This window comes from Lissotriton helveticus, chromosome 5_1 (assembly GCF_964261635.1).
Source record: "Lissotriton helveticus chromosome 5_1, aLisHel1.1, whole genome shotgun sequence".
NCBI classification, from domain to species: Eukaryota; Metazoa; Chordata; class Amphibia; order Caudata; family Salamandridae; genus Lissotriton; species Lissotriton helveticus.
Window position 1 is genome coordinate 476090529 of NC_136065.1, and position 72089 is coordinate 476162617.

A 72089-nucleotide genomic window follows, 5' to 3' on the forward strand; every position below is an offset into this window, starting at 1 on the left:
CTCAGGTTTCCAAACTCTATTGGAAGCATTACGAGTGCAGGACTCTTCTTTAACGCACAGCGCACTGAAACGCATAGGCAGCCTACTCAAGGTATTAATCTTATGCGAGATGAACTCTAGACCCTCGACTTTACTCAAAAGTCTATGAACTTACATGCACCACGAGAATGATTCCAAGTCCCATAATGCTGGGTTGACGGTGGATGAAAACACACGCCTACCTGGAGGGCTTGTAACTACAAAACGTCACGAAATCACGTGGTACAGCATCGAGGATCCGAAGGAAGCAGCCCCTGAAGAGGGGGGGAGGTTCCCCCAGAAACGCGTCGGGCAACTCAGAACTTTGCCATTATGTGAGGACGTGTGCTGGAAGTCACAAGCCCGGAGGGCAGAGCCCCGCAGAGTGCCCCTCAAATGCTCAGGCATTTTGCTCTCCACATACTACACGGCTGCCTTGCCGTGGAGGGAGCACCATCGCCTGCTGATTGGAAGATTCGAGCAGCAGGATGAAGCTCAAGTTTCCAAACTCTATTGGAAGCATTACGAGTGCAGGACTCTTCTTTAACGCACAGCGCACTGAAACGCATAGGCAGCCTACTCAAGGTATTAATCCTATGCGAGATGAACCCTAGACCCTCGACTTTACTCAAAAGTCTATGAACTTACATGCACCACGAGAATGACTCCAAGTCCCATAATGCTGGGTTGACGGTGGATGAAAACACACGCCTACCTGGAGGGCTTGTAACTACAAAACGTCACGAAATCACGTGGTACAGCATCGAGGATCCGAAGGAAGCAGCCCCTGAAGAGGGGGGGAGGTTCCCCCAGAAACGCGTCGGGCAACTCAGAACTTTGCCATTATGTGAGGACGTGTGCTGGAAGTCACAAGCCCGGAGGGCAGAGCCCCGCAGAGTGCCCCTCAAATGCTCAGGCATTTTGCTCTCCACATACTACACGGCTGCCTGGCCGTGGAGGGAGCACCATCGCCTGCTGATTGGAAGATTCGAGCAGCAGGATGAAGCTCAGGTTTCCAAACTCTATTGGAAGCATTACGAGTGCAGGACTCTTCTTTAACGCACAGCGCACTGAAACGCATAGGCAGCCTACTCAAGGTATTAATCCTATGCGAGATGAACCCTAGACCCTCGACTTTACTCAAAAGTCTATGAACTTACATGCACCACGAGAATGACTCCAAGTCCCATAATGCTGGGTTGACGGTGGATGAAAACACACGCCTACCTGGAGGGCTTGTAACTACAAAACGTCACGAAATCACGTGGTACAGCATCGAGGATCCGAAGGAAGCAGCCCCTGAAGAGGGGGGGAGGTTCCCCCAGAAACGCGTCGGGCAACTCAGAACTTTGCCATTATGTGAGGACGTGTGCTGGAAGTCACAAGCCCGGAGGGCAGAGCCCCGCAGAGTGCCCCTCAAATGCTCAGGCATTTTGCTCTCCATATATATATATATATATATATATATATATATATATATATATATATATATATATATATATATATATATATATATATATATACACACGAAGTTACCTCCAAACAGAAGGGCCCCACACAGGAAAGTAAGTATTGCATCCATATTTAATGGCAGCTGGTATGCAGTTCAAAAAGACTTCTCCAACAGTTATTATCAAAAGTCCAGCCGACGCGTTTCGTGCTCTGCGCACTTCATCCTGGGCTCATGGACTGCAAACGAAGCACTCACAGCGTGCAGGTGCTACAACTTAATCCTCGCCCGATGGGCGTGGCCACTCTGTGGCCTCCTGGGATCTGTAGTGTGAAATAAAACTCCAGTGAGTTGCTGTGAGTCGAATCGTACAAATAAAAGTCATCAACACCCCAGTGGGTCGTGGTACAGTCTCCTCATGCTGCACAACATTATTCATGCCACCATTATGCCTCTCCTGTCCCAAGCCTTGTCACACACAGTGGCGTAACTCCAGGGCTGTCCACAAACAGCGGGGCTCCTTGAAGCGGCTGAGGCCAACCGCTATTTACATAAACACACGAAGTTACCTCCAAACAGAAGGGCCCCACACAGGAAAGTAAGTATTGCATCCATATTTAATGGCAGCTGGTATGCAGTTCAAAAAGACTTCTCCAACAGTTATTATCAAAAGTCCAGCCGACGCGTTTCGTGCTCTGCGAATTTCATCCTGGGCTCATGGACTGCAAACGAAGCACTCACAGCGTGCAGGTGCTACAACTTAATCCTCGCCCGATGGGCGTGGCCACTCTGTGGCCTCCTGGGTTCTGTAGTGTGAAATAAAACTCCAGTGAGTTGCTGTGAGTCGAATCGTGCAAATAAAAGTCATCAACACCCCAGTGGGTCGTGGTACAGTCTCCTCATGCTGCACAACATTATTCATGCCACCATTATGCCTCTCCTGTCCCAAGCCTTGTCACACACAGTGGCGTAACTCCAGGGCTGTCCACAAACAGCGGGGCTTCTTGGAACTTGAGTGCTAAAATGAAGGTCACATGACATGTTAATTGAGCACTGGCTAATCAACTTTAATGATTCCTTCCTGTGAACAAGGCTTCATTAAGCCGAAATGCATTGGGACTTGAGTGGCTGAGTGGAAATAAAAGGACGTGTTTAATCTTGTAACCGGGCTCGGCTACCTTCCTTTTGATGTTTAATGACAGGACTCTCCATTCCTGTTGCCGCCAGAGCCGCCCTGCAGGGTCGGGGGCCCCCAGCATGGAGTTCGAATGGTGGTGCTTACACCTTTGGGGGCATGACCCGCTCGCCCTGCGCCAGACCAGTTGGACTGCCGTGGTATTTCTGTCAGCAGAGGTGAGAAAGGGAGAAGAGAGAGGGCACACCTCTTTTGGAAAGTTCTGAAATAAACTCGCCCTTACGAAGCTATTCTTTTTGCCACTTTAGGATTCATCATTTTAAATATGCACTCGACACTTTATTCCTGGATGCAATTTGAAAAGAGTGCAATGTAGGCATAAGAACGCTATGCAGCAGAATATCAAACTGCCCACGTTTTGCGCTATCAACACCGGTGCATCTTGGAACTTGAGTGCTAAAATGAAGGTCACATGACATGTTAATTGAGCACTGGCTAATCAACTTTAATGATTCCTTCCTGTGAACAAGGCTTCATTAAGCCGAAATGCATTGGGACTTGAGTGGCTGAGTGGAAATAAAAGGACGTGTTTAATCTTGTAACCGGGCTCGGCTACCTTCCTTTTGATATATATATATATATATATATATATATATATATATATATATATATATATATATATATATAACACAAAAAAAGGCGTGTTCCTGCCTCTTTTTTTCTCGGCGGGCTCTCGACAGGGTCGCCGACACATAAACATTAAATCACCTCCTGGTTATACTCGCTTCGCAGAAACCAGAGTTGAGGCCCCAATAGTGTTTAGAAAAGGTTTATTTGGCACAAAGGAAAGTTACCCTACGTGTTTCGAAGTCAACTGACCTCTTGCTCAGGGGTGGAGATCTCATCCAATGCCATTCCTTATAAAGTGATAGTAACATGTTTTACCGAAGTGCATGTGATCAAACAACATAAACAACATACTATGAGTATTACATTGTTGCTCCTTCAAAACCCAGTGGTTTGAAATCAAATTGCAGTATTTTAACACAGGGATGTATACATTGCTGGACCATGCATTGTGATTAGTGAATAAATCATAATGTTCATTCTGTCTATTGTTTGTCCATAGATGCCCCAGTGGGCATATGTTTTTCATTCATCAAAATAGAGTTGATTTATAATAGTTCTCGAGTATTGCCCAAGTGGGCAAAGACAGTCATACATCCAAAAGATCGCTTCCAGTCCTGCAAGCCAAAAAAAACAATGATACTCTTACTCCATACAGCTATGTATTAAGTTTGATCACACCATAAAAATTAAAATTCATTAAAAACCATAGGAATGGAGATATACTTTCTAGGCAGCTGTCCTTATTTCACAAACATAAAAACTATAATAGTACAAATATTAACTCGGCAGATGAATTGCCAACTCCTCCCACACATTATGCCCTTTTGGCTGTAAAGTGTCATATTGAATGATATATCTTGACTCAAGTTTGCGTAATTCCAGCCACCTGTTCCCACCTCTCTCCTTTTTCCGGGACTGGAAGCGATCTTTTGGATGTATGACTGTCTTCGCCTACTTGGGCAATACTCGAGAACTATTATAAATCAACTCTATTTTGATTAATGAAAAACATATGCCCACTGGGGCATCTATGGACAAACAATAGACAGAATAAACATTATGATTTATTCACTAATCACAATGCACGGTCCAGCAATGTATATATCGCTGTGTTAAAATACTGCAATTTGATTTCAAACCACTGGGTTTTGAAGGAGCAACAATGTAATACTCATAGTATGTTGTTTATGTTGTTTGATCACATGCACTTTGGTAAAACATGTTACTATCACTTTAAAAGGAATGGCATTGGATAAGATCTCCACCCGTGAGCAAGAGGTCGGCTGACTTCGAAACGCGTAGGTTAACTTTCCTTTGTGCCAAATAAACCTTTTCTGCAGACTATTGGGGCCTCGACTCTGGTTTCTGCGAAGTGAGTATAACCAGGAGGTGATTTAAAATATATATATATATATATATATTACCTACTGGCGGTCGCCAGTAGGTAGTTATAGTTAGGATTGATTTCCATAGGGAAATCGCAACATTCTATTTGGAATAACTTTGGCGCCGGTTGAGGAATCAGCCTGAATTTTTCAGCAACTTTGCCTCGCGGCGCTCCGCTCCTTCCCTGAAAGTTTGTGGGGCATTCGTCAAGCGGGGGTCGAGATAAAAGGGGGGTCCCAAAACGTGTTTTCCCCATGTTAATTTCCATAGGGCGGTCTGTCGCACTTTTAGCCCGAACCGCTGAATGGATTTCCATCAAACTTGGCAAAATTGTAGGGACTGGTAGTCCGATGTGCCTTTGCTATGTCTCAAGATATGTGCTCCAGAGGATTTTGAGTAATTTAGGTTAAAAAAAATTTATATATCTAGAGCCGCGCCCCGGTACGTGTTCCGGGGAGCGCTCCGGGCGCGCCACGCGACTTGCGAACAGCAAGCTGATTGGTTCTCGGGTGTCTGTAAACATTCGAAACAGTCCGCAGCGGCCGCCATCTTGTGTCTCGGTAGGATTGAGACACAAGAGGTGGCAAAAATCAAAGGGGGAAATTAGCAAAAGGGGGCAGGGAACACCCCCCCTGACCCCCTAGGTTTGATGTGGGGGCCATAAAAGGGACCCGCGGGTAAAAAAAAAAAAAAAATTGATTCTCGCGGGGGGAGGGGGATGGATTGGGGAGCGCCCGGTACGCGCACTGGGGAGCGTACCATGGAGATAAAAAATGACAGAATTTTTTTTTAAAAAATTGCTTTTTTTTATAAATTGGAGGTAGTTCTGAAAAGAACTTTTTTTTTGTTTTTGTTGTTTTATATTTTTTTAGACTTTTTAAAACGATTTTATATTTTTTTGGGATTTTTTTCAGGGGAAAAACAAAAACAGGGATTCCAAAACTGCTCAACAGGAGCAAAAAAATGTGAAAATTTAGGGACTGGCAGGGCAGCGGTGTTCCTGTTTCTTTATGGCAATGAGTTCAACAGTCTGCTCCCCATAGCAGAGCAGTTCCTCACACTGCGTGCACAGAAATTTGATGCCTGCAAACACCGGCAGTATGTTAGGGACCATTCTTCCCGAAGGTGTTGCTCCACCAGTGGAGGTGCTGCCGCCATCTGTGGGTAAATTCCGTGCCAGCTCCCTGACACTCTCCCTGGCAAAGTTGTTTGGGTGTCTTCTTTTGACATGCCTGATTAAATTGGCATTTCCGAAGCTATATTTTTTTAGAGGATTGCCTCTGGATAAAGTACTGCCACATATTTTGCAGGTTACTTTTGCAGCATTGACTTTTTTTTGTCCTTCGGGGATGTCATAGAATTTCCAGATGAAATGGTTCTTTTTCTTCTGGTGAGGAGGGTCCTCATGCAAAAATCCGTCGGAATCACTGCTGGTTGTCTCCCTTGTAGCCATTGCTGTAGATTAGGAAAGTAGGAGATGAAGACAGTACACAGAACAGCTCTTGCTCTCTCCAAGTACAAAGCAATAGTGAGAGAAATGGGTGGGTTTTTCACAATTTGGGAAAAAAAAGTTCTGAACCAATGAAAAATGTTATTTTAAAGTCACATGGCTTGATGCGCTTACGCTACGCGCCCTGGGGCGCGTCCCGGGGCGTGTATCGTAAGCGCATCGGGGCGCTTACATTGCGCGATCGTATGCGTTTCTGGGTGCGCTTACGCGGTGCGTCATAAGACGCATCTCGCGGCTACGCAATACGTGTCTTATGACGCAAGGCGTGGCGGCTACGCGATACGTCACGATGTTGTTTTCGTTCGCGGCAATAGCGCTATCGGGACGCTCACCTGTACGCGCCCGGGGCGCGCCGTAACATTGCGCTTACCCGTGCGTTCACCGGTACGCGCCCCGGGAGCGCCCCGGGTGAAAAAAAAAAAAATAATTAAAAATGACATAATTATACAATATAAAATTCGCTTTAAAATTTATTATTTTTTATAACTATAATTCACTGAAAAAACCATAGGTTTCACACCAGTTATAGTTAGGAATTAGCATTTAAAAAACCTATGAAATTCACTGAAAAAACCATAGGTTTCACACCAGTTATAGTTAGGAATTAGCATTAAAAAAAACTATGAAATTCACTGAAAAAACCAGAGGTTTCACACCAGTTATAGTTAGGAATTAGCATTTAAAAAACCTATTAAATTCACTGAAAAAACCATAGGTTTTACAACAGTTATAGTTAGCTGGAAGTTTTACTCGCATAAAACCATTGAAATTCCCACGTTATAGTTAGTTGGACTCACTATAACTTGCGCGTGCAATGCACTGCTGATGACGTCACATATTACATCACTCATGACATGGTCAGTGACATCACTCATGACATCACTGATGACACCATCCAGTGAATGTGTGTCTTTCTGAAAATTAAATATGTTTTATATATGTATATGTAAAAGTTGATGGAAGAATAAATGTTTAAATAAGTGTTTACATGGATTATTTTTATTGATTGGTTAACTGGCTTATTAGGTGTATCTTAGTGAATACATATATTAGTGAGTAATGTTTAAATATTTAAATATATGTATTAGTGTTTCACTTTGTGTATAAGTGGCTGCATGGGTTGGTGAGTAGCTAGATGTGTATGTATATGGGTTATTAGATGTTTTTCTTAGTATCAGTATGATTTGTATGGTTTGGTGGGGGTATTACTTAGCACATAGATGCATGAATGACACTCTCTGTTTGTATGTGTTTTGAAGACAGCATATGTGCAGGACTGTATGGGTGGATGAGTGTGTATATGTGTGTGTTACTGAGTGAATGACTGTCTCACTAGCGTCTTTATCAGTAACTACATATGTTTTAATCTAATATATGTGAATATTGATGAATATAACTGAGTATATGTGAGAGTGAGGGATTCTAAGAGTTCTTGTTTAAATTAGTATGTGTTTCTATAAGTGATTGTTTAAGAGAGTAAGTATGTGTAAGTTTCCTTAGAAGTAAAGTGGTAGTGTGTGTATAGCTGTATATGCAAATCAATGGATGTTGAATAGTTAATTTGCATGTGTGAGTATGTGTGTGAGTAACTTTTGGATGACTGTTAGTGTGTAACAGGATGTATAGGTGTATCACTACATATGATGAGTCAGGATATGTATGAGTGATTATATTGAACTGTTGGTGAATGAGTGCATGTGTATATAGATGGTGGAATAATTGAATTGGTTGTTGTAAGTGGTATGGATATCTCCATTTTTTTGTAAATTTTAGTTTCTATTTTTGAATATTTGTTTCAAGGGTTACATTACAGTGAAAGGAGGTCTGTCACTCTGTCACAAGGATGGTGTCATCAGTGATGTCATGAGTGATGTCACTGACCATGTCATGAGTGATGTAATATGTGACGTCATCAGCAGTGCATTGCATGCGCAAGTTATAGTGAGTCCAACTAACTATAACGTGGGAATTTCAATGGTTTTATGTGAGTAAAACTTCCAGCTAACTATAACTGGTGTAAAACCTATGGTTTTTTCAGTGAATTTAATAGGTTTTTTAAATGCTAATTCCTAAATATAACTGGTGTGAAACCTATGTTTTTTTCAGTGAATTTAATAGGTTTTTTAAATGCTAATTGCTAACTATAACTGGTGCAAAGGATTTAAAAGCACAAACTGGGCTCACATTCGGAGGCCCACTGGAGGGCCAAAACATTTATAATAGCCAGCAGGCAGTCGATGGGAGAGGCGCTGCAGCACGAACTACAAAACCCAGGAGGCACGCAAATGAAAACATCATTCATGAGGCTCCCAAGTGGGCCAATTAAGGAATATGCAAATGAATATAAGTGCAAGATGCAGAGACCCGAGACTGTTAGGCTTCCCTCTGATGAAAGAGCAGGAGCTCTGAAACGCGTAAGGGATTGAAAGGGATTGAAATAATTTGGATGTGCAAGCCGGTTTGATAAATAAAGAGTTCTGATGAACTTTCCTTTGTGGAGTGGCGTCTTCAAGCTTCAGGGCAAACTTTGTTGGATTTTTACACGGCAGCCTGGCCGTGGAAGATGCACCACCAAAGAATGCAAAGGTCTGCAGACTTCTAACTATTAGAATTCCTATCAGCAGCACAAAGGATTTAAAAGCACGAACTGGGCTCACATTCGGAGGCCCACTGGAGGGCCAAAAACATTTATAATAGCCAGCAGGCAGTCGATGGGAGAGGCGCTGCAGCACGAACTACAAAACCCAGGAGGCACGCAAATGAAAACATCACTCATGAGGCTCCCAGGTGGGCCAATTAAGGAATATGCAAATGAGTATAAGTGCAAGATGCAGAGACCCGAGACTGTTAGGCTTCCCTCTGATGAAAGAGCAGGAGCTCTGAAACGCGTAAGGGATTGAAAGGGATTGAAATAATTTGGATGTGCAAGCCGGTCTGATAAATAAAGAGTTCTGATGAACTTTCCTTTGTGGAGTGGCGTCTTCAAGCTTCAGGGCAAACTTTGTTGGATATATATATATATATATATATATATATATATATATATATATATATATATATATACTGGTGGTAGTCATAGTTAGGACCACGTTTACATAGGAAAAGCATTTTTTTCATGTGCTTATAACTTTGGCGTAGTTTGATGAAGCTTTACGAAATTTTTCAAAAAGTTGCTCTTTTTAGATCAGTTCTATCTTAAAAGTTTGAGGGTGATTAGTCAAGGGGGGGGCTGAGAAAAAAGGGGGTCCCAAAACGTGTTTCCTCCATGCAATTTCCATAGGAAACTTTAGACAAGGCTACAGGACAAACTGATGAACAGGATTACACCAAATTTGGCAAGGAGAAAGGTCTTGGTCCAAATCCGTTTAGTCGTTTTTGAGAAATATCACATTTTACAGATATCAATATTTGATCATTCTGACATCTGATTAGCAAAGGGGTTACGACTCCGAGCACGAGCTTGCGTCTCATTGGCTGTGAACGGTTGAAACTAGGAAGTGTTGGCAGCTATTTTGTGACTCAGTTGAAAGGAGTAAGGGGAAAAAAGAGGAAATTGTATAAGAGGGTATAGTAGGAACACTGTGGAGTTACTTTAAGCAGTCCGTACGGTGCAGAGGCAGGGAGTTTGAATGTTAGGTTGGCCGTGGAAATCATGTCTGTAGAACAACGGTGCACGGTATTGTGGGAAGGTTGCGTAGGCTCTGGAAAGTCCATCAAAAAAACAAAGTTCTGTATTGTGACAAGCAGTGTGTAGGGTGCGCACACAGATAGTGTGAATGTTGCGTACGCCGTAGAAATCACGTCCGCAAATCAGCGATGCACAGTATTGCGGCAATGTTCAGTAGGCTGTGGAAGTCATATGGGGAAAACATCAATGCACCGTATTCCAGCCTTCCTTTAATATAATGTGGAGTAATGTTTACTTGTAATGCGGTCTTCACTTTTATCATGGATAGTGCCACTTTGTTAGAGGAAATGTAATATTATGTGGGAATGTGGGTTCTCTCCCTGTGCACAGAACATAATTAACGTTTAATTGGCTGAGGTATTCCAACAACTAGCTTAATATTCATTGGCTGCGAACCACTGAAAGTAGAAGTGTTGCCAGCCATTCCCTTCCCCTCCGCGGAGTAGCAAGGACATCTGATTGGCTCACGTGTTCCAAGGAGGACCTTCCAGAGCTTAATGTTCATTGGCTGCGAACCATTGAAAGTAGAAGTGTTACCAGCCATTACCTTCCCCTCCGCGGAGTAGGAGGGACATCTGATTGGCTGACGTGTTCCAAGGAGGACCTTCCCAATCTTAATGTTGATTGGCTGTAAACCATTGAAAGTAGAAGTATTGTCAGTGATTCCTTCCCTCTCTGCGGAGTATAAGGGACATCTCATTGGGAAACGTGTTCCAAGCAGGACCTTCCCAAGCTTAATGTTCATTGACTGTGAAGCATTAAATGTAGAAGTGATGGCAGCCATTCCTTCCCCTTCTGCGGAACACCATGGACATTTTATTGACTAAAATGTTCCGAGTGCAAGTTTGCTCCTTATTGGGTGGGAACGGTTCACTGTCGACAGCTATTTTGTGATGCACTACAAAAGAGCACGGGAATACAAAGTAGTGGAGAGGAGGGTAGGAGCACTAATAACTCTGTACAGTGGTCACACGGTGGTGGATAGGCACTGTGAAGGTAAAAATAGTTTTAAATGTATTTTAAGGTCCATTTATATAATTTGCGTGGAGCCTACAAATCACGTCGAGAAAATAACAGTGTGTTGCGATCTCTTCATTAAGTCAGCTGGTGGGATACTTCACAGGAGCAGTATTTACTTATAATTTTCTGACAGGGAGTGCCACATCTTTGGAGCAAATATTATAATATGGAGAAGGCAGTTAAAAAAGAAAGCACACTGTTGCGGTCTTCATTTAAATAAGGTTCTGAGTAAGCTACTTCTCGGGAGCAATGTTTACTTATAATGTATAATTATAGTGAGGTGCTTACTTCTGTCGCGGGTAGTAATATTTCCTTGTAACAAAATAGTAGGTGTGATTGCGCTGCCAAAAATTAAGTCTAGGTTTGAAACAGTTTTAATTAAGCAATCACAAATATACTTTCTTAGGAAAGTGTAGCGGAATATATCAGAGCGGTGACAAATAAAAACGCAATTCATAAATATCCCTTAAGCGTGCCCACACCCTCCTTTTTTTGTTGCCTATAGTTTGTAAAAGTATTGCCTCATATTCTTGTTAATATAAGAGGGCATCAGTTACTTTTAGATAAAGTAGAAAAGAAGTGCTACAAGAAACACTCCCGCACTACATCCTCTGAGGTCACAACAACAATAACAAGTAAAAAACAGTTAAACACGAATGACGTCATATTACCTAGAAATTTACGATTCATCAAAACATTAAATCAAGCACTATGTATACTGCTTTTTTTTAGGGACTACTATTTTATAAAATATTAGCAGTGTTACAAACTGTTAGGTAGTAAGTTATCAACGGAAATAACTGTAGTAAATGTTGTTAATATCTCGCAGAGATAGATCTCTAACACCTCTGAAGTACTATAAGTTCACAGCATTAAAATATACACAGTGACTTTATAGTATTCCACAGAAGAAGAATAAGGAGTACAACAAAAAAAAACATTTTTACAATCTCTATTCTGTAGAAGTCGGGAAAGTTTTGTCGTAGTGCTTAGAGGTCACTCACTGCTCTGCTAACAGATCACATACTCCTTTAAGAATATATAGGAAAGTAGTAATATACAATACTATTCCTATATATTCTATAGGGAGAACGAGAATAGGAACCACAACAAAGAAAAAGAGAAATATGAAAATATCAATTAATAAATGTATAGTTTATCAAAGGCATTCAGTAAAAAAAGTATCTATGTAAACAATATTTTTTTAAACTGCAATTTCGAAAAAACATTCTCACTATAAAAATATCTGATCAAGTAAGTTATAAAGGTCAGTAAGCTGTATTTCAGATGGTTTACTCCTGGTGGCGACAAATCTCCAATTCCTCTTGTGTGAAAATATGACACTCTTCTACACTATAGAGAGTTTCACTGATGCCACACAAAAAAATGAAAAGGAAAAAAACGTCATAAACACAAAACAAGATCAATAACGAAATATTTTTCACGGGTGAATTTGTTCAAAACATTTTTTTTCTGGAACTTCGAAATCGTTCGTCTTTACGCCAATGGTTCATAAACTCCTCTCAGATCATAATGACTGTGAATCTTATAATATTCATATTCACAGTATATAATCAAAGGGGGGAACCAGAGTAAAAAGGAGAAGCTGTTCACGTTACATATAAATCTTTAGTCTTTGCGTCAACAGGTACCCAACACCTATGAAGTTTGCTATAGTCTGATCTTTACGATGTACATAGTCACAGTATGTAACCTTAAAAGAGCCAGAAAAGGAACAGTGTTTCCTTTATTCTGGGTGTTTCTCAATACAAGCTGCTGACGTTAGATATAAATGGCAAAAACAAACAATAACACTTGTTTCGTGATACAAATCTTTAAATTTTCACAAATAGCTACGTATTATAAATATCTACTATGCCATAATCAAACAATTTACAACTCCGTAATATGTTTTGTTGTCACAAAAGAAGAATCTGACGCTAGAAAAGTGAACCTGCATCACAGAACAAAACTAATCAAACAACAGGCGAGTTTATATACTTTTTAGCTATTGAGTAGTCTATAGAAGGAAGATGCGGCTCCGCCCATTTAGATGTCACGTTTTACAGTTGACACATGCTCCCGTTTTCACTGTTTCACTTGTGCACGTGTTGGGGAAAGTTACAAAATGTGAAACGGTAAAGGTTTCGCTTTCAATCCTCATAAGTATAAGTTCCTTAATATGTACATACATTGGAGAGCTTAATAACTGTTACCCGGCAAACCATGTCATTTCCTTTCTCGTGACTAAAAACATCTAATAATTGCTGTAATTCTAAATAGAAGATATGAAAAATATATTGTTCAGAATAGAAGGAAAAAATAGTTCATGCTAATATTTCTCATCACTATGGTTTTAAATAAAATAAATACCAGCATTTGTAAAGCATACAGGTACCCCCGGAAAGGTGTGCCGGCGCTCGGTCGTCGGGAAAATTAAGCAAGATGTTGCCCGCAGTGACATAGTGGTGGGCTAACGTGCCACTGGAGCCGGGAACCGAACTGTGAACGCTGTTGTTCGAAGTCAGGTATCATAGCTGCTGCGTCACACTTTTTCCACACTTATATGTTAATTACTGCTAATTAAGTTTTAACCATTGTTAAATTATAACTTATAACAGACTACTGTTACAGTTAATTTTTCATTACAAAATGTATGCACGTCTTTTTCAAATTTACACAAAAACAATATAGATTTCAGGGACATTGTAGTTAGAAATTAGCATTTATAAAACCTTTGAAATTCACTAAAAAAACATAGGTTTTACAGACGTTATAGTTAGAAATTAGCATTTAAAAAACCTTGGAAAATCACTGAAAAAAACATAGGTTTCAGGGACGTTGTATAGTTAGTTCAGCTAAATATATCTCACGCCCCTGCCATGCACTGCTCATGACGTCACATATTACATAATTCATGGCACGGTCAGTGACATCACTGATGACATCACTGATGACATCTCAAATAACATCACTGATGACATCATCCAGTGACTTTGTGTTTCAGTAAAGTTTAAATATGTTTTATCTGGAGACACCATCAACATTATGCACTAAGGGCCCGCTTAGGACTTTGCCAGACCATGGTACTCCATGCCGGTTATGGCGTAGTGATGGCGGTGTGGCCGGTGGTCCCAACCACCGTATTACAAGTTCCCATGAACGGCTTAATGCAGACCACCGTCACTCCGCTGACACTGCCAGTTATCTCAGAACTCCTAGCTTGCGGAGAGGGCCAATGAGGCTCCGACCACCACTCCAAACTCCTGCCCCATTACGAGTTGCATCACAGCTTGTGGAAGTGTGGGGGTCCAACCTCCAGACAAGAAGTGGCAAACAGGGAGATATATAAGTATGAAACTCACCTCTACGCACCCCCACACATCCTCTGCCACAATAGAGGCCTTCCTACCCATTATGCCACTGTTCTAACTCAAAGATCTTCTCAAAAGAAGACCCAGTTGAAGACAATGTTGCCGGTGAGTGTCACCACTTCATGTACCCACTATTTCCTATTTACAAACAAATGAATTGCCAGCGAACAATCAATGGATTGTCCTTCAAGGGAATTAAACACGTTACAGTGCCAACTATTGACATTGCACATTAACGAAATTCCATATTTTAATCCTTAACATCCACTTGTTGCCACAAACCTTACAACAACACACACACACACATCGGATAAAAATGGTCATGTGTCTGTACTTTTTTAAAGGGAGACTGATGTTCAGCAGGTTTCCATGCTACACAATACCTCCCCATCAAAAACATCACACCAATCTAAGTCACACAAACACATGTAAAACTAACTATCTTCCCAGCCACAATTCAACTCTTCCACACTTGTCGTGCAGTGCAACATTGTCCCAATAAGCAGAAATTTACAGTGGAATGACTACAAATTCTATGAGGCCATGCCAATCTAATGTAGAACAAGATGCCTCAGTCAATATGACACCATCACAATGCACACATCCATGCTACCCAGTTAACTTAATCACACATCAGTAGTAAATAGCCCTAGGCTCAAAGTCTAAAAAACCTCCTCTCTGACAAAGTTGTAGTCGAGTCACACACATAGCTCACATCAAAGGCCAATTTCAGCAATGCTGTAGCGGTAAACAGCGGGAAAAATATCCTAATGGCACTATCGAAACATAACCTGCAGGATACAACTGACACTATCAGGGTAACAAATACGGTTTGAGCTAGTGGGCTAAAAAAACAACTATTACAATAATTGACAATCACAGAAGCGCTGACCCCGGTAAATAACAGGTGTCTGGGATAAAAAACATTTCCCAGAGAAAAAAACACATGTACAGATATTGGATAAGTGAAACTCAGCAAATCAAACTGCAAGCACAGCATCTGTCATACATCAATTGTAAGTAGCCAAAAACACACACTACTCAAAGCACACATGTAAATGCATAACTACACAAACATAAGCAATGCTGACATCCTCCATGTCTTGAGGCACACATTGGACAGTTAAACTAATATAACATATTTAACATTTCTCATTGGGAGCAGGACAAATATATTGTTGCTGATATTCACAAATCAGAAATTCTTACCTCATGCTAAACTATAGACTGCTAGGTCACAATCATGTGGTAGACATGCTACATACATAATACATTAGTCAATAGCCTCCTCCCTCAGGGCAGCTCAGGTACCTGGACCAAAGGAGAGGTTCCACTGTGGAGCCGGACCAATTTGTAGGGACCAGTAGGGATAAGGGAGTGGAGGTGGAGGACAAGGATGGTGTGGTCTCATGTCCTGTGGAGTCCTGCACCTTCACAGAGTGGCCATTGGAGGGAGAATCCGAAGATGATGTTGAAAGTTGCTCCTCCTGGGCACTCTCCTCACCCTCTATGACATTGACTCTGTCACTGTCAGTATTCTGACCAGAGCCACTGTGGCAAACTGTATCCCCAATGTCTCCGGCAACGTCTCCTCTGCTTGCTTCTGTTGATGCTGAAAACACAGTGCAAATAGGTGTAAGGCAACTAAACAAACTATTTTCATTTACATAACTCAACATCAACATCATTAAAAGGATTCAGTGAAATCCACTTGCAACCTGTATTGAAACAAGGTGGCCCAATCATTACAGACCAGTAGCTGCACATATTGACAAGGTCCAAACTCCCTCCTATAGCTAGTGACATACCCAATTTACAATGGTATTGGTGCCAACATCAACCTTACATTGCATGTCTAAAACCCAAGTTCACAGTTGAAGGCCTAAGTTGGTCAGTTTAGTTCCTATGAGACACAGGGTCAAAACTGATTTGCATATAGCTGTGCCTGAACTGGGGCGCCTAAAGAATGATGATGGATTCAACCCAGATCTGTGACTGGGATGAGTGTCTAAAAAGTTTCAACACTCCGTCCATCATCTCCTTATGTTTGCTTTGTTCGCAGGGTATGCCCAGATGTGGGTCCCTTGCTCACAGATAGAGCTGGACTGTTCCCATGAGGCACTGGGTCAAGACTGATTTACATATGGCTGTGTCTGAACTGGGGTGGCGAAAAAAGCTAAAGAACGATGATGGATTCAACCCAGATCTGTGACTGACGGTGAGTGTCTGAAAATTTTTAGCACTCCATCTATCATCTCCTTGTGTTTGCTTTGTTCGTACTGAGTTGGCAGGGTATGCCCAGACAAGGGTCCCTTGCTCACTTTGGGCTGATTCACAGAACTAACTTAGGACAAAATCCTAAACTTACTACCATTTTGGTATTCACAGAAGGTACTTACTCATTTTGGTATTCACAGAAGGCACTTTCTCATTTTGGTATTCACAGGAGGCATTTACTCATTTCGGTATTCACAGAAGTTAGGAGTCCTAACTTTAGGAGTCCTAAATGCCTTCTGTGAATACCTAAAGTCGTAAAGTTAGGATTTTTCTCAGTTTAGGAGTAATAAAGTTAGGAGTCCTAACCTTACTACTCCTAAACTGAGAAAAATCCTAATTTTAAGACTTTTGGTATTCACAGAAGGCATTTAGGAGTCCTAAAGTTAGGAGTCCTAACTTTACTACTACTAAAAAACTACTACTACTAATAAAAAAAACGCTGGGATATTCATTGAGGAGAAATCAGAAAATTGCTCAGGAGCGGGTGAGGAGAGACCAGTCTATATTGTAAGAGGCACTCGAGTTGATTCTGGTGTGTTTTTGAGTTCTTTGGCTGCCATTTCCCAAAACTTAATGGCTTTGCAAGACAGTTGGATAGACAGACCTCCAAGGCATTCAATGACAGCTGATCTGCATGTCCTTAATTGGTTTTTCCTGAAGGTCTCACAAAGGATATTTTTTCTAGAAGCAAGGGGCAGATGCATAGGAGATGTAATAATGTCTCTTCTCCCTGTCCGCACAATTGGCATTCTTTTGTCGACCATATGCACTTCCATTTCGGAGTAAAATCCTTTGTGGGGAAGTGTCCCAACCTTAGCATCGTCAGATAGTGTTTTTTGTGATGTGCGAAGTGTTCTGACAGGTATTGTTGTGGTTTCTACGTCTGATAAGATTGAATGACTGCCCATGAATGCCTTTTTTTTGCAAAGGCGATTTTGTCCATTAACAAAGAAGTTTGTTTAGTTGCAATGCTCACAACGTTTTTGAACACAGAGTAGGAGGTAATTGTGTGCCAGGCCTCTTCAAGGTGTAGATCTGCGAGTGATTCTTTTAGTGCAGTAACGATGGAGTCATTTTGCCTTGCTTGCTGTTCAAGTTCTGCCCAGCAAGAGTGGGCTAAGGTGCTTTCCTCTGCTTGCCTCATCCGTCAGTAATATTTGGCCATTGCTCCTTACCTGGCTGGTTTCTGTTTTTTTAGCCCATATTCCAGTCGGATCTGAGACTGGGAGATATGCCTGGGGATAGAGAACAAACTCTTAAAGAGACTTGACTGGGCTTGCCAACACAGCCCCCCTTGCACCATGGTGCAAGGGTGCCTGGATTGTGGGGCTCATTGATTTTGTTCAGGAGGGACCCCTTCCTTCACAAAATCAATCACAAGAGGCGATTTCCTTTTTCTATGTGTGCTGCTGTGTGCTGCAGAATGCAGCACACATAGAAAAAGGAGAATATTTATCCATGTTGTACCTCAATAACTGCACCCATGGGATGGCTTTAGGTTCTGATGTATTTCCAGGTTTACACTTTCTCGTTATTCTGGGATAGTGTCAGGTTCCATGTGTGTTGTGTGGGAACACACCCAGCAACACCCCTGGAATGCCCCTGTCACGCAGTTGTCTGTGTGAATGGGGCACATATTTATAAGGCCATGAAAAGCCACGTAAAGTGGCTTTACGTGGCTGTATTAATATGAAGTGGCACATTACGCCACCGGAGCGCCAACAAAGTGATGTTCCAGTGGTGCAAAAGTGCGGGTAGGGCTTCATAAATGAAGCCCACAATCTGTGAATTCAAGTCGCACGGCACTTAACCCTCGATGTGTAACACCCTGACAAACACAGCCTACTAAATCCAAGTAAGGCAGGTCCTTTAGTATTGTACTCTTCTGAGACTTACATGGGCAAACCCCACAACAATGAGACTTCATGCAGGGGAGAAGACTAGTGCATGTTAGCATATAGCCTGTACCCACCTGCCACTCCAACAACATACACATGCTACATACAGCCTAACACTGGGGTGCAGACTGACTACTACCATAAGAAGGCACAATGCGAATGTTGAATGTATCAAACTGACAGATACCACTCATACATGACAATCACATGTTGACCATTTAAAGAAAAACATACTATCAGAAGCTGTCTATTTTACAGGTTGGTAATCTCATCTAGACATATACCCACTGCCCTATCTGGATCTCACAAAGGAATGGCATGCAGTGAATTCTCAAATACATTTGTACAGGGTTAACTTTAACCAGTTTTAGATCCAATGAAGTAATACTACATAAACTTATGACATTTGCAGTACACAGTCAAATTATTAGAATACAATGGTCTTAAGTCTATAACCAACATACATTTTAATGAGTGCATCTGAAGTGTGTTCCAAAACGCATGGAATCATAGACAATTCCTGCATGGAAAACCACATTTATCTAAATTCAAATCTTTATGGAAAGAGTTTTGTTGGAAGTGTTTATCTTGCTTAACTTTCTATCATCATGTCAACTACAGGGAGCATACCCATAGAAACATATTGAGAGTCCAAAGTGACTGTGCCTCTCAGAGATCTCTATGCTGCATCCATACTAATTCAAGGCATCCAAAACACACTCACATTATATTTATCCACACATTTACAGGACTACAAATGCCTATGTACATTTCTGTTCTAAGACATATTTGAAACAGCTATGCGTTGGACTATGAGGGAGACTTTGAAGAATCTTTAACTCCATAGGTACCTGTTTCGGACAAAATATCTGGTCGGTGTTAGAAATGGAGGTCTCTAGTTGGCAATGGTTTGCACCTTTGTCCAAATAGGGACCCTTCTTCCTAGTCAGAGTAAGGGGGATACACGTCTAAAATAACCCCTGCTCATCCCCTTGGTAGCTTGGCACGAGCAGACAGGCTTACCTCAGAGGCAGTGTGTAAAGCATTTTTGCGTGCTTACAGTAATACAGTGAAAACACTACAAATGGACACCACAACAGTTTAGAAAAATAAGCAATAAGTTACCTTGCAAGATAACATTTTAAATTGCAAAAATAGCTGAAAACACATTTCTTCTGAGTTAGTAGCTCCGTCCGGGGCTTCCGCGAGACCCAGGGTGCGGTGCGAAGTGCGGCGGGCCATCTGCGGTGCCTTCACGACATGGAACCCTGCGACGGACTCGGCGACAGAGTTGGCTGCTCTTTTCTTCTGCAGCAGCTGAAACCATCGATTCCAGAGATGGTGCCCAGAAGGATGGGGAAGTCTTGCTGTTCCTAATACCTCTTGAATGGGGCAAGCTCCACTTCCAAGCCGTTGGACATACTTTCTCAAGCAGATGCACAAACAGTTCCTCTCCTTGGCAGAAATAGCTACTGCAGGCCAACCCCAGACAGCACACAGCAAAGGGGCATTACTTCTTCTCCAGTTTCTTCCAGCCCTTCTCCTTGACAGAGGTTCCTTCTTGAAGTCCAACAGTGGTCTAAAAGTCTGGGGATAAACAAGCTGGAAAAGCCAGGTCTAACAGTCAGCATCTGTATAATGTCTGTTTACAAGCCTCATTTGATCATGAACTGACAATCACAGTACTCATACACACCATAGACTCTGGAATTAGACCCATCTAACAAGCTTCCTCAGGAGTATATTACACAAGTATGTCTGTAAATAATTTCACATCTATCTGTAGGATCTGTGCGCTAGGTAGTCACCTACACTTGGAAGATGGTACAACATGGATAAAATGCCCACATGCAGGATATGTTAGACAGTTCACTAGCCAAATCCAAGTACCACTGTAAGTCCACCAAACTGAACAATATGTGGGGTTTGGACATTTGTCAAAACTACATTTCACACAACTATTCTGACAGGGAACATGAGAATAGATACAGTAGTTTTTCAAACTGCCACTCGTGTTCATTCATGTCAATAAAACGTTACAAAGGCTACACAGAGGAGCAACTTATAATACTTTATCAACATCAATAACATACTCAATACTCCTTGTGCACATATGATCTGTAGGCTCTAACAAGTGTAAGTGTATACATGCTCACAAATAGTCCTCTAAACAAAACTGGGCGACTAAACTCAAGATTATTCACTGATATCCATGGGTATGTATAAAATGTGGAAGATCAGGTGATAATAATTTGAAAACATTCCCTGAAATGACTTGTCTTGGCCAAATTCATATATAATGCAAAGGAAATCCACAAAAATGTGTTAACTGTATATTGCCTGCCATACCAAAACATGTTAACAGTGCTTGCACACCCCTCATGTTAAAGCCTTGAACTTAAAAGGCCCACTATCAATATGAACAAACATAACTAGGCCAGCCGAATTACCTCTTCGACATGAGTACCGGAAATGTGGGCAAAATTAAAAATATTGAAGCATCCTTGCAGGATGCAGACAATGCACCATTTGTCATTAGCTAGCACCAATACATATCAGCCAATGTATGTTTACTGGACTCACATTATCCAACTGTTTGTGAGGCCTAATAGAAAGTGCAGAACAATTCGTTCATGCAAAATAGGGTTGATCAATTTGTTTTTGCTGAAAAAAGCTAATCAACATTTGTATGTATCTTTCAAGGACCTAAAAGGTCTAAACATCCTGTGAATAAGAGGCCATGTAAGTTTCACAACTATGTTTGGAAATATTGGGCATGACAGATATACACGAGCGCCACATCTTAGTTAAAGGGACGGCATCAATGAGCAACTTCAAGCTACCATAGTTGAAACCAAATCCTAACAATTTGTCTTGAAATGCTAGTGTATGGGTCCAGCCATTTAAAGTAACTAACATGCAGAACGAGAGGGAAATCATACTAAAACTAAGCATCAGAAACATATGCAGATGACATTCCTGCTGTCTGGAAGTCTCAGCACACTGAAATGCATGCTAACAGAAAAGCATATAAGTCTAATATTTCTACTTTGCTTGTGTAGGACAAAAGTCATTTGAGATACACAAACTGGTTCTACAATTCACACCACACAGAGCCAATCTACATCTCAGTGTGACAAATGGTAGATGCAGCATTAATGGTGCCAGCAAATGCAGTAGGAGGTTCAAAAGGAGCAGGTCCAAACAAACCAATAGAGCAAGTATGTTCCCAGCCTGTTGTGACTGCAGCTGCAGAGGAAAGGATTCCTTGCTGATGCAGTACCAATGCTATAGCACTAGGATTAGATAAATCCCTGAATACTTCGAAAAAACATTAAGCAATATTGGTATACGCTGGGAACAACTAGTCAAATGGGCACCAAAAGGAGCCAATTGTACATTCCTGTGCAAAGAAACTCTCATTGGGGAACCGAGACACAAATCCAATCGAAATTTGTATGTACACGACAGACTGAAGAACACAGGTTGAACGCAATGATGCCACACTGGCCGAAAGAATAAAAACCAATGTTAGTTTAGCTCCAGAAGCTGCATTGTACCAAAGCACTGAACCATCCAACTCTCCAAAAACTCCAGCAAGGCCCTGTTTGAGACCACCAAACAGTTGGCTGGCTGTTTGCCCAGTTTACAACCTCCTCCCTCCCAATCACTTTGTGACGCATTGGCAAGCTATTTTTACAACAAAGTTAACGACATCTACGCAGTCTTTGCCAATGGCGTAAAAATGCCTCCTAACACTCCCCCTGAGCTGGCGAGTCCCCCCATGACTGGCCCTTCGCTCTCACAGTTTACGGAGGTTTCTATCACTCAGGTCAGGGATATTATGTCATCTATCAAATCAGGCTCTGCCCTTGATCCCTGCCCACTTAAAGCATTACTTCCAGTCTTGGAAGTGCTGCTCCCAGCCATTACCACCATCTGCAACACCCTGATCAATACAGGCGTTTACCCCTCAGATCTAAAAAAAACATTACTAAAGGCATTGTTGAAAAAACCAAACCTAGATAGGGACGAACTCAAACATTATCGACCTATTGCCAATCTCCCTGTCTTGGCAAAAATTGTCGAAAAGGTTCTGAATGTCCAACTGTCAGCCTTTATAGAAATTCACCATCTACTGGATGACTCCCAGTTTGGTTTTCGCCAACATCATGGGACGGAGACGGCCCTGATCAAGGCAACAGAGGATATTAGAGCCATTCGTGATGCGGGAGGTACAGCAGTCTTGATACTGCTGGATCTGTCGGCGGCGTTCGACACGGTCGATCATGCTATCCTGATCGACCGTGTCGAAGGCCTGGGGATTCAGCATAAGGCCAGGACTCTCCTGGCTTCCTTTCTAGCAGAAAGAACTCAGGTGGTCACCATAGGGCCTTTTCAGTCCACCACTCTGTCCCTGCTGTGCGGAGTACCTCAAGGCTCATCCCTGAGTCCGACACTCTTCAATATATACGTGTCGGACCTTGCCAACACCATTCGCGCTCATGGGATGAGCCTTACATCTTACGCTGACGATACCCAGCTGGTCCTGGCCATCAGAAATGACGGCCAAAAAATCGCCGATAATTTCAATTTGGGCATGCAGGCCATAGGGAATTGGATGGCCTCCAATTGCCTTAAATTGAACTCGGATAAGTCCGAGGTGGTTATCTTTGGAAACCTAACCCCGGAATGGTCTTCCCGCTGGTGGCCACAGTCCATGGGTCCTCCCCCCACTCCCGTTGGCAAAGTGAGGAACCTGGGAGTCATGTTTGACGACCGTCTCACTTTTTTCCCTCACGCAAATCAGATCGCCTCCTCTGCTTTCTATAAGTTGCGAATTATTAAGAAAATTCTCCCCTTCCTCCCTGCATCAGCTGGCAAAACTTTGATTACGTCCCTGGTTTTGTCCACCTTGGACTATTGCAATGCCCTCTTCCTGAACTCTCAAGAAAGAGTCCTTAACAAACTGCAAGCCATTCAAAACGCTGCTGCCAGACTGCTGGGTGATGTCCCCAAATTTCAATCAGTCTCAGGAACCATCAGAGAACTTCACTGGCTCTCCATCAGGAATAGAACTAAGTTTAAGGCTCTTTGCATTGTCTATAAGGCGCTGCATAACCAGGGACCAGCCTTTCTCACTCAACAACTTGTTCCCTACCGGCCCACCCGGTCCCTGCGGTCCTCCGATCGATTCCAACTGGAGGTACCCCGCACCAAACTGGTTTCATGGGGCGATAGAAGATTTCTCGTATCAGCACCCAAGCTCTGGAACACTTTGCCACTTTCCATAAAAAGTAGCCCCTCCCTTTGGTCTTTTCGAAAGCACCTTAAAACGTGGCTATTTGACCAATAATCCCATCCTCCTGAAAGGTTGAATCTAGCAGATACTTAGCGCCGAGATGCCCATGGGCCTTCGTTCGCGCTCTATAAGTGTTTAAATAAATAAATAAAATAAATCCATTCATGGCACAGAAGCACTAGCGTCAGTGTTTGTTCCATTTCGTCTTGAACTGGGACATCCATCCATAGCTGTAATGAAATACTACAAACACTGTCCCCACTGCCAGAAGAAGCAGAAGCGGAATGCCTTTAAGAAAGATTGAAATTTTCAAATGTGCAACAGTAGGAATTACACAGACCTGGGTCTCAGAGTACCCAACAACACCAGAGATAAATAAAAAAAAAGAGTTTAGGGCCAGATGTAGGTATCCAAATACCGGTCGGTAACGGCCGAAAATACCGATTTACAGCCGTTACCACCGCTATTTGGATACTGAGATGTAGGCCATTAAAAAACAAAGATTCTGTAAATTTACTGAATCGGTAATTTTACCGAATCTGTAAACTTACCGATTCGGTAAATTTACAGATTAAGTAAAATTACCGAATCTGTGTTTTGAGATGTAGGTAGCACTGCAAACAGTGCTTCAGGGCTTTAAGGATTTGTTATTTACCACCAACTATTAGTTGGTGGTAAATAACGAATTCCTATGTAAATGTAAATATGTGCATTTACACCTGTGCCATGTGGCACACATACATGCCCTTAGGGCATGTATGTGTGCCACACGCACACAAGCACTAATCAGGGGTGCAACAGGGTGTCAAAGTGACACCCTGCCACCCTTGAATTTTTCGGTATTTACCGAATCGGTAATTACCGATTAGGTAATTGACATTCATTCCTATGGGCCTCCAGGCCCATAGGGATCAATGGCAAATACCGAATCGGTAAATACCGATTCGGTAATTACCGAATCTTACTGATTCGGTCAAAAATACCGAATTATTACCTACATCTAATTTACCGATTAAAAAAATCCCGAATCGGTAAAATTCAGTATTTTAGAATCGGTAAAAAAGATTTACCTACATCTAGCCCTTAGTGTTTTAACAGTACATACATTGTCCAGACAGCAGGATGAAGAAACCTTGCGTAAAAAAGAATTGGTATGTGTTTGCACATGTTATTTAATGCTAGTGTATGTTCGTGCACATAAACCTTTCAGCCAATATTTGACATGTCAATACCTGTTGTGTGTGATTACTTCAATGAGCACAAATAACATATCCATTACCTAAGCTCCATAACCTGTACACATTTATTGGAATGTGCAACCTATGCCACAATGTGTGTTGATTTCTCAGAAGATTTAAATGAATCATGAAAGCTCATAGTAGCCATACCCTTTCCACATATGACATTAAGGTACAATTGAAAGCCTCTATAAGGACACCCTTTCATATCCCACATAATACACAGTGGATACATAAGTACCCTTCCATCATGTTAATCAGAAAGCTGTTAAGACCAACAGAGTGAAGAAGGTATGTGAGGAACTTACCTGCTCGTCTGGTGAGCCGCAGAGTTGACTGTAGTGGAGGAGGACCACTTCAACCAGGATTTACAGCTCCTCTCGATAGAAGCCTGGGGCCCTCACACCTTCTACATGGGTCATGATGGCTCACATAGACATCAAACAGCAGCTGTAGCAGAGGAGGTGTAGATTGCAGCAGTGTCAGGAGGCAAGTGGAGTGTATCATGAAACCGGAATGTATTTGTACACAACACAGGTAGTCTTAGCCATGCATGGACACCACCATTGGACTGCGACTTTCAAAATTCACCAATGTGAAACAAAGGATCAGCTACCACGTGCGAGACCACCTTCCTTGTGTCCAAGTTCCAGTGGTGATGTTTCATTTTCCAATGTCCGGGAACCGAGGCCAGGCAGTCGCCATTTTGGCTGTTGGGATCTTTCAAAAAATCAAATGACAATTTAAGGCCTCATGTTCATATCAAGCAGGATTACAGGTGGGAATTTCAAACTGGGGTTTTCTGAAAGGGGCGTGGCCGACAGGGCTAACAACCCAGCTTATCATATCCCAACATTAGGGAATTAATGAGTGAATACCATAGTGTCATGGCCCACTTGTTCATTGCTCAGTTATATTTCAACATGAATATTCATATGAATGATATGTGACCATGAAAATGTAATCAGTATTGTCATTGTACATGCATACTGTATTGAAATGAAAGACGAACAAAACAAAAGCATTCTTTGCTCTCATCTTTGTAAAAAACCCATACTTAAGGCACATGAAGAGACAGTGACAGGAATCAAAGGAGTCTCGAAGATTACACTTCAGAGACTGTGAAGGCTGGTACTGTCGCACATGTGCACCTTTATAAAAGACCCCAAGTATAAGTCCATAAACAGATGCTGATATGAACCACTCTCACCACCAGCATGTCAGTACTTGCTGGGCTGAGTACTAGGAGCACCCTGGCCAAATTAACTCCAGAGTAGAAGCATGTCACAAAATGCCTACAGAGGGGGTACACCTTGTTAATGGCGGGAGCAATGCAGAAACTGCTACTATCAAACTTCTGAAGTATTTATCATACAAAGCAGCTGTGTGTTTGACCACAGTAAATATAGCAGTTATTGTTTTAAAAGTTACAATGTGAAACGTCGAGGTGGTTGTTCTATTTGAAGTTTGTGTCCTGATCAGCACACAAATGCAGAGATGTAGGCCATACAGATGTCGGTGGCTGTAGAACTTGCCCGCTGGGCCGGTCACTAGCTCCTGGGCTCCACACGCTGTAGTCTCGCCGCTGCAGCATTGCCATCCCGCGGCTGGAGACTTTAGCTCCCAGAGAGCCTTGCGGGCACTTCCTGCTTCCTGCCTCAGCGCGGCCGGAGGCGCTACTTAACAGAGACGCTCCCTCGGTGGAGCGGGGGGCCATACAGACGTCGGTGGATGGAGAACTTACCCTCTGGGCCGGTCACTAGCTCCTGGGCTCCACACGCTGTAGTCTCGCCGCTGCAGCATCGCCATCCCGCGGCTGGAGACTACAGCTCCCAGAGAGCCTTGCGGGCACTTCCTGCTTCCTGCCTCAGCGCGGCCGGAGGTGCTACTTAACAGAGACGCTCCCTCGGTGGAGCGGGGGGCCATACAGACGTCGGTGGATGGAGAACTTACCCTCTGGGCCGGTCACTAGCTCCTGGGCTCCACACGCTGTAGTCTCGCCGCTGCAGCATCGCCATCCCGCGGCTGGAGACTACAGCTCCCAGAGAGCCTTGCGGGCACTTCCTGCTTCCTGCCTCAGCACGCCCGGAGGCGCTACTTAACAGAGACGCTCCCTACGCGTCGCGGGATGCGTGCGGTCGACCGCAGGGCTAAGCCCGGGCAAAGGGCGGGCCCTCTGTGGGCTGAGGAGACTGGGCTGGGCCATAGACCCTGGTATGGACTTGATTATTATCTCTTTGATTATTGTGAGACTTTGGTGTTAGGTGTTTAATTATTTTTTTTTTAAACGTGTAAGGTGCCTTAACTTGTCGGTTATATTATTACTATTTATATTTTTAATTGTGCAAGGACAAGGGTGTGTAATGTCTAAATCCAAGCCAGGTAAGCCAGCCTCTGGTGTGGGCACTATGGATAATTTCCTGGTTAAAAAAGTGAACCAAATCAATAATGAAAGAAGGGCCTCACTGGGCCTAGAAAGCCCACCTCGGTTACTAGACGTGGTTTTGTCCCCGTCCGGGGTCTCTTTATTAGGAAACAGCGATGTTGCAAGTGACCGGGCTACTATATCTACAGTAGCACAGATACACAGGGAGACTCCGGACGTTCTGTCTGATACCTCCTTGGAAGAAACAGAGCAGACATTACCAGCTACTAGACCTGTGAGACTATGCAGAAAACTGCAATCTAAACGTGGGGGGAAGAATAGTAAAAAGAGAGCTGATCCTCCACGTTCTGCTTGTAATGGCCCTATTCCTGGTTCCTGCCCTGAGAATGGTTATAAAGAGGGGGGTACGCTTATAGATTTGGAACAATTCACCCTACTTATGAGCTCAACATTAGCAAAAATAGAGGCTAAAATAGAAGAGATGCTGAGACCACTTACCACCAAGCTGGACGCTGTGTCGCTAGAAGTGGATAGACTGGGTGGATTAGTTTCAACATTTCTAACTACTGCCACAGCTGTTCCACCCAAGGCAGCGGATAAGGGCCAGAGTGTTGTGAGAGAGAAAGTGCAGCAGATTAGTTATCAAACACCTGCTAATGAAACTGCTTCCTCTGCCCAACCTTTAGCATCTGAACAGCCTAGACAACCCCTAGTAGAGTCTGATGGTAGGCCGACTCTATTCAAACAAGGAAAAGTCGTTTCATTAACTTGCCACCTGATTGTGCTCACTATGTGGTGGTTCTAACGAATGTCCCGCATATTGATGACTTTTCTGCCCAGCCATATGGGGAGTCTCATGATTCTTTAAAAAATAAAACAGTTGCGTGGTTGAGTCAAAATTGTGGCTTTCCACCTAAATTCTCTGATCAAATCCTTTCAACGCGTAGGGTGAACTGGATTGGGCCATCTAGTAAGACCACTAGTGGAGACTGTATTGTGGTTAACTTCAGGCACCCGCAACATGTGGCAACAGTACTATTAAGGGCGGCCTCTCTAGTATATAATACGAACAGTGTTTGCGTCCGGCCTCTTGGTCATTTCTATGCCCATCTGAATGTAGCTCACTCAGCTCCTAGGAAAATTAGATCACAGCCTCAGTCCCTGATACCGGCAGCTAAGACTTCCTATCTGTATAATGTTAATGCACATCAAAGGAATGTCCCTAATGTGGAATCATTCACTAGTTATAATGCTGGTACTCTATGCGGGAATGGTTTCAATGTGGACACTCGAAACAGATTTGATCTGCTCTCTGGCCTGGAGGCGTGTGACTGACGTAAGGGGTGTGTGGGTCAGGACAATGATCAAATGGCAGATGAACGACATGTAGGGACTCTTGTGAACATAAGGAATGCTAGTAATGTAATTTGCTGGAATATCGCGGGCTTAGCCTCAAAGATGGGAGACTGTAACTGGATCAGTTTCATCAAACAATATCAGATCATTTGTCTTCAAGAGACCTGGTCAATTGAATGTGACTTCTTCCTTGAAGGCTATAAATCATTCTATGTTCCTGCGTCTCCATCAAGCAGGGGTAGACCAAAGGGGGGTTTAGTGACATTTATTTCTGTTGACTTACCTTGTAACATACGTAGAGTTCAAACGGATAATCCACGCATTATTGGTCTGATGCTAACTAAAGATAACTGTTTGGCGGGTCTGGTCAATTTTTATAATGGTACAAACTTATGCTCAGCTCTGAGCCAAGTAGTGGCACTAAATGCTTTTATCTCAGCTTCTATGAATGAATGTATTCACAACCTTTTGATTATGGGTGACTTTAATGTTCACCCTTGTGGTGATCTTCTGCTAAAATGTATTGCGGATGTGCAATGTATACGTTCACAGGGTTTACATATGGAACACACTACTGAAGGGGAATTATTTAATGACTTTTTGAATGACCCAAATCTGACAGTAGCTATGGAACTGAGGGACCCTAATAAGTGTTTTGATATCCCCACTTTTAAAGGGCATGGACGAGGACCTTTCATTGACTATATGCTATTTACATTGTCAATGCAGTCCTTTGTGGATTCTTTTTCCATTAGCAACAATGAATTTAGTGATCATAATCCCCTTACCATCCGGTTGAATGGACCCTGGGTAGCTAAGGAAGCACGGAAGGGTGTCCCTGGAAGGCTTAGCACAACCGACGGAAGACGTCGCCTTAGATGGTCGACGATCGACGCCGAGCGGCTGTACAAAAATGTAACAGACACTTGCACAGATGAAATTCAGAATTGTACTGAAGCTGGGAGTGAATCAACTAGAGTCCTGGGTGCATTTCATAATTTGTCGCATAAAGTTTCTCAGCTGCTGACGGCCCCTGCCAAAAAGGTAGATGACAGGGGTCCTAGATGGTTTAACCAGGACTGCTCTAAAGCAGCGCAAAATTTAAAGTTGGCTCTGGGAGCTAATCCCAGAGTTAAATTGACTGTGCAAGAATGTAGGAAAAATTATAAATCTGCTATTGCCACGCGCAAGTATACCCTAAGACAAGAAGCTTGTTCCGAGATCCTTGACCCTGATACCTTAAAGTGTAGTTCCAGATTTTGGGCATTGGTAAAGAAACCTTTTCTGGTACAGGTCCCTGGGGATGATAACTGAGGATGAGTGGGTAAACGACTTTAAAAGCCTATATAGTTGCACGTCGTCAGAAATCCCCAATTATCCACCCTGCGAAAGGGACAGTATTATTAAGTTTGAAAGAGGTGAGATTCTGGACTGAATATGAGGACTGTCAGCTGGGAAAGTGCCGGGTCCGGATGGGATTCCCCCTGATTTGTATAGATCGGATCCTAGTTTTTGGGCACCAATCTTGGAGGCGGTCTTTAATGCGGCTGCGTCAGTTGGCTGCCCATACTCATGGGGGGTTTCCACAATTGTCCCGGTCTTTAAGAAAGGGGATAGGGGCAGCCCACTCTGCTATAGGCCAATTTCATTAATAGATTCTATGGTCAAAATAGCAGGAAGAATAATACTGCAGAGATTGTCCGACTGGGCAACTACAAATAACATCATGTCTATTGCTCAGTATGGCTTCTGCGATGGGCGCTCAACTATAACACAGTCCCTTAATCTTTTCTTAATTTTAAGCAAGTATACTGTAGCAAGGAGGGGTACAATTCACCTTGCCTTCATGGATTTGTCATCCGCCTTCGATTGTGTCAACAGGGGAAGGCTCTGGCAGTCCATGAGGGAAAGGGGGGTTGATACTGGGATTGTTAACTTCCTTGAAGACCTACATGGTAATGCTAGTGCCAATGTAAGGTACTCTCAGGATCTGGGCGTAACCAGTAACTTTGCTATTAGAAAGGGTGTGCGTCAAGGCTGTATCCTTGCCCGCTTTCTTTTTAATTTTTACATTAATGATTTAGACAGTGATCTGCAGAACATACATGCGGACTGTCCTAGAGTCGGCAGGCGGGGTATTCCTGTTCTTTTATACGCAGATGATGCGGTTCTAATTTCTAGAACTGAGAGGAGACTGCAAACTTTACTTAATGCTTTTAAAATGTTTATGTCTTACAGAGATTTACTAATCAACAATTCTAAATCATTTATAATGCAAGTTGGTCAAAAGCCAAGCAGAAATTTCCTGTTTAAGTTAGATGATGTAGTGATCCCTGTAACGAAATCATTCACGTATCTTGGGGCTACTTTTGACAACAAACTTAGCTGGGGACCTCATCTTGCCAAGAAGAAAGGTGAATTGGCTAGGGTGAATGCCTTGATTTTTAACTTTGCGGCCAAACTAGGAAAAAAAACTACTAGTGCCATGATGAAATTGTATAACGCAAAATCAGTGGCCACTGCTGTCTACGTTAGTGGATTGTGGGGATATGTCAGTGGGGTGCAGTTGCAGACTGCTGAAAATACTTTTATGAAGCGCTTATTGTGTGTCCCAGCTGGTACCTCAAACTATGCTGTTCATGAAGAGTTGGGGGCACAACACTTAAGTGAAATTTTTTCCCTACGACCTGTGACATGTTGGCTAAACTTGTGGCTAAATGAGGAAATACCTCTGACTCATCTGATTATGAAAGATTTCTTATCTCAGGACAAGGCACTGGATACTCCATGGTTAAAGTATTTGAAATCTAGTTTCTTCCGGCTTGGTCGCCTGGAACTGTTTGATTCCCCAAGCAGGATTGTTAAAGGGGATGTGAAGGCGATCAAACGGGCTTTCTTTATGGACAGGAGTTCACAAAGGGAATGTGTGGAGCTCCAAAAACCAACTGTAAGAAAATCTGTCATGCTTAAAACATGTGTATCAATGGAGCCATATTTGTCTGGCTCACTGTCCTCTCATGAGAAATTTCTGTAACCAGATTTAGGTTGAACTTGTTTCATCATCTGCTTATTAGACCAAAAGTGTCATTTTTAACAAATCTGCAGCGCCCTGTGGCTGCGACGGGAAGTCTCCACAGGATTTGCTGCATTTTATATTTTTATGTAGTTTTTATGAATACCCTCGCAAACGCTATCTGGTTGCTCTTTTAAAAAGACTCAATTTTAATCAGATCAGACCAGCCCTTATGTACTTACAACTTTTGCATAAGGACAGTATCCTTCAAGTTATCGAATTTTTAAAACTTTGTATAAAGCTGCGAAATTGTTTAGATCAGTGATGCTCTCATGATGATTTAAACTTCTAATGATTTATCTTTTTTACTGTATGTATATATTTGATCCTTGCACTACTGGCACTTTACTATTGTTTTTACAATGTATTTTTTAAATGCTATATTGTCTATGTACTTTTATGGTTTGAATCAAAACCGAAATAAAGTCTCTATTGATTGATTGACTCCAGACGATTGAGATATGTGAAATCAGTTTGAAAGGTGTTCCAAAACTTAAATGGATGTGTAAAATTGGGACTCTTACTGTTAATGGGGTGTCTTACACGTGTAGTACTTGCCTAGTTTCTGTCACACCAGTCACCGGGATCTCTGTCAAGACCATTGGAATTGACACTTGTGAGAAAATTGTACAATATGAAGAAGGTACCTACTAATGTACAGAATATTCACAGTACAGGGGAATAAGTGACAGAAGAAAAGGTTTACAACATTATAAAAGGTAGCCATTGATTAATTTAAAAATCATGTTGTCAATCAGACCACCATGTGGGTACCATTCTAACAGATCATCTGTGTACAATAGCATTGTGCTCATCATTAACATGGTGACAGCTCATAGCTTTTCTATCTGACATGCAAGTCATGGAAATGTGTACATTAGACATGTCTCATCAAACCATACCGATATTGTGTGTGTGACACAGGCAGATCACCCACGTGAAATTCGTTTACACCTGTGTGCACATGTGCACTATTGCACTCTATCAACATGTGGCATAACTATGTATTTTGAACATTTAACTGTGATGTTCGACAATGACAAACATCTATCAGATATGAGATATACCCATAACCAGAGTAGCAAGTACAAACGGTTATTATTGTTCTACAAATTTTTACACATACCCACCATAATTCAGACCAACATGCCAACATGTCAATCCGTGGGACACTCTGCTATCTCCAACTATTTGCCTTTATCTGTGCCATTTACTCAGTCAGTTACATAACTATGGGGCATATTATCAAGGAGGGCGATAAGAGATTATCGCCGCTTTAGCGGCCGTTTTCGGCCGCTAAGAGGCGATAATTCTATCGCCCTATTAGCAAGCTGTCGCTAACAGCAGTTAGTGACAGCTTGTAGGCGATAACGAGCGGTCTGGGGCCCGCTTTGCATGTCAGCGATATTTATCGCTAATGACATGCAAAGTGGGCGTACCCAACCTTTTAGCGACTGAAAGCAGTCGCTAACATCGCTATTGCCTATTATCAATGCAGGCATAGAGATGGAAATAGTCACGCTAAGCGCGAATATCTCCAAAACCTACCACCTGCTCAGACCAGTTCTTAGCCATTATATCCAATGGGAGGTGGATATTATGACTAAGACCCTATTGGCGTTAATGCGTGAATATTGCTGTATTCTCAGCGATATTCATGCATTTCGCAGCTATCGCCTGATATTTTATCGCTTTAGAGATAAACGTTGCTAATAGCACGTTATCTCTGCGATAATATCCGGCGATGCTTGGCCATAAAAAAACCTCGCTAAGCCCATTTAGCGATAAATATCGCTAGTTGTTGGTAATATGCCCCTATATTTTTTGTACCAGAAACACAAATGTAGAAAGCTAAACATGCCGTAACACATAACAGAAATCCTGAGTGTTCTACATGTTGTGTTCAAACCGCTACATCATGCTTGTGTTTCTAACAAAATATATTATTTTTTGATGAATTCTTAACTCAACACGACAACACGTCAGGCATTAGGTTAGCTTATGCCAAAGAGCCTGGTGGCAGTTGTACTTTATGTGTGCGGCCTCACATGCCAAACAAACGCTATCTGAACACACTTGTGTGAAGGGACATCAGATGCGTCGGGCTGGCTCCTTAGGATAGATATGTGCCATGTAGGCTAGAATTATTTTGGGGGGTGGTGGGCTCGGGCTTAGTATTGGTGGGATTTACTTGGGGAGGGCTGGACTTTGCCCTGATAGGGTATTTTTTTGGAGTGAATCGGGTTCCGATGCTCTTCCTCTTTCTGGTAGTGGATTTAGGATGGGTAGGCCATGATGGGGAAGGATAGGGGATAGGGATGGTAAAAGCAGTCCTGGGCATATGGAGGGGAGGGATTTGATCCTCTATGGCACTTCCTTTGCGCTCTTGGCCACTGGCTCCATCAGTGCCAGTGTCCCGATCAAACCCACTTTGGCCAGCTGCTTCCCCAACATCCTGGGCCATGTCTCCTCAGCTTGGCTGTGTAGATTCTGGAATGGAACAATAGCTATGTTAAAGTAAACATTGTAGACTCAGAGGAAGCAAAGATGAGCACATTGAGCAACTTGAAATGTTGAGATAAAAACCACCTAATAGTTATCCCAGTAGTGATACAGACTTAGCAAGAATGCCGTCATGTCTGCAACATGAGCTAGTCAATACTCCACATATGGGGCATTAAACACAGTTTCAAACAATTGAATGAGTCAATTTGTCGTTACTCCTTATCCAAGTATGTAGCACGGTCAGCTTGGACCCTGTGAAAATTAGACCTTTTCACACATGAATGTGAAAATGTGACAATGCTTACTACAGTCATACCCATTCCTCACAAGGACATGGTAGAATCACAATACTTTCGTAATAAGCTTTGCAATATGGACTAATGTGTAAGCCTGAGCGGTGAACTCTGCTCCGTTGGCGGAGTTTTCTGCACTCCACACTTCGCGGAGTGCAGAAAACTCAGCTTTGCCCAGTGCAGCAAAGTTTTTCACCGCTTGCAAACAGTAAGTTAGCGCGTTCGAGCTGCCGCTAAGGTAGACTTTTTACCTGAGCGGCAGGAAGACCAGCAAAAACGGCAGTTCGCACTGCACTACTCCACTCGCGGGTCTTTGCAGGTGTTTTGTTATTTCGCGGAGTGCAGAAAACTCTGCTTCGCATAGTGAAGCAGATTTTTTTCCCGGCTCGCGCTGGCATACGGTAAATTCTCGAACCAGTGTGCCACTCAGGTAGAATTTTTCCCCGAGCGGCAGGAAGTCCAGCGCAAATGGCAGTTCGCACTGCACTACGCCACTTGTGGAACTCTGCAGAGTTTTTTTGTCACTTCACGGGGTTCCACATAGAAAAACACTGCAAACTATGCCCAGGCCTGCTAAAGTGATCCTGCTACATTATTCAAACAGCAATATGTCCAGTAAATAATGATTTTTAGCAAACACAAAATCCAGTCGAAACTGTTTGTAAGTAGTAGTTAAAGACCTCAGATGTTCATTGTCTATACACGTTAACATGCTGATTAGAGCGTGGTTCATAGACATTTCTGATTTATCTGACATCCAGATTAATTTGTAAATTATGTGATTAATATGTTGAAACTGCAGATAGTAAGTGTGCTGCTTTCAAGGAAATCTTTTGGCCTCATGGAGTATGTTACACCTGTAAACAATTAGGAAGAGACATTATAGCACCACAACCATGTCTCTTACATATTTTGTAAAGTGTTGCTCTCAATACTCACTCACATATGTACACAATATGTGTTGTTACCATTACATGCTACTTATCTGCAGGCAATAACATGTTTTCAAACTTAGCTATTAGTTTATTCCATACATAACTTATGATAACTCAGCTGCATGGGACCTCCCTTTGTGAGATGGTATTGTCAGTCCTCAGACCATCTTTGTCTGAGCCACTACATCAGATTTAGATATTGACAATATACTCATGTGAATGAGTATATGTGACAAACCACCCATGTTCACACGTCCCTGTTTGTAATGAAACAGCTGATGCAGTACTTGAACCGCACACATACGTCCTTGACAGCTTTACAATCTACTGCATTTATGATGGACACAGATGCCATGCCATGAAGTGCCATAGATTTAGTTGCATACTGCAGTGTTGATGGTGGTATGACACAGATATGTAAGCAAAGCCTGACAACACTACACAGGCAAGTAATCTGTAATGGGAATTAGCATTGGTCACAATACAGATAGATTATTTTAGGGGTGTCTGTGACATTACAAATGTGCTTAGGTGTTGACTTAATAAACCAGGTCTTTACTCACCCCCCCTATCTGCTGTTGGGCCCTCAACTGCCCTTCAAGCTCACAGTAGGCCAATGCCAGAATATGGGCCATGAGGTTTACAATTTAGGGAAGTAAAGCCCTGTGACAGGAATCCCATTTATAAACCATTCATATTATTGAGTAGTACGACCATGTAACATACATGTGGATGCTTTGAAAAATGTGACAGCTTATGATCATGTACTTGATGCTCAGAAATAAACACAAGAGTGTAGATAATCTACCAAATGTGTTCATGAAGTCTGTTCCTGTTATCACGCAACAGTAGTTGTGATTGGTTAGTTTTCAATGCTGTGCAAAACATTTTTTAATGGGGGTATGTGACAAGTTGCATCAGCTATGTGGGCCGAGGTATAGTTTTACATCGGCAACACTCCCACAGCAACTACATATGTACAGGATTTCCATGAATTAAAGAACATCCAATGTCCCTGAAAAATAGTACAGCAAAGTTGTCTTGTTCACAGGGGTACATTTTGATGTTGCATCAGTACTAGCATGGTAGTTAATGCTGAGTGATAAGTTTTGAGACATGTGGACGTCCATACACATACCAGCATTCTTCTGATGCAGCCCCAACCTATTTCATCCAACTGTGATGCACAGCCTAATGACCATTTTCTGAAAGACTGAACACGTATCACATGTGTAGGCCAATGTATTCCACATTCCAACATATATGCAGTTGATTATCCTTGGCACAGGTCTCAGATGTACTAGTGTACAAATTGTAAAATATTGGTTGGTCATTTCAATGTACGGGCATCATATGCCAACACATATCAGTCAAACATAGTGATGAAAGCTTAAGATATATCTGTAAGTGCATTGATTGTAGTCATCCTAGTCATAATGTTGGACTTCAACATTTAGGGATACTGACATTTGAATCCTCAATCCATTAAGGAACTTACCTGCCCCTCTGGTGAGCCATTGAGCTGGCCATACTTTGGAGGTACTTCTCCAATAAGGGTCTCCAGCTCTTCATTTATAAAGGCAGGAGCTCTCACACCTGTTTTGCCTGGCATGGTTGCTCCCAGAGGTAACACACAGCAGCTGATTGCAAGAAGTGGTTAAGGGCTGCAGTGTTTGCAAATGAGTGTATTTTCAGATTGTGGCATACTTATATGGCGCATACGTGTTCGTGAGTGTAGACGCACATAGCCATTGGTCAAATGTGATCAAATTTACCCAAAGATAGCCTATGAGGGAGACTGCTGTGATGGAAACTGCTAAGCGCGCAGTCTTTGACCGCGGGTGGTGTAAGTGTCTATTATTACATTTGCACAAGTTCAGACAACCGCCATGTCAGTGGTCAACAGTGATGTGTTTGTAATGGCATATTGACGCTTGGTTACTGTGATTTACATAATTAGTTATTCCCCACTACCACAACATGTTATTGGTGAAACCTTGGCAATTTATATGCTCATAATCCAAGTTTTATATTCTGTTCACAGTAATCATCGTAGAATGTGTAGATGTACATATTAGTTACATAAACTTAGCGACATGTGCGATGATGTACCAGCTTATACATGTCTGTCAACCCTCCCTTTTTGTCAGTTCAACACATTTCACATGATTTTGTGCATAACTAAGGTGTCCTTATGTGAACTGTGACCTTATAGATGAGTGATTGAAAAGGCAGGCTGGACAGTAATAAGGTCACAGGACCTGGTTTCCCGGATGCATAAATGGCACTGACACATGAATTAGACATTACATGTAAATATTTTTTGATGTTGCTAACAGAGTCCAATGATGATGTTCTACTACTTTCTCACATACATACCCTGGGAGAGGGGAAAATGGCATCCTCCACATTTCCGCCTATTCCCTGACCCGCAGACCACGCAGGAGAGGCACATTATCCAGAAACGCATATTAAATCAACTGACCATCCTGGATCTGACTAGTCAGTTGGAGTCGGACATCCGACTTGAACTTCACAATCCCCACAGTATCACCCCTCTTGCAAAAGTGTTGTCTGTTTGGCATTTTTTGGCCACTGGCTCATTTTAATTTACTGTTGCCATTGCAACCGATGTTCAGTCTTGTCCTGATAGAGGTGCTTGCAGCATTGTGGAAAAATCTGAGATGCACATACAGTTCCCTAGTCATGAGGATTTAGCTGCAGTGAAGGAACTTTCTATGGCCTCGGTCACATACCACATGTAATTTGATCAATTGATTGTACCCATATCCCCATAGTGGCACCAAATGACGGTGAGCAAGTTTACAGGAACAGGAAACACTACCATTCTAGCAACGTGCTAGTAGCCTGTTTGGCACATCTGTAAATGACCAACATCTGTGCCCAATTTCCTGGATCTGCCGATGATAGTTTTATCCTGCAGAACAGTAGCATAGCACGGCTGATGTCACAATTCCAACCAGAGAGGTCCTGACTTGTAATGTATGGTAGCTAAATTATGCATGAAGATTATGCAAATTGATCTGAGTGTGGGAATTAATAAATTTTTTCTATATTTCTCCCTTCTAGGAGACTCAGGATATCCCAACCGGCCATGGTTGTTGCCCCTGCTGTGAAATACTGCAATGCCAGGTGATCAACGTTTCAATGAAGTGCATGAAAGGACAAGGCTGCCAGTGGAGCAGATGCTTGGCCTCCTGAAAGCCAGATCTGGCCTCCTGAAAGCCTGACAGGACTGGTAGAGCCCTCCAATACTCACCCGGGAAGGTATGTCAGATCACCGTGGCCTTTTCAATCATTCCCAACATTGACCTGCGAAGGGACATACGGTATATCCTAGAGGATGAGAGCATGGAAACCCAGCTGCTGGGTGCTGGGAAATGCCAAGTGCAGATGACAATAGTGGTGAGGATGATGGAGCAGATGTGCATCAGGAAATCATCCACAACTACTTCTCCTGAAGATAAGTATAGTTCGAGATGTGTTGTTCACAAAAACACTGGGCACTGCTAGGGTGGTGTACAGATCCTGGAAGTGTTTTATTTAGTCAGTCCATATAGCCCATGTAATTTGTGGTGTAGATGTATGTTTTGTGGGTGGTTCATGAAGCCAGTGTGAAGTTTATATGAAGAAGTGGAGCCCTCAGAAAATGGCTTGATGAGTTATATAACCCTGGGAGACGTACTGCACTATGCTCGCATAGTTTGCGTAGTTTGTACTACTTCGCGCTACGTGAATTGCACGTAGCACAGTGCAAAAACGCGCAGTGTAGTTGCCATTTTTTGCTCGCTCGCGTTTCTTAACGTCAAGTTGGCGACCGCCAACGAGCAAAATGACATCCCAGTGAGACTTTTTCCTCGTTTGCGATTAGTAACATCAAGTTGCCCATCACGAGCGTGGAAAATAAACCTCCTGGCGAGATTCTCAACGTGGGGAGGTCAGGTTTCTCATTGCGAGTGGTCGGGTATGCTCGTGACCGCTCGCAATGAGAAACTACCAGTCTGCGTTGAGAAAGCTGCAGCTCGAGTAAAAATCTACTCGAGAGGCAGAAAACAACAGCTCGCACTGTGCAAGATGTTGTTTTCAATGATTGCACAATGCGGACAAGCATCCGGCACTGTGCAATCATCAAGAACAGCACACTACGCAGTTTGCGTAGCTCGCATAGTGCGAAGTGCACTTTGCATAGCTACGTATAGCGCTACTTCGGGAACTACGCCCAGGGTTAGAGTTATACAAAGTTTGTTTTTGCTGAACTAATCACTGTGTTGTGTGATTCTAGGTTTTTGTGCCATGTCATCTTCATGTAGATAAAATCGAGTTGTGACTTCAACTGGTAGGTGTTGCTGTTTCTGAAGAACGGAGTGAACATGGATTGTTCCTAGGGCTGTGTGTCATGGATTAGGGTGTAAAAAATTGTTGTAAGCTTGCACTACGATGGTTTGGCAAGTACCTTGATTCTTTTGGAATTTTGTCTTGTGGTGCATTGAACCCAAAGAAATATGCCTGCCATCATGTGTCACAACAAATGATTGTGTTGTGGCTAAATAATGGAATGCTGTCTTCACACGGCCTCGTTCCTCATTGTGTATGACCTATATGTGACTGCTCCTGTGTTTTCTCATTTTGTGTGAAAAGTTCTTGTTACACATGACTGACATGTAGTTTTGTTATTCTACCAGATAGAGGCAGCACTTGATTGAGTAGTCACTGGGGTCAAGGACTGTGGTGCAGGTATGTGTCTGTGTACTGATTAACAACATGTTATTTGATTTAAATAAGCTTGGTAGCAAAGTACATGTGCATGTCGGATGTTTTTGACTTGTTGTTTTGAACATGAAGTGAGTTTGTGACTACTTTTCACCTAAAACATGCAGTAAACCTACTGCTAGTATAGATTAACATTGTAGTGGCAAGTGCTGCTGAAGATGTAAAGCCAGCAGACACATGGTCAGTCTATTAATGGTCAGATTCAATAAAAAGATAATGATTTAATGAGTGTGGGTATCTGTACAATGGTTATAGCACTGTTTTTCTGCACACACAACCATATGTGAAGTAGTGACAAATGTTTAACCTTTGCAAACATACAATGTCATTTGAACGTGGTTGATTTGTCACATGATACAATAAGTGATAAGTGAATGAATACGAGTGGCAATATATTTTGTGGTGTATATTACAATTTATTTATATGAAAAATAAATTAACTTGATAGCATAACTGTGATAGGAGTATAGATGAAAACAAACAATTAAAGTGAAGGACACAGTCATGGTGGATGAAAGCATTGAAGTAGAGTCCCTAGCTTCCAGAAACTTAAGTCCAAATTACTCTTCACAACAGAGCGGGAAACATGGGGAGGTAGATTAAATAACATGAATGTGTGTCACACATAGCAATGCCATTAGTGACAAGGTGGTTCTCTGCAGTGGGTCTGGTGTTGCCTCCCTTCCCTCCTGAAGTCTTACATGAACATCCCCTCTTTCTGGATGAGAGGGAATCAAGAGTTGTTGAGCCAGGGGTACCTACAGGTGAAAGCTCCTCTGTCAGGCCCTCCCATCCTGTGTCTGCCGCAGAGGTTGATGGTGCTGACATGTTTTGTATACAGGGAGGGGGAGCTGTGCTGTTGATGTCCCACAGCACCCCTACTATGGAGGCCACCTCGTATCGTGGACCAGACACCTTTGTGTGGACCTATGGCACCTCTGTGCGTAGGCCTGCAACCTCATTGTTGAAGCTAGCAACATCTCCCCGGATGGTAGCACCCTCCTGGTATGTTGACTCATGAAGCTCCTTTATTTCCCTGACTTCACCGACAACCTGGACCAACACACCTTGAGAGTCCTGATGAATACCCAGGACTTGTGTAATGGCAGTGTGGGCACCCGTCTCACCAGTGGACTCACACTGGGGTTCCACATTGGCCCTTCTATGATGTCTAGATCCACTGCACTCTGCCCTAAACACAAACTGCACACTCCCACTGGGTCCTGGCTCCTGACTGTCTGAGGTGGCGGGGGCTGTCTCAGAAGCCAGTACTTGGGGAAAGGAGATGGTACTACCTGTGCTATGTGCAGTGGTTGTGGGGACACATCTTGTCTATGTTGTTTCCGCTGTGGTTGGAGGTGTAGTCCCAGTGAGCCCAAATGTTGGAGTCTGCCCAGACTGACCAGATGTACCAGACTCATTGTCAACTTCCACTGCTTCAGGAGTTGACTGGTCACTGAGGGCTTCTTCATCTTCTTCACCTTGGTCTTGAGAGGGGCTCTGTTTACTAGCCTCTGTCTATTCTGCAGCAGTTGTTGGGTCTGCTATGGATTAAAATGGAAATGAAAGTTAATGGGAGAATGTATGTGTGTACATCTAGGACGTTTGTGTCCTGTCCATTTTGGAGCTGAAAAACTGATACTTGCTAATAGTGATTTAATTAATCTTTTTTCATTAGCATTTGAATTCTGCAAATATATCATATCATTATTTCACGCCTGAAGTCCTCGTTCTCTGGAATTTGCTGTTTCATCATTGTGTCATCATCAATTACCTACACTAACACGGTATCATTTCGATCTATATCTGTCCATACAAAAAGGCATATTGTTTGTTAAGTTGTCAACAATGACTTTGGATTAATTTCTTCGTTATCAAATAACATATTGGGACTGTGAGCATGGGGTCAGCAGGCATTGTTTTTAGCCTGAGTGTCTTGGTTAGCACACATTTGTTAGTGGTTAGTTGTATAGTTCTGTTATGCCGTAACACAGGGCAACATCGCTCAGGGTTTGTGTGCATGACACCAACAAGCAAAGCAGTCCTACGTGTATTCAAATTTAGAAAGGCCTCTATGTAACACATTTCATGTTTGCTGATATTTGAGTAGCAAGATGGCTGCCAGGTGATAAGGGGCTCAAGGAGTGTAGCATGCTGGGTGGAGTTGAGGAGACCAGACCTCATGGTAGCTACTGTCAAGTGGATGTGCCTTTGTCAACGGTGGCGAAGAGTTCAGCTACTGGAGTGGTGTTAGTTCAGTAGCAAGATGTCTGCCCGGTGAGAAGGGGGTCAAGGAGTTAGCTTGCCGGGTGGAATGGAAGAGACCAGGCCCCATGGTGGCTGTGGTCAAGTGGATGTGACTTTGTCAACGGCTGGGTAGAGGTCAGCCTCCTGAGTGGCATTAGTTTAGTAGGAAGAAGGCTGCCAGGTGATAAGGGGGTCAGGAATGTACCATGCTGGGTAGAGTGGAATAGACCAGGCCTCATGGTAGCTGTGATAAAGGGATGTGACTTTGTCAATGGCTGGGAAGGTCAGCTACCTGAGTGGCATTAGTTCAGGAACAAGAGGGCTGCCAGGTGATAAGCAGGTCAGGAGTGTAGCATGCTGGGTGGAGTGGAAGAGACCAGGTCTGTTGTGTTCAAGGGATGTGACTTTGTCAATGGCTGAGAAGAGTTCAGCTACCTGAGTGGTGTTAGTTAGGCAGCAAAATGGCTGTGAGGTGAGAATGGGGTCAAGAAGTGTAGCAGTCTGGGTGGAGTGATATAGACCAGTCCTCTAGGTAGCTGTGTTAAAGTGGATGTGACATAGTCAACGACTGGGAAGAGTTTAGCTACATGAGTGGTGTTAGTTAGATAGGCATATGGCTGTGAGGTGAGAAGGGGGTCAAGAAGTGTAGCATGCTGGGTGGAGTGATAGAAACCAGTCCTCTAGGTAGCTGTGTTAAAGTGGATGTGACTTAGTCAACGACTGGGAAGAGGTCAGCCACCTGAGTGGTATTAGTTCAGTAGCAAGAGGCTGCCAGTTGATGAGGGGATCATGGAGTGTAGCATGCTGAATTGAGTGGAAGCGACCAGGCCTCATGTTGTCTGTGGTCAAGTGGATGTGACTTTGTCAATGACTGGGAAGAGTTCAGCACTTGATTGGTGTTAGTTCAGTAGCAGGATGGCTGCCTGGTGAGAAGGGAGTGATGTTGAGGAGTGTAGCAGGCTGGGTGGAGTTGAAGAGAACAGGCCTCATGGTAGCTGTAGTTATTTGTTCATTTACTGATGAGTATTGTACAGTAGCTGAATTGTTTTGGGAGTTGATGCAGCACTTACAGACAGCATTGTCACATGTAACAGTTTCATCATTTAAAGTAGGTTGGGTTATTTGCAACAATCTTCATTGCCACAGACAAACCAACATCTAAGATAGCTTCTATGTGGCATGTTCTTGGAGTAGATGTAATTGAGGATAGCAAAGGCATACTTGATAGCAATCAGGAGAGTCTCATAGTGTGCCATTTCTTGCATTACGGCATACCAGAATCCATTCCTCACGGTATTCCTTCGAAGCCCTCAGGTTGTAGGATGGCCAAGACCTTCTCCTCCCAGGGCATGAGGTGTAGGGGCGCGCTAGGAGGACCACCGCTGGACTTCTGTGCCTCCTGATGGTGTAGACTGTACTTTTGACTTACCTTCTTACGGAGGGCCTTTCACCTCTTCCTAACATGGTGCTGTGTACACTGGATGTTTCCATCAGCATTTACACTGTTGAATATCCTTTCCCACATTTCTAATCTCGTACTGTGAAGAGTATGTTGGACTTGGGTTCCAAAAAATTGATTGGGGCTCTACTTTAAGGATTTCATCCACCATGGTTCTTAATTCGCCTTCGCTGAAAGCTGTTTTTGTGGGTGGCATAGTGTGGGGGGGGGGAATTAGGGTAGTGACTTCAACAGATTCTTACAAAAAGGGAATGATGAATTAGGTTGTGCTAATGCAGTTACATGGGTGGTGGGTATTAATAAATGAAAGTTTTGAACTAATAGAATGAAATGTGTAATTAAAGTTGTTGTTAAGGTGGCTGTTCTGCATAGAATGGTAAAGGATGTTGGTCATGTTTGGGTGTGCTTTATAGTGTGATTTTCAGGTGTGGCCACTTGCGACACTTCCACTGTGTGGTATTTTGATCCAGCCAATGGTAATTTTCTTTTATTGGGATTTCCAGGCTGATTGTGGTGTGTTTCACACTGTTCAACTTGTAACACGATGGGTGGTTGTACGCCGGCGCAGTGGCGATGAGGACTAGATGGACGCCGTTCTCTTGTGGTTGGACCGGCAAACTCATAATCAGGCTCTAAGTGTAAAATATGCAACAAACAGTCGATTTACCTTTGAAATTAAAAGAAATGGTTGCACTATCCAATGTCCCTGTTACAGAGGTACCACAGTTTATTGATAGAAAGTCCTTTCTACCAACAAAATGAACACAAACTTAGCTCCCTAAAGGACACTTGGGTTGACAGACTGCACCGCTCTAGACAAAGACGCCAACCCAAATACGAAATACCAAGATGGAATGTCTATGACAGCACCCGGTCTCAAGAAGCCAAAACCAACAACACAGTAGAAGGATGCCACAATGGCTTCCTGTCCAAACTAGGCAGAACCCAACCTAAAGTCTATAAATATATTAAAGTCCTACACAAAGTTACCAACAACTGCAAAGGGAATGATCAGTAACCCAAATTAAACCTAAAGTTAGCTAACAAACCAATAGAATGTACGAAATGCTACAATAACATATCATAATTTGCATTTGTAAAGCCACGTTTCACCCAGAGGGGTGTCTTGGCACTGAATAACAGATGCTTACTGTAAAGTAAAACTGTTTATTAACAACAAAGGAGTACACTACTTAGAATAATTAACTGAAACCTTATTAGAAAATAAGTAATACCCTACAGAAGACCCAATAAATCGAAAATATAATCGAAAACAGCACAATAAAAATATTTTTTAAATAAATAATAAACACATTATTTATATACATCTGCCAAAAAATATATCAAACTAAAATTTCAAATAAAACTGATGAATACAAATATTATGTATATTATTACACAAAACATGTTAATCTCGCCAGCCACAGACCTGGAATCACAGCTAAAATCAACTTTAAGAATTAATTTCGGCAAATAAAATATAATTTAATGAATAGTTATCACAAAAAAATCACATACATCATAAAATAATATTTCCCACCCAGAACAAAGAACTTAAATATAGCTTACTGTTCTGGAGCTGCAGATTCTACTCCATATCCAAGTACTCAAAAAGTATAATCCACCAAAAACGGAAAAATACATTCCAAACAGCCCAAAGAAAAATGCTAACAAAAGGAGTCCGCTAGAGATCCATTGTAGCAATCCAGAATCTTCAAGAACCATAAAAAAAACATTTTAACAAAAGAAACACACCTGGAAACCTTAAAAAGATAATGAAATCGAAGTGAAGTCAGGTTTACTAGTAACCAAACCTTATTTCTTTAAAAAAAAAAAAAATCAAAAGGACAACTTGGAAATTGAAAACCTGTGAATTAGAGGACAATACCCACACAAAAAGCCAGCCACTTCAGACTTAGCACATACATCACAGTTAATCAACCAAAAGCCCATACGTAAAATTATATTGCAATACATTACTAATACAATCTATGTAAACTTAGCCCAAAATACTGATGAATACAACTTCAAAAACTATAACTAAATATACCAAAATAAACCATTATTACTGCAATGCACAAGTAACCCTTGTAAACCCACTACCCTCAAAACCCTAAAAAAAAATATCTTTATAAATGTTTTACCTGTTCTGGTGATGATGAGCACCTGCGCATTACTTACTTCCAAGATATTTGACTAATAATGAGAAAAAGAGACTATAAAATCGATGTTAGCGGTAACAAAATGGACGCTAAATGATAAAAAAGGCTATCTACCTATAGAAAACAATGGGAAGCTAATGAAAAAATACATATAATGTACTTGTTTTACGAAAAATATATTTTATCAATTTTATGTGTTAAAATATTCACATTTAAAACACGTCCATACATATTTACATCAAACAATATTAAACTAAACATTTTAATTTACAAATTATGTATTTCCAATTTCTTTTTCAATAACTAAAAATTGTCATAAAATATTTAATAAAACATTAAACATAAATGTATTTTCACCATGGTGCAAGGGTGCCTGTGTTACCAGCAGGATTGTTTTGTGCAAAATTCAGCAAATGTAGAAAGAGGAAAAAACAAGGAGACATAAACATATTTCTCCTTGTTGCGCCTCACCTGGGAAGACAGTGCATTTTGACACATTCCCAGGTTTACTAGTCTTAGTAAATCAGGTTGTGCGCCAAAATAAGCGGGTGATGTGTAGGAATATCCATGCTTCACTCATGGAACGCTTTACCTGAGCATAGTAATGTAATGCAGTGACTTGCACTGCCTTACTTTGCTCCATATTGGCTAGGCCATGTACAGCCAAGCAAGGTGAGTTAAAGACAAGCATTTACAATGCAATGGTCTCGGCATTGTTAAAGTTAGAGCTATTGGCATTGCTCATGACATTATTTTTATTTATGTTTTTGTTTTTAAAACATATATAAATGGCATTGACATTTACAAAGCCAATAGCTTAATCTCTCGCAAATGCGAGACCTATTGCATTTGCACCCACACACAGAGCCACACACACAAAGCCACCCACACACACATACAGAGCCACCCACACAGAGCCATCCACATAGAGCCACTCACACACAGAGACCCACACAGAGCCACCCCACACACACAGGGCCACCCACACAGAGCCACCCTCACACAGACAGAGCCACCCATACAGAGCCACCCACACACACAGAGCCACCCACACACAGACAGAGCCACCCACACAGAGCCACCCACACGCACACAGAGCCACCCACACACACAAACAGAGCCACCCACACACAGCCCCCTCACACAGAGCCAATGCAATGGTCTTAAGTTAAAGTTAGAGCTATTGGCATTGCTCATAACATTATTATTATTTTTTTTTTGTAAAAACATAAATAAATGGCATTGTCATTTACAATGCCAATAGCTTAATCTCTCACATATGCGAGACCTATTGCATTTGTACCCACACACAGAGCCACACACACAAAGCCACCCACACACACATACAGAGCAACCCACACAGAGCTACCCACACAGAGCCATTCACATAGAGCCACCCACACACAGAGCCACCCACACACAGAGCCACCCACACAGAGCCACCCACACACACACAGAGCCACCCACACAGAGCCACCCTCACACAGACAGAGCCACCCACACAGAGCAACCCACACACAGACAGAGCCACCCACACAGAGCCACCCACACACAGACAGAGACACACACACACACAGAGACACCCACACAGAGCCACCCACACACAGCCACCCTCACACAGACAGAGCCACCCACACATAGAGCCACCTACAAAAAAAGCTACCCACACAGAGCCACACACACACACAGACAGAGCCACACACACACACACATAGACAGAGCCACACACACACACACACACACAGAGCCACACACACACACACAGAGCCAGACACACACAGAGCCAGACACACAGAGCCAGACAGACAGAGCCAGACACAGACAGAGACAGACACTGACACACACAGAACCAGACACACACAGAGCCAGACACACACAGAGCCAGACACACACAGAGCCAGACACACACAGAGCCATACACACACAGAGCCAGACAGACAGAGCCAGACAGACAGAGCCAGACAGACAGAGCCACCCACACAGGGCCACCCACACAGAGCCACCTACACGCACACACACACACACAGAGCCACCCACACACAGCCACACACACAGAGCCACCCCCACACACACACAGCCACCCACACAGAGCCACACACACACACACAGCCACCCACACAGAGCCACCCACACACACACACAGCCACCCACACAGAGCCACCCTCACACAGACAGAGCCACCCGCACATAGAGCCACCTACAAAAAAAGCTACCCACACAGAGCCTCACACACACACACATAGAGCCACACACACACAGTGCCACACAGACACAGAGCCTCACACACACAAAGAGCCACACACAGAGCCACACACACAGAGCCACACACACACATAGAGCCACACACACACACACTCAGAGCCACACACACACACACACAGCCACACACAGAGACAGAGCCACACACAGAGACAGAGCCACACACACAGAGACACACACACAGACAGAACCACACACACACAGAACCACACACACAGACAGAGCCACACACACAGAGCCACCCACACACAGACAGAGCCACACAGGCAGAGCCACACACACAGACAGAGTCACACACACACAGAACCACACACACAGACAGAGCCACACACAAAGAGACACCCAGACACAGACAGAGCCACCCACACACACAGAGCCACCCACACAGAGACACCCACACAGAGCCACCCACACACAGCTACCCTCACACAGACAGAGCCACCCACACATAGAGCCACCTACAAAAAAGCTACCCACACAGAGCCACACACCCACACAGACAGAGCCACACACACACACAGACAGAGCCCCACACACACACACACACACACCCGCACACACACAGAGCCACACACACACACAGAGCCAGACACACACAGAGCCAGACACACAGAACCAGACACAGACAGAGCCAGACACAGACAGCCTGACATACACAGAACCAGACACACACAGAGCCAAACACACACAGAGCCAGACACACACAGAGCCAGACACACACAGAGCCAGACACACACAGAGCCAGACACACACAGAGCCAAACAGACAGAGCCAGACAGACAGAGTCAGACAGACAGAGCCACCCACACAGAGCCACCCACACAGAGCCACCTACACATACACACACACACACAGAGCCACCCACACACAGCCACCCACACAGAGCTACCCCCCACACACACAGCCACCCACACAGAGCCACATACACACACACACACACACAGCCACCCACACAGAGCCGCCCACACACACACAGTCACCCACACAGAGCCACCCTCACACAGACAGAGCCACCTACACATAGAGCCACCTACAAAAAAAGCTATCCACACAGAGCCTCACACACAGACACATAGAGCCACACACACACAGAGCCACACACACATAGAGCCACACACACACACAGAGCCACACACAGAGCCACACACACAGAGCCACACACACACATAGAGCCACACACACACACGCACACACAGAGCCACACACACACAGAGCCACACACACACAGAGCCCCACACAGAGACAGAGCCACACACACAGAGACACACACACAGACAGAGCCTTACACACACAGAACCACACACACAGACAGAGCCACACACACAGAGCCACCCACACATAGACAGAGCCACCCAGGCAGAGCCACACACACAGACAGAGCCACACACACACAGAACCACACACACAGACAGAGCCACACACAAAGAGACACCCACACACAGACAGAGCCACCCACACAGAGCCACCCACACACACAGATCCACCCACACACACACAGAGCCACCCACACAGAGCTACCCACACACACACACAGAGCCACCCACACACAGCCACCCTCACACACACACAGCCACCCGCACAGAGCCACCCACACACACACAGCCACCCACACAGAGCCACCCACGCACACACACAGCCACCCACACAGAGCCACCCTCACACAGACAGAGCCACCCACACATAGAGCCACCTACAAAAAAAGCTACCCACACAGAGCCTCACACACAGACACATAGAGTCACACACACAGAGCCACACACACACACACACAGAGCCACACACAGAGCCACACACACAGAGCCACACACACACATAGAGACACACACACACAGAGCCACACACACAGAGCCACACACACACAGAGCCACACACAGAGACAGAGCCACACACACAGAGACACACACACAGACAGAGCCACACACACAGAACCACACACACAGACAAAGCCACCCACACACAGACAGAGCCACCCAGGCAGAACCACACACACAGACAGAGCCACACACACACAGAACCACACACACAGACAGAGCCACACACAAAGAGACACCCACACACAGACAGAGCCACCCACACAGAGCCACCCACACACACAGAGCCACCCACACACACAGAGAGCCACACACACAGAGCTACCCACACACACTTACAGAGCCACCACACACAGCCACCCTCACACACACACAGACACCCGCACAGAGCCACCCACACACACACAGCCACCCACACAGAGCCACCCACGCACACACACAGCCACCCACACAGAGCCACCCTCACACAGACAGAGCCACCCACACATAGAGCCACCTACAAAACAACTACCCTCACAGAGCCACACACACACACACACAGAGCCACACACACACACCGAGCCACACACACACAGAGCCACACACAGAGCCACACACACAGAGCCACACACACACAGAGCCACACACACACACACAGAGCCACACACACCCACAGAGCGACACACACAGACAGAGCCACACACACAGACAGAGCCACACACACACAGAGCCACACACACAGACAGAGCCACACACACAGACAGAGCCACACACACACAGAACCACACACACAGACAGAGCCACACACACAGAGCCACAGAGACTGAGCCACAGAGCCAAGCTCGAAATGCTTTCCCTGATGAGAATTATAACTACTACCGCAGCATAACCTCAAACTTACATTGCTTTGTTTCTACAGCCAATAAGTTGTCCCCTTTGCCCCTTTTCATGCTCATCAACAAACAGTCGCATACCACAGATATTTTGCAAATAAATACTCCCACAAATAACCTGCTAAGGGTTTTGTTGCATAACAAAAAGGCTCACTTAGTTCAAATGGGGAAAACAACTACTTCATGCTTAGCCCACAAACGTCAGTGAAATACAAGGCAAACCATCCAGAATTTCAGTAGAAGAATATAAAGTACACTGGCACCATTTACTTTGAACCTGGTGAACGCAGATGTTAACCTAAAGCTACCACCACACCGAAAGAGATCAGCAAAGACTATTTCAAGCCACAAGGCAATCGGACAATATCTGTCAATCTATCACCTGAGGTTTGACAGGTCTACCATAAAGAAGAAGCAGAGGAATGGACCTCGGCTAAAAAAGAAAAACTACAAACCTTAATGAGTAAAAGAAACAAGTACAGCGAGGGGGCAGGAGAGCAAGCACAGCGAGGGGGCAGGAGAGCAAGCACAGTGAGGGGGCAGGAGAGCAAGCACAGCGAGGGGCCAGGAGAGCAAGCACAGCGAGGGGCCAGGAGAGCAAGCACAGCGAGGGGGCAGGAGCCCAAGCACAGCAAGGGGGAAGGAGCGCAAGCCCAGCGAGGGGGCAGGAGAGCAAGCACAGCGAGGGGGCAGGAGAGCAAGCACAGCAAGGGGGCAGGAGAGTAGGCACAACAAGGGGGCAGGAGAGCAAGGGAGCACAGCAAGGGGCAGAAGAGCAAGGGAGCACAGCGAGCGGGCAGGAGAGCAAGCACAGCGAGGGGGCAGGAGAGTAAGTACAGCGAGGGGGCAGTAGAGCAAGCACAGCGAGGGGGCAGGAGAGCAAGCACAGCGATGGGGCAGGAGAGGGCCGCACATCTGGGCACACATGGTCCCTCAGCTTGGGCACAGCGCCGATTCCAGGTGTCTCGCAGGCACCATCTTTCTGGGTGTTCTTTCAGCTCAGTCAATGTGCAGCTGCCATCTGGAGGGAGGAGGAGGAGTGGTGAGGAGCAGGCTTGCACAACCAGGGGGAGGAGGGAGGCTTCCGAGGCAGCGCGGTGGCAGCTGCTGCTGCAGTGTCCCCAGCGGAGGCTCCGGCACTGACTCAAGGGACGCAGCACGTCACTGTGTACCTCGCACACACAGAAACAGAGGCAAGAAAAAGAAGAGCGCAGCTAGGGAACAAAGGCAAGAAAAAGACGAGCGTAGCTAGGGAACAAAGGCAAGAAAAAGAAGAGCGCAGCTAGAGGACAAAGGTAAGAAAAAGACGAGCGCAGCTAGGGAACATAGGCAAGAAAAAGACGAGCGCAGCCAGGAGGCAGAGGCAAGAAAACTTACCAACTCAGGGGGGGACGCCATGCATCAAGAATGAATCGTATGGGAAAGAAGGTGCTTCATCCCTCCTGTCAGCTGCACTAGTCTGTAGTTACGATTGATTCTTGATTCGTAACCCGGATACGACTGGCCATTGCGCCGCACTGATTCAGGCTGAGATTCCCCGGTCTGAACCTTAAACTGTCACCAATACTTACCTGTATTCCTGTCTTGAGAAAGACCCGCCGTGACCACCCACTGGGGCACAAGAGGGTCGAAACGACGACGCATGTCATAGGTCCAGAACCACCAGGATCCCAATAGGAACACTAGGACTCCTTGGTTGAAAATCAACATCTGGCCAATGAAACACTTGTATATATTTGTATATAGGAAATCCCTTTGCACTGTATATTTTTTCACTCATTGAGCACTCTTCACACAAAAAGTCACCTTATTGCACTTTTTCTGACAGTCGTATCATGCATTGTATGTTATCTTTGATTGAAGTAATTCATATATAAAATGAATGAATTCTGTTATAAATTACACAATATAATCATTTGATCTCACGACTTTGTAATTTGAGCATTCATTTCTCTAGTAAGGTGTGTATCAGAGAGTACTTGTTCTTGATTGCATTAATCAGCATTAACAAAGTAATGTGTCTTACCCAACATAACCACTTCCAGCCAAGCAAAGTGGCTTTGTGTGGAACCAGTAAATCTTAATGAAGACCTTGAGTTGGCTTGCACTTTCTTGCGTGATGCAATGTTAATGTTAAATTATATTTGTAAAGCGCCAAATCACCAACGGTCTCTAAGCACTGCAGACCATAAACCCATGGATGCCATATAACTTGCTGGTCGGGCAGAATTGGGGTCAACTTATCCAAATGCCTCAGTGAACAGGATGGTCTCAAGTTTCCTCCTAAGTGGGAGTAGAGTAGCCTCCCCACGTAAACTCTCTGGTAGCTTTTTCCAAAGCTGGGGAATCACAACCGAGAAGGCACGTCCCCCCAAGGTGGTTCTAATAAAGCGCGGACAGGCCAACAGGTGTGTCTCTGATAAGCAAAGACAGCGACCAGGCACATAAAGCTTCAGACGGTCTTTGATGTAGCTGGGCGCTGCTCCATACTTAGCTTTGTGTGCAATGCACAGGCCCTTATACCTGACCCTCTGCTTAATAGGGAGCCTGTGTAACTGCTGTAGCAGGGGTGTGGCAATGTCAACGCAAGGACTTCCTAAATCTGGGCTTGTGTCTGTTGTAAAAGGCTCTGAAATCTTAGGCACACCTTCGTACGATACCCTGCCTTTTCCAATATTCTTAAAGCACAGTAGGTCACTATGGCAGTGAATACCTCAAAGTATCCACCACAAGAACCCAGTGATAACATGTCCGCTGGGATACCATGCAGCCATCACTGTTGGAATGCTTGCATTTAAAGCTCAGCTTCCAGGCATTGAATAATATTTCACATGTGTACAGAGGCCTTCAGAGAAATATGTAGATCTTTCGAAAAGATCAAGGGCCATATGTATGTAGGTACCCATTTGCGAATCTCAAATAGCGATTTTTTAGAAATCGCTATTTGAGATTTGCAAATTGTTATGCATGTAGAAAATCACATTTTGTTTGCAATTTCTTAAAATTCCTTAATTGTGATTAGCAAATTGCGAATCGCAATTAAGGAATACTTTCCCATTCATTTCTATGAGCCAGGAGGCCCATAGGAATGAATGGGAAGTTATTCTCAATGTGCGACTCGCAATTTGAGAATCGCAAATTGAGAATAATTTCAAGGGTGCAAGGGTGTCCAAAGGACACCCTGTTGCACCCCTGAAATTAGAATGGGTGCACATGTGGTGCACATACATGTTCTAAGGGCATGTATGTGCTTCACAGTGCACTTTGAAAAATGTAAAAAAGTGAATTTTTCAAGGAATTCGCAAATTACCACATACTTGAAGTTGGTGATAATTTGCGATTCCTTAAGGCCAATTTGCATTTTTTAAATGCTTCTTACATTGCATTTAAGGAATCGCAAAATTTGCGATTCCTTATTTTGCACGCAGATTTGCTTAATACATACCATTTGGCCAAAATGCATTCGCAAACGCCAAAATTCTGAGAATTTCGGCGTTTGCGAATGCAATTTGGCTTGATACATATGGCCCCAAGTCTCTAAAGGTCCTACAGGGTTGAGACAGAGACCCTATGGTCCTTTCAGAGGAATAGGCCTGATACAAAACCTGAAGATTTGTCTGCAGAGCAGTCCACCTTTACATTTGTTCATCCTACTTGAAGATATTTCTACAATGCCTTCATAAGCATTGAAAGGGTCTCGATCCTGGACTCGATGCATAGTGGGGCAGGCCTCATTTCAAGAGAACTGCTGAATGGCGTCATCTCTGAAGGGCATCCAGATGCCCTCTGCCAGCTGAAAGAAATCCATTGATTCATTGTGTGAGGCGTGGCTATGCTGCACAGTGAAAGGGGCGCATTAATGCTTTCCGGAATGGCTTTTTACTGCCTTCTGTTCTTAGTTTTGGACAGCTGATTTCACCATATGGATCCCATTACCGGGAACAGGCCTCCAACATTAAACGTAGCCCTAAATTTAGGAATTTGAGCTAACAATCTGTCAGACAATCTTAATGAGGGGTGGTTTATAGTTAGGTACCATGCTTTGGAGGTTGTACATGTCCCATTGGGTGTAGTTGTTTTATTATTAACTCCAATGGAGCAGTACTTGTGTAAATTATATTTCTGTCTGGCGATATTTTGGGACCATACATACTTCTGTGACCAATCACGTGCATTACGCTCCATTATTGTTATTGTTATAACACTAGATCCTATTGTGCCTCAGTAGGTAGTGCAGTCGCCTCAAAATGTGTGATTAGTTTTGGAAACATCTTAGTAACGATGTTATTATTTTGATATAGACATTTTAGGACCTTTTGGAGGTCGGGGAATTGAGGTGCATATTATCAAGACTGGGCGATAAAATTATCGCCGCTTTATCGGCAGGAAACTGCCGCTAAAGTGGCGATAAGGGGCTTGATAATATGCTCTATAGAATTCCAATAGAAACCCATGTTATTCATCTAAGCTGGGCTTCTATGGGAATTCACAAGGGCATATTATCAAGCCCCTTATCGCCACTTTAGCGGCAGTTTCCTGCCGATAAAGCGGAGATAACTTTATCGCCGAGTCTTGATAATATGCCCCTGAGACTCTTGCCTTCGAAAATGTTAAACTTTTTTAAACTGCGTCTGATAGTGACTTTCTTTGTGAAATGAAAATATTAAAGGCAGTTGACACCTGATGTGTTGCTAATTCTTTATTAGAATGTGATGATTCTATAATGTTATGTTATGCAGGGAAGTGGTCTCTGATGAGAGAGGAAACAAGCATTGGCATAGCCAATAGGTCTTGCCTTTGGGACTTTATAAGTATTTAGTTATGCAGCACACTATCCCTAGTGCAACAACATCAACTGTTGCATGTCTAAACACTTATACAGTCCCAAAGGCTAGACCTATTTGCTATGCCAATGCTTGTTTTCTTTCGCCATTGCTAAGAAGCTTATGCAAAAATTGTATTTCTTTTTGTCACTGCTACACAGCATTGGCAAATCCTATAGGTCCAAAGAGCGATACCTATTGGCTTTGCTGATTACTGTTGTTTTGCTATCAACTGCAGTACTTTAAATGGGCAGGTGATGCACAACTTTAACTCAAGCGTTAGAGTAGCACTTGTCATCAGATGTGCAACACATTTAATGGGCGAGCACAGGCACAGCTCAGGAGCATACAGGTGTTCAGAGATAATAAACATCTGCATTGTTATATTGCCATTTCAGGAGCTGGGAGCTATCTGGAGGTCAGTCACATTGTACCAGGTATGGGTTTAGCTTCAGCTCTTCCCAATAGTCTGTCAGACTAAATGAATGATACAGCAGGCGCTGGTTCACTTGATGTTCCGGGATGTGTCCCCTTCCGCGCCGCGCACCCTCCTCCAGCTGAATCCCTACTGACTACTCTATTGACACTATGTTATCGATCGATTCAACGTCAGGGTGCAGATTATCCGCCAACTTGGTTGCGTCTGCGCTGCTGTCAGCGAAACAGAAGACAGGCTATGGGCTGTGATCCAAGCTGCCAGCAACAAAGGAGGGAGACGTAAACACGGAGAAAACAAAGACTTACACAGAGGTTCTATATAGAACCAATGGATAGTTGCCGCCTCAGAAAAAACTCTAATGTGAATGAAGAATGAACATGGATGCTTAATGGGGACCATCATGGAATGGGTGGCCGGGGTGTGTGTAAAAGGAGTCACTACCTGCCAATAGCTAATGACTGATGCATGCGAGTGGGTAGCCCTTTGACTGCTCTAGACTCGCCCCTCCCCCTCCACGAGCTGCCATCTTGAAGCGCCGTAGAACACAGAGCAGCCTTTACAGGATAGGGACCACGCGCCTTCTGACTGTTCCATCTGGGCGGCGCTGGGGCCTGCGGCTGGTGGGACCGATCGGGGCTGGCGTAGGGGAGCACTGCCGCTGGAGGGTGAATACAGTACCTACCAGGGCAGATGCAGTGCTGTGTCTAGCCCGGAAGCCCGATTGAGAGACATCGAGACAATTTGAGGCTTCAACAAATTCGGATTGATGTTTGTTAATATGCCTTTCCAAATGCTTGCTCTGAAGGGGGAGCTGAGAAATGAGGGGATACTGGGAATGATCTGCGCTGCTCTCTGTTAGACCTGGTATCTTTGGCGTGGTTTCCCCTATCTTTTTGCCTCTACCTCCTGTGTTTTTGATGCTGTTCTGGATTTCGTTTTTGCTGGTTTAGATGCTTTGGACACTCTGCCACTGCTGATCAGTGCCAGAGTGTAAGTGCTCCCTATGTAAATTGCTATTCTGATTGGATATACATGTTTGGCATATTTGTATCACCATGAAGTCCCTGGTAAAGTGCACTGGGTGTGCCAGGGCTGTTGATGACAAATGCTACTAGTGGGCCTGCAGCACTGATTGTGCCACCCAGCCCTAAAAGTATGTCTCAGGACTGGCACTGCAGTGCCTGTGTGCAGTTTAGAACTGCCATGTCCTCCTGGTCAGTGTCCCCACTGACCAGGTCTAACCCTTCCCTTTTTGTGCACATCAGTCACCCCTATGGAAGGCCCAAGGTACCCCCCTGGGCAGGGTGCAGTGTATGTAAAAGGTAGAGCATGTACTAGTGCAGGTGACATGCTCTGGTAGTGAATGGCAGCCATTTTCGTTTTTCACTACTGTAAGGCTATCTTGCTCCATAGGTTAACATGGGGGATGCTGGCTACAGTGGTTAACAGCATTTCTTCCCATAGGAACAAGATAGGACATAAGTATCTAGTATCCCTGAACTCAGAATTTAAAAACACATCTTTTAGGAAAGGTTGTTTTTAAATCCTGTTTTTGAGAACAGCACTTTTAGAAAGTTGCTGTTCTCTTGTCTGACCCTTCTGTGTGCCTGGGCCTGTTTGTGTATTGACTGTCTGGTTTGAGAGTGACAGGGGCTGGGGGATTCCCCAGGAGGCTGTATGAGTCAGCACTAGGCTGAATGACTGCATTTGCAACTGGAGTGGTGGGAGGAGTTAGCACCTGGGCCTGAATAGGGCTGTGCCTGTCTTCCACAATGCTGGCTCCACCTCCTGCTGGGCGGCTGAGGACCCTGCCCCTCACTCTGAAAGGAAAGATGCAGCCAGCAAAACAAAGTACTCAGGAACCACCCAGAACTGGTTCAGACCGGGCTCAGGGCCCACATGCACCAAGAGAACAAAGACTTTAGGGGTATAAGCACAGGACCCCTGACAACAGAAAATTAGATCATCCTGGAATCAAGAAGGAACCTCTGCCCAGGAGAAAGCTGAAACTGAAGAAGGAAGACTATCCTGCTGTTGCTCTGCTGGACTGATATGCTGTTGCTTTGCTGCCAAGGAGGGGGGAAGGACTTGCTTGTGAGCTGTGTCCCCTGTCTTGAAGGAATCTCCAAGGGCCTGAGTAGAGCTGACTCCCTGTTCTGAAGTCCCAGGAACAAGAGGACTTCACCCCCAGCTTCCCTGAACTCTGCTGAGAGAGTTCTGTCCTTCCTAGAGTGCTTGATCCAGTTGTGGGGCCTCTGGAAGTTGTACCTGTGCTGGGAAGCTTGAAACTAAGCTTGAGAGACTTTTGAAACTGAAAAGTGTTGCATCGCTCGCTTGCGGAGCGCATCCCCGACAGTGCGAGAAGTTTCCCGCCGCTACGGAGGTCGAGATCATCACAGCGCCTGACGCCGCTGCCAGAGACGTCGCATCCTTTGTTTGCGGGACGCACTAGACCGGTGTGGGAGAATCGAACATCGCTGCGAGTATCGTCCCAGAGCCTGCCGTCGCTGGGTGAGATCGCTGCACCGCTTGCTTGCGGACTGCATCACGTCGCTGCGAGCATCGTCGCAGAACCATCGCATGGAGGACCTGCGAGAGAGAGGATCACCGCTGGACCGCGCATTGTCGCCCCGGAGATCGTCGCAGCCCCTACGAGATCGTCACATCGTGCCTTTGCGAGAACAGACTTCCTACGGAACCTACGCACCGGAATCCATACAAGTGACCTTCCTCCCCTTACAGACCGGATTCGTCGCATCACGCCCTCTGCTGCAGCGGGACTGTCGCATCGCCTCCCCAGGGTCTCAGGAGCAACGCATCGCTTGTTTTCCACCGCTCCAGCTTCTGCTTTTGGAACTTTGTTGCAACTAAAAGGTACTGTGAGTAAACGTGACGCAACTGTGAACTTTTCACGCATCTGAGGATTATTCCATCGCAACTTAAAGAATTTTAACGCAACCTTAAGAACTCTTTTGAAACCATATTCTTGAACTGTGTATGTTGGATTTTTGTTGTTTTGGTCTTGTGTAGTTTAGATTAAATAGCTTTATTTTTCTAAACTGATGTGGAGTCAGTTGGTGGCGTTTTCACTGTGTTATTGTGAGTGTTGGTACAAATACTTTACGCATTGCCTCTGGTTAGCCTAGACTGCTCGTGCCAAGCTACCTAGAGGGTGAGCAGGGGTTATCTCAGAGGGTTATCTCCTTGCCCTGACTAGAAGCAAGGGTCCCTAGTTGGACAGTGGTACCTACCTCTGCCAACTAGAGACCCCCAGATCTAACACTCTCCATTCTATTTTGAGGGGTCGGCTGCGTACTTTGGGAAGATTCAGCGTTCTATTGTCCCTCCAGACAATGTGTTCACAGAGGGGGTGATTGGGGGTTTTAAACTGAATTACTGATGATTTCTTGCTTACTTTCTGATGTGCCCTCTGTGGTGCTTCCACAACCCAATCATCCATGTTTTTCCCCCACCCAGGCCCCCCCTGCCCAGACCCTGGATGCCTGACCCTAAGATGGCGGCCTTTGCCAACAGGCAGTGCTTAGAACAGAAAGAGGAATGCTTTCAAATCTTTGATGGTGACCTTGGATTGGGCAACCCCCCTTTTGGTGCTTCCTCTTCCTCTATTAGAAACAAAAGAGGTATGCACACATGATTCAATGCTGCTTCTCCCCTGTACCTTCCTACCTGTTTTTAGCCTTGCCGGGTATCTACCTTTGGTCCTGATTTCTCCTCACTCCTATTGGTTTTATTCTCATTGATTTCCGGAATTTGCGCACCCCTCTTATTTCACCTCTTTGCTCCATCGCCATCTTAGTGGCTCCTTTTTCTGTCCACAACACCACGTCTTCATCTCATCTCCTTATCATGGCTTCCAGTCGAATTAAGTCTGGAATCAATTGCTTCAAAGTAATTTATCCCCCTTATTTGTCCAAAGCACAAGTTAAACGGTTCAAGCATAACACCATTGAACAATTTCCAGATTCCCTCTTTGTTGACCAATTCCATTATGGGCGTCTAGGTAAGATTAAAAATTACTTCATTTTCTTCACTAATGACATCCCTTCCTGGTCCTCCAGCGTCTCCAATTCCTTCAACATCTCCTCCTCTTCTTCTTTCCCGCATGGCAAGCGGTTAAAAATTTCCCGCTCGCTTTAATGGCTATCTCACCATTACTCTTTATAACAATTGCACTGTCATGATCCAAGCTTCTGACTCCTGTCTCCCTCTCTTTGACCACATCTTCCACTCCCTTCAACCCACCCCTGTGACTACTATCTCTCTAGATTCTTCTTCTTCTTCTACTAGCTCATCTTCTTTCTCCCTTTCTCCCCCCTTGACCCCGACACATTCCTTCAGACCGCTCCCCAGGGAGTCACAGGTCGACCCTTTATCCCCACTTCTCTCGTTCCCTCCCCTCCCATTCTGCCACCTTCCCAACGGGACCTCCCCCTTACCTCATCTGCTTTACACCCCACTTCACCTCTACATCCTGCATCTCCTCATTATTCCACTGCCTTCACCCACCCCCTAACTCCCCTATTCCTTCCCATTTCCCCCCTATTTAATCCACATTTCTTACAATCTGAACTACCGATCAACTCGCCGTACCCTCCCCCTCCCTCCCCTCTTCTCCTCACCCCTCTCCGCTCTTCCCCTTTCCTCGTACCCTCATTTCTGTTCTTACTTCTCCCATCTCTCTTCAACCTTCTCCCCCCCTCCCATGCCTCACATCCCTGCCTCCCCTTTTGCTAATCCCATCATCTTCCCTCCCTCTGATCTCACTCCTCCTATCTCTCCACATCTTACATTCCTCCCTATGTTTCACACCCCTGTTTCCCTTCTTGGTATTTCTTCCCTCTTCCCTCCCTTTGACTGCACAGTCCCTCACTCCTCCCACAACATCCATTTTGCTCGAACCCCCCACTCTGCCTGGCGCCTTTACTCCTACATTCACCTTTCATTACGCATGGCACCTGGCCTGCACCCTCTCTCTTCTCCCCACTCCTAAGGCCTCCCTTTGACCTCCCACCCTTCTCTACCTGTTCCGGCCCTTCTCCTCTCATCTCACCGTATCCATGGCCTTCCCATAACCCCACTCCTCCCCCCCCCTCCTCCAGCCATCCATTTCTACTTCTAAACTTTCTCCTCCTATGTATGATCTCTAAACTTCACCTCTCCTCAACACCAGTAAAAATATCACAGTAACTCCATTCGCTCCTTTCTACCACCTTCTTTCCCCCCTCAGACCCTTGCATCACATCTCTCTCCCTAGTCCCCCACAGCCCACTTTCCTCCTTCACCTACTTCACTTCCTCCCACACCTTCGACCCTCGCATCCCAACACTCTCCCCGGTCCCCCACTTCCTCCTGTCCTCCTTCGCCTAGGCCAATCTCTCCCTCAACCATTGAGCCACCCTTCACTCCTTGCTCAGCACACCTCTCTCTGGAAACTGAACTTGATTCTCTCATCTGATCCATTTCCCAGCTTGAAGCGTCCATTTCACTCTTATGTGCTAAGATAGCCCCCCCTCTGAATAATCTCCCGAGGAGTTCCTTGCTCTCGCACCCCAATAGAACCAACCATAATCTGTCCTCCACAGACATCACCAACTTATTGGCTACCTATAAAACCATCAATGTCAATTCCCCTTCTCTCGCCTCTCCTAACAACTCTACTCAATTTGCCATTCAGACCATCTCTTCCTTCAGAACTTACTAGCCTCCCCCTCAAGGGGCACCATCATTCAAGAATCTAATCCCTATCCCCCTTATCAGTCCAGACACTCACCAAAACAGTTGCGTCAGAGCTACACTGTATGCTCCATAACTGCAGATCTGCAACCAAATACAAACTGAAAATCTCTGACACTATCACTCACCACAATTTCGACATGCTCTTTCTCACTGAGACCTGGTTTAATAACTCCTCTCACACTTCATTTGATCTTTTATTACCTACTGACTACTCTATCCTCAGAAACGACAGAACAGGCAAGATCGGGGGAGGTGTTGCGATTATCTACAGAAACGCCCTCCAAATCAAAACCTTTTCCACCACCCTCTTTCGCACCTTTGAATGCCTTTCCCTAGAACTCCAAGTTCATCATGGCTCACCCTTCAGGTTCCATACCATCTACCACCCGCCTGGTAATTGCTCTTCCTTCATGGAGGAATTCATCGAGTTCATTAGTGACCAATATTCACAAAGCGACAAGCAGATCTTCCTAGGTGATTTCAATCTCCACTGGGGCTCCGTGGAAGAATCGGCTGCCAACAAGCTTGGAACCTTTCTCTCAGCTAGCGATCTTGCCCAACACTGCTCCGAAATACACACGCCAAGGGCTCAATTCTGTACCTTGTGATATCCAAATCAGACCAGATTACCACTGCTTCACCCATCCGTGTTGACTGGTCTGACCATTTCCTCATTCCCTTCTGTTTTCACCTCTCTCACATTTTAAATCTCGGCCAACCTAAAAGAGCCTCTACGTGGTTCCGCAATACAAAAAACATTGATCTTGAGACTCTATGTGATTTGGAGAAGAGTGGCTCAATGGTTAGAGTGGCAGACCCTGATGCAGAGGTCTAGCCCGGGACCAGGGTTCACTTCCCTGCCTCGGCGGGTCTTGGGCTCAAAATTCCACGGACCTGATAATTCTCGCCTCGGTGCCTGTTCCAATCATGGAGTCCCACTCTTCAACTCTGGGCAATAGCTTGCTTAATCTCCACAACGGCCCCCACAACGCTAAGGATGCCTGACCTCCACCTTGGGGGTGCCCAGGAGTGGACACCTCACAGGGAAATCCAGGATGGGTTCCACAGCGGTATTCGTACAAGCGCCTTGAGACCCTTGCGGGTGAGTAGTGCGCTATACAAGTATCAATTTACAAGTATCAATTTACATTTACATTCTGCTATGCGTTCACTTCCTAGTCTAGACCCCAATACGATGTCAACGATCTCACTCCCCTTTGCCTCTCAATCCTTGCAGTCGAAATTGACAAAGTTGCTCCACTCCAAAGCAAAAGGAAAATACCCACCCCATCAGCTCCTTGGTTCAATAAAGCTCTCTATGACGAAATGAAAAACCTTAGAATCTTGGAGAAGCACTGGAGACAATCTCCATCGACCCCCAACCTCTCTCTTTTACGCTCAGCAAGATCCAAATACCACAAGCACATCTTCCAGGAAAAAACATATCATTTCAGATCCCTCCTCGATTCAACTAAAACAGACCCACATTTTTTTTCGACATCATCAAAAACCCAAATTGTTCTCCCCAAACCATCAAGCCTGAGGATGCTTCAAAGAAAGCAACTGAGTTCGCTATATTCTTCGATCAAAAGGTAAAATCTCTGGCGGAACAGGTCACCCACCCCACCCCCTCGAAGAGCGAAAATCCTTAGTCACCTGGCAGAACTTTGCCGCCATCTCGGAGGATGATCTCCTCAAATGCATCCGCAAAACCAAACCCTCCAACAATTCTTCTGACCCCATACCCAGTGGCATTGCCATTAATTTCTATACTAACACTCTCTCCTACTGGACCAGGCTAGTCAATCTCTTCCTTAGTCAAGGATCCCTCCCAGTTGTCCTCAAAACAGGACAGGTTACCCCACTCCTAAAAAAAACGTCTGCAGATGCAAATGACCTCAATAACTTCCGCCCCATCACCAATCTCCCTTTTCTTTCAAAGATCACAGAAAAATGTGTTGCAAAACAACTATCCCAACATATTATGGACAATAATCTCTTTGACATGTTCCAGTCGGGCTTTATTCAAAATTGCGCCACTGAAACAGCCCTGCTGCAAGTGATCGATGATGCGCTGCATATTCTCGATTCAGGGCAATCGTGCCTTCTGATTCTTCTTGACCTCTCTGCAGCTTTTGACACTGTTAACCACAACACCCTCCTTAACATTCTTCAACAGAGAATGGGCGTGGAAGTCACAGTACTCAAATGGTTTGCCTCTTTCCTCTTGGACAGATCCCAAATGATTAAGATTGCGAATAGTGTCTCCTCTCCACTGGTGGTTGGTCAAGGCGTCCCTCAAGGTTCTATCCTTGCTCCCACTCTGTTTAATCTTTATATGGAACCATTAGGGAACCTCCTAAGCAAATCTAGAATCCTCTACCATCTCTATGCGGATGACACCTAAAAATACCTCAAGGTGTCTTCCCCTCATGATCTTGCACTACTCAGTTCTACTCTCAACGCTATTCACAACTGGATGTTAGTGCACCAACTCATTCTCAATCCCTCCAAAACGGCATTCCTCCTTTAATCTAGCTCTCTCTCCCCGCCTTCTGTTCAATCCTGGATGGATCAGTTGAATCTACTCAACAGTAAACCCATCATTGTGGACTGTGCTAAATCCTTAGGTGTCATACTTGACAAAAGACTCAACCTAATCTCACACATCAATTCTATGGCCAAGAGCGCACGTTATCAGCTGCGCATTTTATGGGGATTCGTCAGTTCTTCCCGGAGAATGACCTAAAAACCTTGGTCCAATAGCTAGTTCTCTCTAGATTAGACTATTGTAATTCTCTTCTGACTGGCCTTCCCAAATCTCACCTCTCTCCCCTCAAATCCGTCCTCCATTCAGCAGCTCGCTTCATTTCAGGGTCCAAACGAAGTGATCGCATCACTCCTATCCTGTCTTCTCTCCGATAGCTTTCCATCGAGGCTAGAGCTATCTACAAAACGGCGTGCATCACCCACAAAGCTTTGCACTCTTCCTCCTCTCGCTATCTGGCGAATAAACTGAAATTGTCTGGAAGCTCAAGACCTTCTCGGAATGCAGTAAAGTTCCTTCTTAAGCCCCCCCTCCTTCAAAAGGGAAAAATTTATGGCACAATCGTTCTCAGGTAATGCAATGAAAATCTGGAACTCGCTTCCTCCTTCGCTCCGTGCCATCACCTCCATCCAGATCTTCAAAGCGGACCTCAAATCTCTTTTATTCCAAAGACACTTTCTTTTTTTTGTTTGTTTTTTTAAAACCTTTTTGGCATCAAAAGGATATACAAGTCTAGGCCTACAACCAAACCGGCCGGCCGCAATGTGTAAAGCAATCAGAGGTTCCAAGGCAAACATTACAGAATCAATCAGCACGAAGCAGAGGCAATACAATCGTTAAAAGGGGAGAAGAGACTTAGGAACCAGAGGGCCAAAACACAGGAGCAAAAAAAGGTTAATTTTATAATATGGGGATAAGGCGTATGACAGGCTCACTGTCAATATAGAGACGTCCGATGTCCCAGAACCAGCCTCAGCGTCAATAAGGGGGTAAGGGGCCGCAGTACAGGAGAGACAACACAATGCACACAAGAAGATCAGGATAATTAAGACATAATCGACACCTGAGCATTATCATCGTCACATGCCCACCACCCAAACCACAGCTAAGCCAGGACAGAGGGATCGGAGAAACAGCACATCAAAACCAGCCCGTCATAGTGACCTCTAGGAAAAAGGAGGGAGGGGGGCGGGGACGAGGAAAAGAGGGGGAAGAGGGGGGGAAGGAGGGGAAGGGGAGGAGGACAAGGTGGAACAATGAAAAAAGGAAAAAAGAAATGAAATATAAAAACGAAAGGAAGAAGACACGTCGACACAGGCGTCCCGTGGCGGGAATACAGGAGACAACAGGAGTATCAGCACCAGTGAGGGTACAGCGATCGAGAAGAAAAGCAACCGAATCATAAAAGGAGGGTTAACGACGCCACACACCCCACCCCGAACACACCACGGGAGGCCGGGACAGACGCGGCTTTACGAAAAAGAGATACAAAAGGGCCATAGAACCAGAAAACAAACAACAAATAGAACCCAACCCACCCATCCCACCCTGCACCCCTGTAGAAGGCTATGGCCTACCCTTCAAACAGCGTGCCTGTCGCCCTAAACCAGAACCCGAAATATAGCGAGAAGGAAGAGAGAAGAACGAGACAAAAAGGGAACAGAAACGGAAAGAAGAAAACAGGAGGGAGGAGCATAAGAACAGCAATCAATATGGCTGGCCGCCGCCCTCCGCCCAACCAAACAACCACAGCAAAAACAGACCAGGACGACACCCCATCAAGCGCCATAAAACGTACCGAGAAGGGGACCTCCCACCTCTCCACGGGTAGAAACAATTGCGCCACTAAGTCGTATACCAAGAATCAACCAAGAGTCGTGCATATCACCCCCATCCCTTCCGAACCACAAATCCCACCCACCACATGACAGTGGAAAATGAGATACTAAATACAAGACCAGCATACAATCGAGAAAAATGGTGACTACCATAACAACATGGGGGGTAAATCGGTCCGCAAGGGAGCAGAAGTCCAAACAGAGAGTTTAGATGTATCAGCAAGCGCAGCACGGATGATGAAAAACAGGAGTTCAGTTTCGCCGCTGGGGAGGGCGAGGGGGTCTCTATGATAGACAAAGGCAAAGCCATCGGAGCAGGTGCAGGCGGCAGTCCACCAATAGTTCCAGGCATCCATGTCGGACAGGGCCGCGGCACAATGTCCAAGTCCCCGGGGTCAGAACCTAGAAAAACAGGGAGCTCCAAAGTCACCGGCACACAAAACGATCTTCGATCAGCGGCAGCAACACTTGCAGCAATCGAGGGGGGCGAGGCAATGGAGTCACTGAAACAAGAGGGCGGCAAGAAGAAACGGCTGCCCAAAATGGCGGCAGATCGTGGCGGACCCACAGGGACATCGGGGTCCAGGGATGCGCGCAGGGATCTCAGAGCTTCCAGGATATCTCTGACCGTAAGCTCACGCTCACCAGACCAGATCCCCGCGCAATTAGGCAACCCAAGCCCACCGCCACAGGGTGATTCTTGTTCCAGAGGGTCGGCCGCCATTTCGTGAAGTCAGCCCAGTCGCCGCCCTCCACGACCCCCGGAAAAACAGTTAAAAAATGTAGGACTTTACAGAGCTCCGGGGGTCCCAGCAATGGCAGCCTTGGTGCCGAAAGGATGTCCGCCCAATACGGGTCCCCGCCTACACCAGCACCGGCACCCCCAACAAGCAGAGTCCGGGCGCAGAGGACCAGGGCCGCCGGACAAAGCAGCGGCGGGGGGAGGACCCCTTCACAGAGTCAGTCCCCGGTGCATCTCACCCACATCAGCCGCGCGGTCACCAGGGCAGGCCCGGATCAGGATCGCCGGGATTTTCGCACAACGGCTCTCATCATTGGTTCACGCTCTCGGCCGGGGCCGAGAGCCGTCGGATCCCACAGGCTAGGTCCCGGTCTAGGTTCACCGGAGGCCCCGATCTTGCGGAGGGCACAACTTCGGAGCCGTTGCACATTGAGATCTCCGGGCCAAATGGTAAGTACAAACAAAGTGTTCTGTTTCCAATTCCCCGATAATGTGTCGTCTCCGGACAGGATAGAAGACAGGATAGGCAATCAGGCCGGAGGGCTGCGGGAGCCGAGCTAAAAGGCGACCAATACGCTCGCGAGCTTGGCTCCTCCCCCTCCAAAGACACTTTCAGAACTAATTCCCTCCTTCTCAGACCCAGCCAGAAAGTTCTTTAGTCATTGTAAACTTGTCACATATATTTATATTTTTGTTTGTACGTCCTGTGCTTGTTGCGTTTGATATTATGTTCCTTTTGCCTGCATTGTTTTGATTCTATGGCCTGCTATTTTTTGCCAGGAAGTTCTTTAGTCATTGTATAATTTGTCATTTATATTCATATTTGTGCTTGTACAGTCTGTGCTTGCTGTGCTTGAGATTGTGTGCCTTATGCTTGCGTCGCTTTGATTCTATGGCATGCTATTTTTATTTGTTCCATTCCTGTAACAGTTCTCTCATGTAACGTAACTGGTTCTATTGTACAGTGCACTGAAACCTTCGGGTAAAGTCCGCGCTTTATAAGAATGCATTAAATAAATCAAATAAATAAATAAAATAAAGAATGGACTGGCTTGACAGAGATGTGCTGAAAACTTCAATTCCGCCCATTCCAAGATGGCGGACCGAATGTGCTCTGTTTAGTTTACCATGCGGTACAAAAGGGTGTGGTGATGGACGGAGCATCTGAACCAATCAAACACTCACACTCAGTCAACAGATCTGGGTTTAATACATCACCGTTCTTTAGCCCACTCTGCCACCCCAGTTCCGACATGGCCATACGCAAATCAATCTGACCCTGTGCCTCATGGGAACAGTCCAGCCCGAACTGCCAAGTCATGCCTTCCCTGGACCGGAAACAAGCTTCCCAGGATCGGTTTCTGGCATTTCAGCCGTCTTCAGCCCGGCTGGCTTGAATCCAGGGGCAAAGTGAGCAAGGGACTCACGTCTGAGCATACCCTGCCAACTTATGGCGAACAACTATTCACTTTGCACCGCTGGTCAATTCAGATTATGAGCGGTTCCTGCTTTGGGGAGCCCTGTGGATGAGTTCTACACCGTCTCCAAGAGCTAGCAAGCATGTGCACTCTTCCAGATGAAATTCGAGCTCAGTTAATCTGGGGCTGTTCGCCAGTTAAGCTTATCAGTTGGCAGACATCCTTACAATGGGCCAGTGAAAAGAATTGTCAAAATTGTGGGCCGCTCACATGGAGGAAAACCTTCAGCGCACCATTAGGACTGAGCCAGTCAACCAGGTATGAGCATCCACGTCGCCTCGCATCAAAAGAGACTGCCCCTAGATGCCACAAACCGCCAGAACCTGTAAGTGGTGAGGAGGTCTTACCCCAGACTCTGGAGACTGCTCAGCCAAAGGTTATTTTTTTCCACATGTGCAAAAATGAACCACTATGCAAAGGTCTGCCGCTCCACAACAGCAGTGAATGGACGCAAACAGAAGGCAGCCAACCAGGTGGACACAGAATCCGTGGTCGCAGATGAGGTGAACATGGATAAGGAGTCTGACGCATCAAAGGGACGAGTTCATGTCATACACATTGTGTAGCCGGCCCCAGGATGCATTCACCGCACCCCCAGTGCCAAATCACCATTGGTTGACAACCACTGATGGCCCTCATAGACACGGGGACATCAATCAACATACTGCCCATATATACACAGTAAAATGGAGTCCCCACTAGTGCTTCACCCCACCACCAGAGTGTATGCCTCTGGCACCTACACATGTTTCCCGATCTCAGGCGTGTTCAGCACCACAATCAGCCACCAAGAACAAGCCACCAAAGCAAAGGTGCATGTCATGAAAGCTGGGGCTGAAATGTTCTTGCCACATGGCCGAGCGTCTGCAGCTGGACCAATTTGCAATTGGTGTCCAGGTCAGTGCTATAGACTTGCTCCTAGAAGAATTTGTATACCTCTTCAAAAGCATCAGATTATTCAAAGTACGAGTCTTTCACCTGCAAGTTGACAAGTTGTATTGTGCCACCACAGGGTGGCCTTCCACCTTCAACCGAAAGTGGAGGCCTAGCTGCTGAAGTTTGGAGGCAGCGGATATCAATGAAAGAGTGGAAGGGCCAAAGCTTTGGGCATTTCACATAGTAATAGCTGACCAACCAAAACAGCCAGGAGAAGTGCATATATGAATCAACATGAGGATCCCACGATGAAAATGGAGGGCCATATAACACCAACAGTGGACGACATCATAGGAAAACACTCCGGCTCCTGATGGTTCTCCAAAATGGACCCACGATCCAGCCACCACCATATCCTCTTGGCATCTGAATCCCAACATGTGACCACCATCTCTACTCACCTCAGTTTGAGGCGGCACAAGCGTTTTACCTTCGGCATCTTCAGCGCCCCTGAGGTGTCTGAAGACATCATCAGGGGACTGCCAGCTGGCCTCGCCAGAGTCTTGAATGTCAGTGATGACATTCTAGTCCATGCACCTACTCTGGATGAACATTTGCACCAACTATGCTCAGTGAACAACCGACTAAAAGGTGCAGTCTCACTTTGCTCAAAGAGAATTGTGAGTTCCTAAGAAGAAGATTTTTTTTTAATAGCATTTCTCTGTGAAAGGGATCACCTCTGACCTGGCCAAAATCACTAACATCAAGGCTGCACCTGCACCTTTCACAGTCACTGGAGTCAGAAGTTTCTTAAAAATGGTCACCTACTGCAGAAGTTTAATGGCAAACCTAACCCAGCAGATAGGACTGCTGTAAGACCTTACCAAAGTGTCAACCCCCAGCAATGAGGTCTCGAACACGTGAAGCTGTTCCAAGACACCAAGCAGGCTCTGTCTAAAGATAATACCCTTGTCTACTTTGACTCCAACAACAACACAGAGCTAGCATGGACTCTATCTCCTCGGGTCTGGGAACTGTACTGTCACAGCAATAACTGTGCAGAGAGTGGTCCCCCATCTATGGCAGCCACACTCTGACCCCCATAGAGGAGCAATACTCACATATCAAAAAGGTAGCTATAACCATTTATTGAGGCTGCAGACATTTTTACATCTACCTACATGGAGACCCATTTGCCGCCAGCACCGCCCATACGCCCTTGATCCCACTGCTCTAAGGGTCATCGTCAAAGCCCACTGCAAATTGAAAAATTGATACTCCAGCCACAGTAATACCATCTCTGAGTAGAGTATCTACCCGGAGCCCACAACCCCAAGGGCTATCTCTCGAGACATGCCCGCCCACCACACCGCAGAAGGAGCACGAGGCAGAGGATGCATAAGAATATGTGAAGCAATCGTGGAACGGTCACGCTCCTCCCCATGTCCTCAACCAACATCATAGAAGCCACCCAAGCAGTTGACTCTCTCCAGCAAGCCATGGTGGCAACCAGGTCGGGGAGGTGGAACACCGTCATGGTGGACCTGCCCCAAAGTATGGCTGAAGCACAAAGCACACTAAAGTCCCTGAGAACTTTAAAGATGAACTCAAAATCTCAGCAGATGGGTGTCTGCTTTGGGGACCACGGCCGGTTGTGCCAGCCATTCTGACTCAATAAACGGTGGACCTAGCCCATTGGTCGCACCAAGAAGTCATCAACATGAAAAACAGGCTGTAAAGCAATGTGTGGTTCCCCAGCCTGGAGGAAAAGGTCAAACAGACCGCTCAGCAATTTGACCTCTGCCAGGCCACTGGGAGAGGCGATCTCCCACCCCTGTCAACACAGAAGAAGTCCCTGAAGTTCCATTGCACTGCACTAGCGCCCGATATCAGCAGTCTTCCACATGGCAGACACTTATTGTTAGTAATTGATAACGTCTCTAAGTATCCGGAAGTAGAGATCATAAGGGCCACCTCAGCAGAAGATACAATTCGCAAGCTAGAGAAAATTGTAGCCACGCACAGCCTTATATGGAAAAAACGTACTGAGAACGGACCGCCTTTCAAAAGTCAAGACCTTGCATACTATCTGACATCCAGAGGAACCAACACCACCAGATCACCCCCTGTTGGCCCAAACCAAACAGCAAGGTCAAAATGTTCATGTGAACCATCGCAAAAGCCATCCTCATAGCCCAGGCGAGGCAACAGTGCATGGAAAGGGCAATCTACACTTTCTTGAAGGACTACTTCCTGACCCCACACACCACAACTGGAGTAGTATCCATCAGCCTTTGTTTCAGGTTAATGGTCGAGGACTTTAGTCCCCGCCACTCGATGTGGGAACAAGCTCCAGTGCTGCCTGGTCATGCCCCAACTCATAGGGAGTAGCAAAACCAGCACTCAATACAGGTGAGCCAAGTCACCAGGACTCCCATAAGGGACTAGCAGGGATATTCTCAAGAACGTGTGATAATTAACGCAAAATAAGCTTAACGCAACTCTTCACATCA